General features: G+C 37.0%; 5 protein-coding genes across 6 annotated transcripts; 4 read left to right on the forward strand and 1 right to left on the reverse strand.

Annotated features, from left to right (window-relative positions):
- Nucleotides 1–1,994: 1,994 nt before the first annotated feature.
- OR51A5 (olfactory receptor family 51 subfamily A member 5) lies at nucleotides 1,995–2,936 on the reverse strand. The gene has a single exon (NM_001391323.1). It carries the CDS (start codon nucleotides 2,934–2,936, stop codon nucleotides 1,995–1,997), a length of 942 nt encoding a protein of 313 aa, NP_001378252.1.
- Nucleotides 2,937–16,614: 13,678 nt separating this feature from the next.
- On the forward strand, nucleotides 16,615–20,946 carry MMP26 (matrix metallopeptidase 26). Of its 2 annotated transcripts, XM_001503525.6 has the most exons (6): nucleotides 16,617–16,781; nucleotides 18,147–18,367; nucleotides 19,092–19,240; nucleotides 19,847–19,972; nucleotides 20,474–20,635; nucleotides 20,715–20,946. In XM_001503525.6, exons 1-6 carry the CDS (start codon nucleotides 16,683–16,685, stop codon nucleotides 20,741–20,743), a joined length of 786 nt encoding a protein of 261 aa, XP_001503575.3. In that variant the 5' UTR covers nucleotides 16,617–16,682; the 3' UTR covers nucleotides 20,744–20,946. The 2 variants fall into 2 exon arrangements, with proteins under 2 accessions (XP_014597394.1, XP_001503575.3); XM_014741908.3 differs by having other exon boundaries at nucleotides 16,615–16,781; nucleotides 20,474–20,946.
- Nucleotides 20,947–29,049: 8,103 nt separating this feature from the next.
- OR51L1 (olfactory receptor family 51 subfamily L member 1) lies at nucleotides 29,050–30,924 on the forward strand. Its single transcript, XM_023646262.2, has one exon. The coding sequence runs from the start codon at nucleotides 29,746–29,748 to the stop codon at nucleotides 30,751–30,753; it is 1,008 nt and encodes a 335-aa protein (XP_023502030.1). The 5' UTR covers nucleotides 29,050–29,745; the 3' UTR covers nucleotides 30,754–30,924.
- Nucleotides 30,925–37,275: 6,351 nt separating this feature from the next.
- On the forward strand, nucleotides 37,276–38,217 carry OR51P1 (olfactory receptor family 51 subfamily P member 1). The gene has a single exon (NM_001390895.1). The coding sequence runs from the start codon at nucleotides 37,276–37,278 to the stop codon at nucleotides 38,215–38,217; it is 942 nt and encodes a 313-aa protein (NP_001377824.1).
- A 24,550-nt stretch (nucleotides 38,218–62,767) lies between these two features.
- Nucleotides 62,768–63,703, forward strand: OR52J3 (olfactory receptor family 52 subfamily J member 3). Its single transcript, NM_001390896.1, has one exon. The coding sequence runs from the start codon at nucleotides 62,768–62,770 to the stop codon at nucleotides 63,701–63,703; it is 936 nt and encodes a 311-aa protein (NP_001377825.1).
- Nucleotides 63,704–72,089: the final 8,386 nt, after the last annotated feature.

Below are 72,089 nucleotides of genomic sequence, written 5' to 3' on the forward strand. Positions count from 1 at the left end.
CAGAGCCTCAATCACTTCAACTGAAAAAATAGGAAGAATGCTTTAGAAAGTATTGGTTTACTATGAAAATCAAAAGAGAAAAATATGTCTAAAAAGGCATAGACGCATATCTTCCATATATTAGAGATTCAAAAACGATGCTTATATCTGTGAAAAATTTTGATTAACTGTGAAATACTATTGATTCATGGGATATTTTATTATTCTTTAAGCATTTGACACTGCTGGAAGTTGTCTCTTGATTTACCAGAAAATAATAGTATAGTACGTTAGAATTGGTGTAGTTTTTACAAGCGACTTAGGTCAAGCAGTGGGCACAAGAAAAGGCTAAAAATTTGTTCTGTGATCTACAGGGTTTTTAGATCATACTAGGAAGGGAAATTAGACTATTTGTCACCATAAAAATCAAGACAGTTTATTCCTCCCTAACCCCATATTATTTTTTCCTACTTTCAAAATTTTTGAGCATCTGTGATATACCTCCCCTTGAAATAAACAGCTTAAGAAAATTATGTCCCAAGTGGATGGTGTATTACTGAACTCTTCAGGAAAAACTTTCCTTTATCCAAGCATGGCCTCATTTTCACATTCGTTTGTTAACAATTATTTATTGGAGATCTACTCTGCATTAGAAACATCCTAGATATTAGGCACACAGACATAAAGAAAATAGATATGGTCTCTCCCTTCATTGATAACACACTCTTTTCAGGAAGTAGAAAGAAAAGAAATAAACATAAAATATATTTGTAATTGTGAATCATCATAATAAGTATAATAAAGAATAAAAAATAAGCAAACAATAAAAGAGGTTTAAAAAGGGACAGATGCAAATTGACCCTCCACCATGCAGAATTTATTTACAAGTCTATCAACATAAATTACTTTGATTGCTATTAGTATCCACAATGTTCAGCATTGGAAAATAGCTCAAAGATTGAAAATACAAAGCTCCCAAATAATCAGAATCAAACAACTCATAAGGGAGTGCTTAGACAATGCAGAGTTTTCCACTGAAGTACATATTTTCCATATACTCTCCCTCATTTTAATAGAATCTAATTTCAAAGAGAGATTGCTCTTGATTGAAAAATACGGCTCTCCTCATTAGATTTGGTCATTTTTTTCTTAACATTTAAGTCTCTTTTTTTTCCTTAAGATTGGCACCTGAGCTAACATCTCTTGCCAATATTTTTCATTCTTTGCCATATGAGATGAGATCTTTAGTGAATGTTCATTTTATGTCTTTGTGAGAGCTGTAATTTTGCTTTTTTTGAAAGTTAGTCTTTTTCAGGATTGACCTTTTTGCATGGGGGAGAGAGAAATATGTTATATAGAGTATAATGACTTGTGGAATTAAGTAGAAGTCCCATAGAAACCTGAAAGACAGGAAACTTTCTAGCCTGTGCAACTTAGAAGGTGATATTGTAATGCTTAGAAAGGAAATATTGAAACAAATGAAAGAACGAAATTCTTCTTATGTTTTGTAAGCTCTGCATATATGAATATTTGTATGTTTGCTGGTTGTGTGTGTGTCATTGCCCATCTCAGTTTCCGTTCCTGAGTGCACAGATATATCTCATAAAAGCAAAAACTATATATTGAAGAGGGATAATTTAAATGAAGAGGCAATCCTTTGTCACTTCTGATCACTATCCAGTTGTTCTATATGTGTATACTGTAAATTCTCAAATGAACACATGGACTATTCCTTTAAGCATGATGAAAATCACAAGCATATGTTGTGTTCATAAGGCTGATAAAGCAAGCTGGGTGAAAGCCAAACCTTAAAATACATTTTATGTTTATTCTACACAAGGACCTCAGCCTAAATCCCAAAGCAACAAATTTGCAGGCTGCTTCTTCAATCTTAACAAACGTGTTGAGACATGATATTATAAAGTAATTAATATATGGTGAGATTCCTTATCGATTCATTCTGCTTGTTCAATGTTGTTTACTGATTGGGTTTTCATTGTGGTTAACCATCCTTGTCAGCCTTGCTTCTGACATAGTTTCCCTAAAACCATGTTTCTTATCTGCTGGCTCTTCACACAGTATACAATGGGGTTCATCAGTGGAGGTACCAGCAGGAAAACATCAGCCATGAGGATCCTAATGATTGGGGAACTGTGTTTGGCAAACCGGTAGATGGCAGCTAAGGAGATAATGGGAACATAGAAAATGAGTACAGCACAGATGTGGGAAACACACGTATTGAGGACCTTGAGCCTTTCCCTCTGTGATGCTATGCTCAACACTGCTTTCAATATCATCATGTAGGATGTGAAAATAAATGTTAAGTCTAGGACGCCTGTGAGTGCCACAAATAAGCCATAGATGACATTGACCTTGTTGTCAGAGCAGGCCAGCTTCATGACATCCTGATGGAGGCAGTATGAGTGGGAAAGGAGGTTCTTCTTACAGTATTTTAGATGTTTTAGAGTGAAAGGGAAAGGAAGGATCAACAAAACATTTTTGAGAGAAAAAGCAAGCCCAATTTTGGTGACTTTAGCACTTGTCAGGATGGAGGTGTATCTCAGAGGATTACAGATGGCAATAAAGCGATCAAAGGACATGAGGAGAAGTACTGATGACTCCATAGCTGAGAATCCATGAATGAAAAACTCTTGGGCAATGCAGGCATCCGGGGAAATTCCTGGAGCATTGAACAAGAATATCCTTAGCATGGTAGGGAGAGAGGAGAGGGACAATCCCAGGTCAGAGAGAGCCAACATGGAGAGAAAATAGTACATGGGTTCATGCAAAGAAGGCTCTGTTTTTATAAAAAATAGGATGGTGCAGTTCCCCAGTAGGGCAACAAGGTACATGAGGCAAATGGGGATGGAGACCCAAATTTTATCAGACTCCATCCCTGGGATCCCAATGAGGAAGAAGTTAGAGATTTCAGTTTCAGAGGTGTTGACGGTGGACATGCCAGGTATACGAAGAAATCAAGATCAGAGGCTTCCTGCAGTAGTGCAAATAGATTGGCTCAAATAGCCTACTCTATCTTAAGGCAATCATTGAAGAATGTGAATACACACAATTCGTAGATGCAAACCTAAATGGATAAAAATAGATAGATAGAGAAGTAAATATTATTATTCAACTAAAATGAAAACAGAGAAAAGTAAAACAGATATCAAAATTGAATTTACAACAGATGCAGATTATAACACGCAAGCTCCTTACAAGGACTGACTGGTCAAGTAATTATACAGATGCCTATTTCCCCATTCAGGGACTTAAGACTTTTGTCTTTTTTATGTAAATATTTTAGTCTAGGTACTGTTAAGAATTTCTTTAAAATTTCAATGAATTTACATAAATTTCAGAGAAAAGTAACGTATTTTTGTGCAACATCTTCTACTGTAAACATGGGTTTCATTTTCTTTTCCTCATGTCTTCTTTTATGTCTCTCAAAAATATGTGGCCATTTTCTCCACAGAGAGTTTTACACATTTTGTAAAATTTATTTCTAGAATCTTTGTGATGTTAATGCTATTACTTATAGGATCATTTATTCTGTATTATTTTTCTTAATGATTACTAGTCATACAGAAGAGTATTACAGATTTTTGTTGTAGAAGCCTGTTATCAGTCCATGTGGGTCTTTTCGTCTCCTCTCTTCCTCCCATAGATTCCTGAGTGCGTCTTCATCTTCTTTTGTCTCCTTAACCATGTAAAGAAATCCTTCAATAAACACTGATCAATTGACTCTTCATGTGCATCTATTTCTTACTGGCACATGGTCTTCATTCCTTTTAGTTAAGATTGTCTTTCCCCTGTCTAGTCTTTAGGATGTTCTCTTTATCATTGTTGTTCTGCAATTCAAAATGTGGTACACAGGTGGAGATTTGCAATGAACTTATCTTACTTGGAACTTAGTATTTCAATCTGAAAAGTCATGTATTTCTTCAATTTTGAATATCCTCTATCATTATGACTTTCAACACTTTCTATTCAGCAGTATATGAGTTCAACAATAAAGGTTCAATATTGAACCTTCTCAGTCTAACTTCCTAGTTAGATTGCTTCATATTTTCAAGCTTTTCATTTATTTTTGTTCCATTTTAGTGCATTCTTTAGCACTACCTTCAATTTACTAATTCTGTCTTGATTTGTTTCTGGTCTCAAATGTATTTCAACTACTGAGTTCTATTTTAATTACTTTATTGTTATTTTCTAATGAGGTTATTTTAATAACTTGCAATTTCAATTTATACCTGCCAATTACCCCACAATTTTTCATTTATTTTATTGTTATTATATTGCCTTTAAGTTTTGAGGATCTTAAGTATACTTAGTTCAAAATTCATTTTAAGTTGTTTTTCTTTTCTCATGAGTGCCTTTTTTTTTTTAAATTTATATTATAAGGTTTCTTTTGCAGTGTTAGGCTTCATATTTGTTTTGGAATTTTGCTTGTAATCTCATCTTGAGTGGAAATTTCCTTGTTTGTTCGATGAATTATTTTGTTCATGGCCCATGACTGGATGTGGTACTTGGCTCTTCCTCACTTCCTGAAGTTTGTCAATTGTGGTAATTTTTTTTTTTATAATGGAAGGCAATGTTGTTTCAAAGGAGAGCTGAGTACAGTTTTTCCCATTTTTTCTCAGCTATCTCAAGACCTAGCTTGTTATAAGGAGCAGACTTGGGCTATGACAACAGCTATTTCCACCTTCCCTGTGGGTTAACAGCTTCAGGTTCCAAGTCGGAACTGGTGTCTTGTCAAACATGGAGCACTATCGTGCAGAGTCCCATATCGGTGCTGAACTGCCAACTACCAACATGTCTCTAGATCAGGAACCAAGTGCGTTGTGGATTTAACTTCAACACACAACACAATTATGATTTTTTACACTGCATCTCATATCTATCTATCTATTACGTATTTTCTATCTGTCTAAGAAGCATGGTAATGTCTTTTTATCATTTTTATATTGTATCTATTATTGCTACGTGTTTGGTCTGGAGTAGAAATTAATATATCTGATTTGGCTTACTCCACCATATTGAATGAAATTCTCCATCAAAACTTAGGTGTAGTTCTAGAAATATAACCTATTAGACCTTATGTTCAAGAAAAGTTGATTTTGTTGAGAATTGTTTGATCATATGCTCTTTGTAAAATAATGAATTAATATAACAATTTATTCAATAATTCACTGGAGCTAATTGCAGGTTTCATCATCCATCCTGGTCATGAGGGATTTGATAATATCTCTCAGATCGGAAGTATTTAGGCAGTTTCTTACTATTACTATTTTTATCTTTAGTTACATATTCAACAAGTTTGTAACTATGATCCTGTTGTCATGACAGAGAATTCTCAAAAGCTCATGTTCCCTTCTTTATTAACTATTTCATTTCTGCAATGTTTCTCTCTTACAATCTTAAACTTTAATTACCACAATCTACCCTTAATTGTTTCTGAGCTGTTGCTGTTGCTTCCTGAACTTTCTTTGCCTTCCGAACGAGTTTTCTGGGCTGAATCTCACCTCAAACCCCCTATACTCATTTTCCTCTTCCCAAACTTCCATTTCTGACTTGTCTGTAAACATCTTAGAGACATTTATTCCCCTTAAAAAGGAGAAAATTAGAAAAAAATGCCTAGAAAATCCTCAATTATATATGAGATTATATGCAAAAAAGGAAAAGAAAACAAGGAAAAATGCATGGCAGGTGTTTGGATAATGTTCACCTTAGAGGTTGGAAGACTCTCATACAAATTCATAGGAAGGCAATGAATAAACTGTTGCTGCTGTGACTAGTACCACTGGGATATCTGTCTGCCTAAACACTAATCTAGTTGTGTCAAGAAATACAACTACCAATAGAGGTCTATCTGCTGGACATTGTGTCTTCCAAATTCCAAAACTTGCTTCTGATACTAATCAGAAAGGAGTGAAATAGGTTTTCAATGGAAAATTGAAGTTTAACTCCAACAGGGATTGTGCAAGAGTTTTGTTTGTTTGGTCTGTGTAGCTATACAGTTAAACAGAATTATTGGAAGTTCTATTCTTCCAGAACAGATGGCGTCAAATTGTATTTAATGTTAAATTTGTTTAGCTAACTGAGATGTTTGAGAAAATGCTGCCTGGGATCTCTTTTCTGCCTGGCTTGTCTGTTGAACTTACCCTGTTCAGGCTTCACTTCACCAGCTTTTCTTGACAATGTCTCCACCCCCACTCCAAGCAATTCCTCCTTGGCTTTGCAGAGACTCTGCACCTCTTTCCATTTTCTCTCAGATGTTATCTAGCAAACTTTTTTCGAAACTTCATAGGTTGCCAATAGCTTGCTCTTGTTTTTGACATACAGTAATCTCTTTAATAGTTAACCTTTTAATCAATTTAAACATTTTGAGATCTGAGTTATAAGTCCCTCCTTTCTAAATCTTATTAATGACTTTGTATTTATATCAGTTCTCTAAATAGAATAAAAAATTACTTGTTTACTGACCAATCAAGAAAAATGGAGTAATGAGAAAATGTTCAACCAGTACATTATTTACTTTTCACTATAAACCTCTAGTTCTCCTGAACTACAATATACGTATACAACATCTTTCTTTAGAAAATGCTATATCTCTCCAGAAGAGCTATTTCATTTGCTTTAAAGTATGACATTTTTAGAGTCTAGAGGAAAGCAGAACACTGTACAGAAAACTTTCCAGTATGTTGTTTTCATCTTAGAAGGGCCTATCCAACCCAATTCTCTAGTTCATGAAAATGTAAAAAATGCAGTTTGAGTAATAGATACGTGTCTTTTTAAAGGATGAAGTTAGAATAAAGTTTACTATTTATAAGGAAGTTGTTAAATGAGGTTATTAATCATGTTCTTTATATTAAAAGGAGAGTGATGTTTAATGTAGTCAGGATGGTGTTATCAGGACTGTTTCAGATCTTGAGTATATCCTGAGATTGAAGTAGATATTAAACAGTAAAATCATGCCTGCTTATCTTAATGTTTTTGATTGATGAGATCCACAATTACAGCATGAGAGTTTTCAGGTACTTACCCAGGTGTTGGTCACTGTATTTACATTTCATAGTCAAAAAAGTAATGAACTCATGATGAAGCCACCTCAATCCAAGTCGTAGGCAGAAGGGTTGATCATGACTTTCTGATTCTAGTCCTACTGGGATGTCTTTTTGCATAACAAAGCCCTCTGGGGATCACAACTCAAGTTGTACCCAGAGGGACTAAAAAGCCCAAGGGTAAGTCCTTAAGTGAGTGAATTCAAGAAGAGTTTGCCTGAATCCCAATTATGCATATGAATTAGTCATTTATGGTTAATGCCTTATGAGGCCTGCTCTGTTCCATTGAGCAGAGTTAATTGCTCTATCACTCCCGATTTCAGAGCACCGGTATGTGGCTCTTCTGGAAGAGTTGTAACATTTTATTTTTCTAGATTACTATGTCTGTGCCACTATAATTGAGTTTTCAGATTCGGTTTTGCTACTTGCTGATAAATGCAATTTATACCCTATAAAATGAATGATGTTAGTCTTCTTTTCGTGTCAAGATCATTTGAATTTCTTCTTAGAGGTCAGTCAAGTATCCTCTTTTAAAAATATAGATATACAGTTATTGGTTTGTGGGAGTGCTTTGTATGTTAAAGAATATAGCCTTTTGTTGTGATGTGCCTTGCAAATAATTTTTCTTCTCATGTCACTTGTATTTGTCTTTGTTAATGATCATGTCACAGGTTGGGCTCCCTTTGAATTAAATACAGAGGTGAACATTTGTGGGCAGAAGTTTATTTGGACAGTACTCTTAGGTTAAATACCTATGAGGAAATGAGGAAAAAATGAAAAAGAACTAGTAGAGGGAGAAGTTGAACTCCATGCAATTGTAACAAAGGCTACATTCAATCCTGCGGAGACCTCTGAAACTAAGATGACTCTAGAATTGTCCTGAGTTGAAGAAAGGGTCTGAGCCTTTTTAACCACCCATCAGTTTTTGGATGTGGTCTGCCCACGAAGAAAAGATAAAACCTTGGGTGAGCTGTCTCCGTTCAGAAGACAGTAATTCACAAGAAGTACTCAAATCAGATCTGTCAGCCCTTCTACTCCTGGGAGAGGAATGAGTTCTTCAGACCTGGCAGGACAAGGGTGATGTACCACAGTATCACTACAGTTCACCCCTTTTGTGCTTGGATCCATGTGCTTCAGTAATACATTTTGGAAGCAGCTTTTCCAGAATTCATGTAGGCTTCTTTTTATTGGGAACTAACAAGAGGATGGTTATTGGGATGATCTATACTCCTTACAACTGCAGCTGTCCTGGGGCGACAACTGTCACATATTACTTCCCTCCTCTACTATACATTTTTGATTCCTGCTATACTCAGCTAGTACTTTATCCTCCATCACCATAAATTTCTCAAACTGTGGCTTTTGCAACTGTTTATTTATCATCTGTCTAGTCCATTTGGGCTGCTATAATAAAAATACCATGGACTCTGTGGCTTAAACAACAATTTATTTCTCACAGTTCTGGAGACTGGGAAGTCCAAAATCAAGGTGCTAGTAAATCGGGTGCCTGGTGAGGACTCTCTTCCTGGTGCACAGACAGCAGTCTTTTTGCTGTATCATCATGTGGCAGAAAGAGAATTAGAGAGGTCTTTGTGATCTCTTTCCTAAAAGCACTAATCTTATTCTTGAGGGCTCTACCCTCATGATATAATCACCTCCAAAGCCCCCACATCCTAATACCATCACACTGGGGGTTAGAATTTTAGCATATGAATATGAACATTCTGTCTGTTGCACCATCAAAACTGAGCACGTGTGAAGGGATACCCAAAAACTACCTACCATCAAACATATTTTTATCTGGTATATTAGCCAAAGTTCTCCAGAGAAACAGAATCAATAGGATGTATACATATACACACAGACTCTTATTATAAGGAATTCACTTATGTTTATGGAGACTGAGAAGTCCTAAGATCTGCAGTCAGCAAACTGGAGACCCGGGATGGCTGATGGTCTAGTCCTAGTCCAAGACCATAGACCCAAGAACAAGGAGAGTCAATAGTATAAGGTCTAGTCCAAAAGTAAGCAAGTTCAAGACCCAAGAAGAGCCAGTGGTTCAGCTGGAGTCTGAAAGAAGGAAAAGATCTATGTCCTAGCTTAAGATAGTCAGGCAGCAGGAGTTCCCTCTTACTCCTCCTGGGTAAGGAGAGTCAGCCTTTTTGTTCTATTTGGGTCTTCAACTGATTGCATGAGGACCGTCCACATTAGAGAAAGCAATTTGCTTTAGTCAGCCTACTGATTCATGTAAATGTCATCTGAAAACACCCTTGCAGACACACCCAGAATAATATTTGATCAAATATCTGGGCACCTCATGGCCCAGTCAAGTTGACACATAAAATTAAATGTCACACTTGGCCACATTGAGGAAGAGCAGTTCTTACTCATTCTGATTTTTAAAATCAATTAATTCCTTTTCTTGCTTGTTGATATCTTAGAAGTGACAAGGAGGTATCTCTTACTGAAAGTTTGACAGGATTCTATGTCTCTGGTGTATTCTTTCTACCTCTTGAAAGAGGACATGTAAAAAACAATGCCCGGCATTATGGGGCTGGAAAATGCAGATTACCTGAGCGGGAACACGAAGTGATTTTTAGTGATGATGCTAAAGGATTGGACAGAGGGAGAAGTAGAATAGTAATATCACCTTGATAAAGCTCTGACCAACCCAGAGGAGAGCTCTGCATTAAGTATTGCCCATTAAAATAGTTCCTGGCAGAGTTCAAACATCTGGCTCTTTCATTTATGTAACTAAAGCTTTACCTTTTCCTGGGTCCAGGGTCAGTTATCCCTGACGAGATGATAAGTTCTTTCTTTAGCTCCTGGTTCCTGAGCATAAGGAACTCAAAGTTCCCAAATGGTAGCTGCAGTTATGATCCAATGGGAATCTTGCTTTGCCCCTTGGAAGAGTACGCCACTTTTGAGTACCAGTACCTCTAATCCTGCAGAGTCCACAGTGTGAGGGCAGAGGCACAATACCCCCTGGGACCCATATACTCTTTCTTTTGGGGTTGCAATACATATACAGGTCCTTGATTCAATGTGTATAGTGAATATTTGAGAAAATATCCTCCAGCAAAGAACAAAATATAAGGATGGAAAACAGAAGAAAAGAAAAAATTCTTAAAAAGTTAAAAAATACTAAAATGTCCCTCAATTCAAGTGGTCCTACTTGTTCTTCAACTTGAAGTTCTTCAGCTTTAACAACTTAAAGCAATTTTTGTAAGTAAGGTGTAGTGGTGATGAACTCCTTTCTTGTCTTGGAAAGTCTTTATCTGTCCTTCATTCTTAAAGAACAAATTTGCTGAGTAAAGCACTCTTGGTTGGCAGATTTTCTTTTCTCTCAGTACTTAGTATATATCATCCCGTTCTCTTCTGGACTGCAAGGTTAGAAATCTGCTGATAGGCTTATGGGGGTTCTCATATATGTAAAAATTCACTTTTTTCTTGGTGCTTTAAAATTTTCTCTTTGCCCTTGACTTTGGATATTTTAATTATAATTTGTCTCATTGTAGACCTTTTGGGCTGCAACCTATTTATGTTCCTTTGGGATTTATGAACCTGGATGTCAATAACCTTCCTAAATTTGAGAAGTTTCAGTAATTATATCTTTAAATAATCTTTCTGCCCATTTATTTGTCTCTTTTCCTTCTAGGACTTCTATAATGTGTATATTGGTTCACTCGAAAGTATTGTATAATTCCTGTAGGCTTTCTTTTTTATTCTTTTTGTTGTTATTGTTCCTCTAACTGTATAATTTCAAATGACCTCTATTTGGGTTCACTGACTCTTTTGTTTGATCGGGTCTGCCGTTGAAGCTCTCCGTTGAATGTTCAGCTCAGTAATTGCGTTCTTCAGCTACAGGATTTCTCGTTCTTTTTTTATTGTTTCTGTTTCTTCATTGAATTTATTATTTTGCTTGTGTATTGTTTTCCTGATCTTGTTTCATTATCTCACTTCTCTTGTAACTAGCTCATTGAGTTGCTTTAAGATGATTATTTTGAATTGTTTGTCAAGTAGTTCATAGATCTCCATTTCTTTAGGGTTAGTTACTGTTGCTTTATTAGTTTCATTTGTCAGTGTCATGTTTGCTTGATTCTTCATGTTCCTTATGGTTTTTCATTGGTAATTGTGCCTTTTGAGAAATTGTCACATCTTCCAGTCTTTACAAACTAGTTTCAACAGGTAAATACTTTCTCCTGCCAGGTCCCTGGACATAAAGGACCATTGGGACTGTGGCTGAGTGGAGCTGGATCCAGGTCACAAGGCTGCTTCTGAGTCGGCAGTCATGTCTATAGTTGGCCAGCCTGTTACCAGGTGTGTGGACAGGCATGATTCCTGCTGGGTCCCCAGGCAGACAGGATTACCTCTGGGACCATGGTAGAACAAGGTTGAAGCTGAGTCATGGAGTTGCTTCAGAGTCTACAGTCAGGTGCATGTTTGGTGAAGTATGTGCAATTTTTACAAAGAATATATGTATGTATTTGTGTGTGTGCTTTTCTGTGTATGTGTTATGTGTGCCTGTATTATAGGTAAAAATTTGAGGCTCTGAGCTTAAATAAAGCTCTCCAACTTTAGGCAAGTTATTTAATTCTCTCAACTTTAATTCCCTGTAACATGAGGGTTAAATCCAATAATTCATGCCAATAGCTTGAGACAATCAGTAAAAGTTGGCTGCTTTTATTATTGTAGGTATTATTTTATAACATTATTATACTTATTGAAATAAACATTGATAATATAAATATGTATTTCAAAAATATAAATAGTATAAATTATTTTACGTTACTTCTAAAGCCCTAGAGAATCTGTTTCTTATCTCTTTCTACACTTGTATCTCTATGAAAGAGATTTGCTCAATACAAACCTATACTGCAAGGAAAAATAATGAAAAGTAATGACCTAGGGTTCTAGGATTTTTCTCTGAGTTTCTACAATAAGTTGTAAACCTAAGACCCAGGTTACTTCATTTCCTCTATTTACTTTCTCTGACCAATCCGGGCAGGTTAACATATCACTGCAGTTAGTCCCTAGTCTAATTTGTATACATACATATTCAAGGCTTATCTGCATCCACAATTGTATGTTTAATTTACAGATAATTCTGTGAGGTGGTAAAGTAATTTAAGGCAGGGTCTGTATCTTAACAACCTTTGTATCACAAATGACATGACATTCTCTGGACAGAAAAAATAAATTGTGAATGGAGAATAGTTTCAGGGGAGAAAATATACGTTGATAATAATTAAATAAACATGACGTTAATCAAACATTCCTGTTGTTCTGTACTACCACAAGAATATTGATGACTCTTTGCAGCCTGCCCAATTCCCTTGTTCCCATCTCTCATTATCCCTTATGCAATCAGTGATTCTTTTCTCAGTCTAAACCCAAAGTCGAGTTCCGTTGTGGAAACATTTCTTCTACCTGAAGATGAATTAGATATGGAGTCACTCTTTGCCAGAAGAGTCGCCAGTGTCATGACAAAGGCAATAGTTTCCTAGCTCTGGAAAATGTGTCCCCAAACCCTCCTCCCCCATCTCATGAGCTCAATCACAGAAACAGAGGTCACGCATTCCTGTGCTTCAAAAGTGCTTTTTCTCCTGCTACCAAGAAAGTTTACCCAGAAAGAGTTGAGAACCAATCCATATTCTGCTGGGAAAGGTTTTGAGCATAAGCCAGATTTTTCAGCCCCAGGCATCTGATGTTGTGGGAATGATGAAGAGGGTGAAAATACAGCTGGAGATGAGAGAGATGGGTTCCTGTTTCTCATAGCTCCTCATCTGTTAAGTAAGATGGAGAAGCTAGTATCAATTCTTGAAATTTTCTGGTTCACTTCACAGCTTGTACATTGCCTGCATTCTCAACACCCCTAGCAACATTGGTATCACCTAAAAGCTTGTTAGAAATTCAAAACATCAGGCCCCTCTAAGACCTATGGAATCAAAATCTGTATTTTTAACTACATCCCCAGATGATTAGTATTCACATTACATTTTGAGAAACGCTATTATACTTCAAACACATACTTTTACTTATCTGTGGCTACATCATTAACAAGTCACTCATTTACTTTCTTAGGTAAGTTAGGTCTCAGCACCTGGCACTCATTTACTTGAGTACTGGGTCAGTCTTACAAGTGGCTGCTCATCTGAGTCGGCCCTATCAGATTGCAGGGCACACACTGGGAGCAACAGAAACAGCATCACAGCGACGTGTGGCACCACAAGAGATGAAGCAATCTCTCTGAAAGTGGCAGACCATTTCAGTGATTAAAAGTTCTACCTTTAGAGTAAAACAATCTTTGTTTATAACTTCTACATATCACTTTGAGCATTGTGACTGTCCAGACGACAGTCGAATGACGTAAAATCTCATTTTCTTAACCTGTAAAATGGAAATAATGAAGTTCCTACTTCACAAATGGTTGTGTTGATGAAGCAAGATAGTGCATTCTTGACACAGCATATGTGCTCAATAAATTATTATAATTATCATCTGCCCTAGGTGAAGAGATGTGAGTTATACGCTCATGTTTACCACTAGCAAAATAGATACAAACAACTCACTTCCAGTCTCATTGGTAGCTGTGAGATTCTTTTACTGAATACTCTTATTTATCTAATAAATAATGAGTTTCTTGTGGGTTCCAAAGACTGTGCTATATCTATCAATGCAAATTGAACACGTACCTGTCCTCAGTGCGTCATGGGCCTGTAAACATGAAGGGATTTCACTTAACAATTTTGCACGAGAATTTCAAGTCAGAGTAATCGAAGAATTATCCTTTACAGGGGATTCTGGTCATGTCCCTCCAAGGGTACAGGAGGGACCAGATCTCTAATCATCCTAGACAGGTCTAGCCTAGATGGAGGAAGATGAACTCCAATTGCCACTTCTGATGGACAGGAGAGTAATCACAAAACTAGGGATGAAGAAAAGAGAAGAACTCACAAGGAAAGGGTGCAGGAGCATTTCAGAGATTGAGTGCAAGGGGGTTTAGAAAGTGAGATGTTTCGGAGTGCCTGAGGTGACTTAGGAGATTCAAAAAGAAGGTTTTTGCTTCTCTTTTCCCAACATTACTGTGGGTTTTGAATAACTTTTGGCAGTTACGCATTGTTTCCTTCATTGTGACTCCACTGAGCTTAGGCTCCAAGTTTTGTGAATTTATTTAAATAAAAGAACATCAAGGATATATTGATGGTATAATGATGGATATCTGCCCGTAAAGGCCAGTAGTATGACTCATTTAATAAAATCTCCTTTAGAGTTAAGCAGATGTAGATGCAAATCTCATCGTTTTTACCATCTCCATGAAAAGGTTTTATTACTTCCCAAGCCTCAGTTTATTGATTTGGGAAATGAGGATCAAATAAGGCTTATACCACTGTGAGGTTTCAGTGAACAAACTCATTATTTCACAAAGTTGAAAGAGGCTACAAGGAATACCCTGTCTTTACCATACCTGTCTGACAATAAACATCTCTGGTTCCAGAGGCAATTTTAACTCTACCTCGCCTTTTTCAGATTTAAGATATTCTCTCTTCCAAGTTTACCACAAACACCTTGGATCTTATTAATTCTTATGGTTGATTGTCCATTTATGTCCCTGTATTTTTAGAATATAACTTCCTTCTTTTAGAACATAAACTAGTTTAGAGCACTTCCACATTAAGATAACACCACCAACATTATTATATATATGCTCATTCGATCACATATATTACCATTTATATTATAGTCCTCTATGCCTCGTGGAGAAATGAGTGTAGCTTTTGGTACCTTATTCATCTACATTTTTATTTTATTAATTTTTTATGGCGGTATAATTACCATATGATAAATGCATAGATATTAGGTATATGGTTTAATGACTTTTGAAAAGTGAATCCATTTGTATCAGTCAGACTCAAGTCAAGAAATCGGAGGTGTCGTCACCTGAGAAATTTCCTTTGTGCTCCTTTACCACCAATCCTCTCTCCCGTCCACAACAAAGGCAATCACTGTTGTGGTTTCTTTCCATAAATTAGTTTGTCTTTTCTTGAACTTTATATAAATGTAACCATAATCTCGCATCTTTAACCCAATATAATGTTTTTGATGTTGTCTGTTTTGTTGCGTGTATCAGTAATTGGTTCCCTGTTGTTGCTGGGTAATAGTTTGCTACCTATCTATCTACCATATATATATATATTCCATATGTATTTCTATACCATATATATTTCTATACCATATATATTTCTGATTTCTATCAGTTCTTGAAACCAGGTTAAAGCTTAAATAAATTGTGAACCTATTCTTATGCCAAAATCGTGGTTGGCACAGTCTTCACCTCTTCTTTTTCATCACTCCTCAATGCCAAATATTGCCAGGACAGAGAAGCCTCAATCAAATATAGTGTCTTTCCCAGCCATGAAGAAGACAGGGTTGGGCATGCAAAGCAGAGGGCTACAATGCTCCATAGGACTCACAGGTGGAAGTTTCATTACCCTTGAAGGGTGTGGTATGTTTTCAAAGTATAGGAGAAGGCCAACCAATTTGACTTATTGAGGCTGTGTTTGCAGGGACAATAACGCTTGATGGTCCCATGCTTAGTGAACAGGGGCTCCTGGAAGAAGGAGAAAAAGAAATTTGATTAACATCAACTGGAACCACATCCATCCACTCTGGTCTTCCTCACTGGAGAGGAAATTTCGGGTCTGGGTACATGGAAGGTGCTCAGTAAAGTCTGATATTTGATTCACTTTCTATCAGTGTCTCTAGATTTTTGTTTCTGCTTCAATTTTTGCGTATAATAATAATTATAAAACAGCTCTTATCAATTGTGATTTACTGTTTACCAGGCCCAGTGCTCAGTTTCTACCTCCACTACTATCATATTATAAGAATATGATTAGTTTTCTTAATTTACAGATAGATAGTTAAATAACTTGCTTAAAACAGATCAGTTTTTAAGTAGCAGAATTAATATTCTCACCCATATTTGTGTGATTTCAAAGACTCAGCTGAAATCTTCTGCAGTGTGTGTCTATCTCATGTCTCTCTCAACTTATTATCAATGATTTATTTTCTGAAACATTCTTTTAGTATACTTTTTAGTATCAAAACTAAAAATATCATTACTTCTCTTTCTGTGTATTTTTATATCTCCCCTATCTGGGTCTCAGAGAATTTTCATATTCTGATCTGGGGCCTCACTACAGTTGATGCTATTTCCTTCCTCACATTCTCTCTTTTTTCTTTAGTTTCTGGAGCAAGATAGTATTTGTCTGTGACTAGTAAGAAATTGTTCCATAAAGCTGTAATAAATTGTTCTTGTGTCTCCTGTGTCTGTTTCTTTTCTTCCATTTTTAATAATAACATCCCCTATAACCTGAGCTATACCAGTATTTCCTTAGCCAACGCTATGGCCAGGTATCCTGAGGGATATCAGGCGTGAAACAAACATGCAAATAAATCCCATGGCTGCTGTCATCACCCTGGCAGTCTGAGCACTCTACTTTCAACCCAGAATGGGCAATGACGACACTAACCAATGCAAAGAAAAGGCATGAGTCACTAGACATTGCTGGCACGGTTATAAAGGCCTCGTGATCTGTGTTAGGTGAATTCAGGCAGAGGGAGAAATGAGCATTTGCCATGCGGCCTGCCACCTTAATAGCTACTATTTTCCTGCCTTGGTGCCTGCCTTTCCCTGTACCCCCTGCTACACACCGTAGAGGATTGGACTTTGTTACGGTAAGTGAGCTATCAGGACTACATTGTCATATTATGACTATGGTGGGCTCTGCTTCCATATATGTGTTATATGCATACACCATACTGCATAGTATAAAGATAAATAAATTCATATTACATATTAAATTGTTTTCTTCAACTCTAAGCTCATTTTTTTTCTTCTGATTTTAAAAGAAATGAAATTATCTTTGGGCCCCTAAAATTATTGTGCTTATTGTAACTAAGGAATAAATCAGTGCCAGTGTTTGTCTCTCACACTCTAGCCTTCTGTAGGTCATAGAGTGAACACTCGGGTGTCAGGATCTCTGAGCCAGTGAGGTGGAAAAGGGTCAGGGGAGGTAATTCAAAGGGCCTGATATGTCCTTTCTATTGACTGAAAAATCTCTCAAACTATCTGCCACACACTTTCAAATTTTTCAAGAAAATGCAAATTTGTTCCTCCAATGTTTTAAGCATCCGAAATGCCTAAAACACCTTATAACTGATTTTAGTCATGTACTTTATAATTGTTCAGGGACCTGGTAAAATTTCCTGCTAATACTTAGCCCAGAAAAATATGGTAAATCATGTGCCTCTGAGTGCCCAGTCAAGTTCACAATAAAATAAAGCCATAAAAATGCAATTTTATATAGAATATATAAATCAATCATGGGTTTATATCAAGTACTATCATAAGAACTGTAGTGTAGACCAAGTTGTATTATACGTGAGCATTGCCCTTAAAGTACTTTCAGTCCAGCTGGGGTTCAAATATAGATATAGAAAGCCTGACTATAATACAAGGTGCTATTTTTTTTCCTCCAGAAGTTGAGATTCTTTACACTGGACTGCTATGAAAGTCAATGGAGCCTTTGGAGAGTCTCCCGAAGTAGGCAGTATGTAGAGAATGAGTTTTCTAAAAGTACTTTAATGGAATGGAATATGTAAAAGCACATGGACGGGATGTGCAAAACCAACCAAATTCTACGTCCTAAGAGTCATAGATTCTGTCCTGACTGAGAAAACCTCAATCGTCAGAAAGACCAGAGACCATCTTCCCCGGGCAATTCCCATCTAATACCTGCGTGACCTTTATTCCTGGGCCTCTCTTACCTGAAACGTGGATGCTTTGTTTTTGGAGAATTTTTAACAGGTTATCTAAATTACTTTTTATTTTCTCACCTGTGTTTAATATTATCTACCCAGTGACAGGAGAATCAGGGAGAGTTGGCATCATTTGACTGAGAACAGGAGGTTGAAGAAGACCAGATAGTCAATGCACCGTGCTTCCCAGGCCCTCAAATGAGGCTATGCTCTGGGTAACTGATCCTGTGAGCCTGTCCTCACTGTCTCTAAGTATTCATCCCTTCCGGGTCTCTCACCCAGGACTATTTCCACCAGTTTTTCCTGCCCACGAAAGAGTCACCACTCCTCACCCAGAGGAGAGAGATACAGCTCCTGCAGCAGCTCCCTCTAAATGAGACAGACATACAAAATGAGCAGATGCTGGCTATGCAACATCGGCCTCGCTGTGGAGTAACTGAGGTGGCCAACAGCTCCGTCTTCCCAGGAAGTTCCAAATGGAATAAGCACACTCTGACCTATAGGTACTTGCTGTTAAGGCCTGGAGGAATGAGTGGGGTGATTACCTCAAAGGATTTCCTACAATATCTCTCCTGCCGGCACCTCTACTGTCTCCTGCATTCCCTATTCTCTACAAAGCCCCAAATCTCCCTCAGAGAAGGCAATTCTACTTGCTCTCATTCTAGCTTCCTCAGATCATCTCTTTAGGAACTGGAGCCTAACCTCTATCCTTTGACCATGAACCTACTATTCTTTCCTTAGTTAAATCTATTTTTTTTCTATGTGCATCTGTGTGTGGTGTTGGGGGGTGTATATAGGATATAATTTTGATATATTTTTGCTCCTTGTCTAGGCTACTTTTTCCCTTAGGAATCCTAAACATACAGAATAGATCCAAAGCAAAGCAGTACCTAACTATATAGAACACTGTACATTTCAGTTGAATTGACACTGATTTTTTTCTTTCCCCCAATTACCCTGTGGGGCTGTGGTTCTCAGACTTTAGTTTACATAAGGATAATGTGGAGAATTTGCTAAATTCTTAGAAATCTATATTTTGCAGGTTTAATTTCTTATTTTCTTTTCAATTTTCTGATTCAGTTAGTCTGGGATTTACTCTATTTTACAGATGAACAAAATGAGTCCCAGAATATTAAATAATTTGCCCCAAAGCACAGTCATTCTTTGTTAGAGCTAGGATAATTCTCATACCTCTGAGCTATTCCACTTAAAGATTTCTTGTTTCAGGATTATCAATTACCCAAGAGAAATGAAGCGAGACACAGTGAAAGACATCATACTTGATGCGCTTTCCATCTGGAGTAATGTGACCTCCTTGATCTTCCAGGAGGCAAAAAGCCAAGATGCAGACATCACGCTTTCTTTCTGGGACTTGGGTGAGAAACTGACATGGGAGGAAGGGTATGGGGTTCCAGGTAAAGGGCTAATCGTCTCAGTCTGTAGACAAAAACCCAGTCCAGCTAATCCAACTTCTGAGAAAAAAAATCCGGCAAAATCTTAATGGAAATCAAAAAGCTATAATACAGGTAAGACATTTTTGGTGCAATGAAACAGCAGGTAGGGGAGCGGAGGCACTGTGAACAGGGTAAGGAGGGGTTGCACATTTTCATGTCAAAAGGGAGTTGTGTAGCCATCCAATCTGTTGAACTGCTATTCAAAGTTGATCCAATCTATTTATAAAACCTGCAATCTAAGTTTCCTCCTCCCTTTTCCCTTCATATTGGCAAAAGTCTTTTGTGTCTAACTTATAACCTTCACTCAGTGTTTGCCATCTTTCCCTTTCCTCTTTTACCAAAAGAGATAGGCAGTAGCTAGATTTTTGGCCCCGCCCTATTCCTCTGCATAGATTGTGTCTTAGCCCTCTCATACCTCCAGCTGTACCCAGCTGCAAGGTATCCTAAGGCACTGAGGCTTACCTAAGACCATTTCTGCCCTTTCCCCAGACCCCCTGTTTTGACAATAGCTTCTATCATCATCCACAGCCCATGGAGATGATTGGCCCTTTGATGGGCCAGGAGGTATCCTAGGCCATGCCTTTTTACCAGATTCTGATGCTCCAGGAGTTATCCACTTTGACAAAGGAGAACACTGGTCAAATTCATACAAAGGTAAAGACCTTACTTGGCGGGAGTGACAGAACTCTCTGGGAGCTTGGGGGTTGGTATTGATGGTCTCCATTTGGGCCTGGAATAAAGTAAAGAGGATAGAGGGAAGGATTCAGAGTGGGCAGGATGAGGCGAGAAGATTTGGCTGAAGAATTGGGTCTCCTATTTGAGTGGGGGAGATGAGATCATTTCTAAATAAAGATGCTCCTATAATAAACACATTGTCATATTGTGCTTTTCTCTCTCCCTATCTCTTTCTTTCCATTTATCGGTCTCTCAATTTTCCTCATGCTTCTTTTTCACTTCCAGTTTATCTGTCTATATATTTTGCCATTTTGTGTCCCACCTAGAATTTTTCCTTCTCTGCCTGCCTTTTTCTTGCATTTTTATATCTGTTCTTTTCTCCTTTTCTGCTCTCTCCTTTTTTTTCTCCCATCTTTTTCACACACTTTCTGCCTTCCATATGAATATTTAATTTTTATCCTTTTGCCTATTCCTTTTCAGGGTTTAATCTGTTCCTGGTTGCCATTCATGAGCTAGGTCATTCTCTGGGCCTGAGGCACTCTGGAAGTCAGAACTCTATCATGTATCCTAGCTATGTGTATCATGACCCTAGAACCTTCCACCTTGGTGTTGATGACATCCAGAGAATCCAGCAACTGTACGGTATGTGTCTGCTGGAAGGGAGAGGGTTCTGGGGAGGAAATTCCAATGGAAGTTTGCTGTTTTCTTCTTTCTCCACCAGGAAAAAGATGTTCATCTGAAATGTCCTAATGCTGGCACAGAAGAATAATTCAATATGGCTTTTCAGTGGCTTCACTGAAGAATCAAACAGGTCAAAGCACTGAAGCAGCCTTGGGGACTGCTTGAACTAACCCCTAAAGAGTGGAACCTAGTCAGAGCAGCTGAGTCAAAACTCAGAACACTTCTGTGTCACAATTACGATAGTTTTTAAGAATAAAATTTTGTTTTTACAATTTGGTATGTCTCGGCATTTGATATGTCCAATCACTGAGATCCAGGCATGGGGGAGAGAAGAGTATAGTAGAGTGGAGAACTCTGGAAGAGATGGCCACGAACTCTCAAATTATGTGGAAAGGTAAGAAAAAATAAGATTAAGAATAAAGATTTCAGATGCTGCTACATGGTAGAGTTTGAGGAATATCATTTATGCTATATTGAAGATTGCAACTATACAGACCAACTGTTGAGATGGTGGCTTACCCACTTATTAGCTCTGAGACTTTGGGCAAGTTATTTAACCTCTTTATGGTTCAGTTTCACATTTGTTAAATAAGTGTAATCAGTTTACTGTCATAGGGCTAAGTGATATAATAAATGCAAACCTCTTTCATCAGTGCTTGGCAGCACAAGTTTTAGGTATTATTAATATTGTTGTTGAGATATTAGATAAAAACATGTACTGCTAAGTCTGTATCCTGAGGCCTGCATTTAGAAGAAGAAATCCTGGATGGAGAATATGGACTAGGTAGGGCAGCAGCATGTAATCAGACACATGTAATCAGTAGTAGAAGATATGAGGAGACATGCAAGGTATTAGACTGAAAGTCTATCCCACTCACCTGGCCAACATAAGCCTTATCTTCCTATTTTAGACTCAAGACAACTGGGGGAATCTTCTGATACCCCAAGGGGTTGTTCTGCCTCACACAATATCCCCTTGGTAATGAAAAGCCTGAAGTGAGGAAACTGAGTTTTAGGTAGTAAGCTGAAGTAAAGACATCTGCAGGGGGAAGAGAGGATAGAGCATTATATACATTATTTCAAAAATGATTAGGAAAGATTGTACTAAGGGGATACAAAAATGGGAGAAAAAAGGAAGTCATATGAAAGGAAGGTTTCATAGACAAACTATTTTAATGTCAGAGTTTTCATTATAAAATAATATAGCTCATATACTAGGATGAATGTATATATTTTTTTGAAAATATAAAGCGTATTTGGGAGTGACTTCTGAAAAACTCAAGTTACTCTGCATAAAATGCTAATTTTGAGCTCCCAACAGCAATTGGAGGAAAGTAGATGAGAAAGAAGGCAATAAAATTGATGAGAATCCTTTGTGTTACGGGTTGTGACATGTACAGATTCTCTGTGGTTTTCTCAATTTCAGAAAGCCATTTCCCAGAGGTCTTACCCTTCTCAGGGCATCCCATATTAGATGAATGGGTGAAGCTGGAATATAAATATCCTGGCATTTTCATCTGTCACAGGGAAATTATTTTGAGTAATGCATTAGAGAGCCCCAGTGTGTTGGGCAAGAAATTGTCAGGCGTGTGCTGCAATTCAACTTTTCTCTTTGTTCAGTCCTGCTTCCTCCCTCTTCCCCTCATAGGTGATGATTCCTAATAAGTGCTTTGCATCCTGAATTCTGCCATAGTATCTATTTCTGGAGAACCCAACCTCTGACAACTGACTTTTCTAAAAGTCAATGAAATTATTTCTCTATTGTGTGACTGGTAAGTGTAAAAGAGAGAATGCATATAAAACCAAAATCAGCAATGGAAAAAGGCGGTATCTTGACACTTCTGTCAACAAATAAGATGCATAAACTGCAAGAGTAGCAAAAAATTTACTTGGGTTCTCAAGAATCGCAATTTCAGGAGCACAGATTTCAGTAGAAACCCAAATAGTGTCCTACTAAGGAGTAAAAGAGAGGGGTTTCTAAAGGCAAAGAAGGCAGATTGTATTACAAAGGATTTTAATTGGAGTTGGAGGCGGAGAGTTAGGGTTGTCTAAACATTGATTGACTGTTGATTCTATCTTCAGAAAGTCTACAATCCTCATTCTTTGTGATCAGGATGTTAGTTCTCCTGCTGACTTCTTAAACAATTGTTTATGAAACAATTGCCATTTTGGCCCAGTCCAAAGGTTTGGCTCAGTCCAAAGTTCAAGAGAGCAAAGTAGTTTCTCTGGAAAGGCAGCTCTGACTCTCTTCTAAAATGGCTCCACTATAGTCAACTGTGTTTGACACTCTTGAAGACACTGAAAAATCATATGATATATAATGGGTAACTTTTACCCCATAAATATTAAAATATATGACAAATAGAAATGGAAAGCAATAGGATATATTGGAGTATATGAGGAAGACATTTGGTGTAAACCTAATTCGGCCTGACTTTGTTTTTTCCAAAAGGGACTGACAATGGCCATTGAGCACACATTGTATATCTGCTTTAAACATTTACTATGGCAAGAACAAATGCCCTTAAGATAAAGGTGGAACTTCCCCCTACATTGGCATTTCCTGAAGGATAAGCATCTTTCCTTAAGCTAGGAACTGATGCCGTGCTCACCTTTGACCACCCAGCTTGAGACAACAGACCTGCCACATTGCTGTGTTTACCGAGACAGCAGACCTACCTGCTGTGTACATCAATAGCTGTGCCAACAGAGCAGTCTCATGACAATTGTAAAAGGGACATTTCAATCATAATGTGAAACATCCTGTTTGGGGGTATATAACCACTCTGTGCACCCCACTTCTTTGGTGCCCTTTCTTCCTTTGGGAAGAAAGGCCCCAGGCCAAGGTCCTCAGATTTTAGCTCAGCATAAACTCTCCCAAATTTTCATTTGGCTCTGGTTATGGATTATTTTCATTGACATATATATCCAAAATACACATGTTTAGATAAACACAACTTACGAAAATATGCAAAAGGAGAAACAGAAAATCCAAATAGCACTATTGATGTTTAAAAATATAATCTATAATTATATCTTTCCACAAGCAGTTTCAAAACTGACAAAGGAGAAAATCTAAACTGTCTTTTGACTATTATCTATCAAAACTATAATTGAAAATTATCCCCAGATAGCTATTTAATAAAGAAACCATACCAATTGTACACAAAATCTTCTAGTTGGGGAAAAAGAAAGGACTATTTCCTAAGTTATTTTTGAGCTACGCATAATTCTGTAGCAAAACATGACACAGACATTACAAGTAAGGAAAATTTCAGGTCACTCTCAGTGATGAACATAGATATAAAACCCCTAAACAAAATGTTAACAACTCAAATCTAGCAATAAATAAAGGAAAATAAAGTGACGCATTAAACTTGGGTTTCTTCCAGAAATATAAAGTTGATATTTAAAAATCAATTGATATAATTAATCACATTAATAGGATAATTGTGGAAAATCAAATAAATCATAAAAATCATAAACTTCAATGGACACAGAAGATAATTTTATGAAATTCAGCATCCAGTCTTTATAACACACTCATCAAATGAACAATAGAAGGTGTGGTTTTTTTGAGGAAGATTAGCCCTGAGCTAACATCTGCTGCCAATCCTCCTCTTTTTGCTGAGGAAGACTGGCCTTGAGCTAACATCTGTGCCCATCTTCCTCTACTTTTCATGTGGGACACCTGCCACAGCATGGCTTGCTAAGCAGTGCGGTAGATCGACACCCGGGATCCAAACTGTGAACCCTGTCCAAAGCGGGATGTGTGAACTTAACTGCTGTGTCACCAGGCCAGCCCTAGAAAGTACGTTTTTTGATAAAGTTAGTTGCCAAAAATCCTAGCCAACGTATTTCAGTGGTGAAAAGTTGAGAACGTTACCTGTGAGATCTACAAAGAAAAAGCATAAGTTTCCTTACTTCTGTCCAAAATCGTGCCAGAGGTCTTAACCAGAGCAATAAGTCAATTGTAGTGTAAGCCCTGACAGGTGGTCTTTCGTTTTTGTAATGCAAGTGACTTAAACTTTGATTGCTGAGGCATCCACTTCCAAGATGGCTATCTCAAGTACACTGTAAACATAGTGCCAGCCACACAGCTGAAGAACCAGCCACAGCCGCCCCCAGGCTCCTAAGATAACTGATCATTTGAGCCACTTGTTTTTTCTCTCCCTGAGCTTTAAATTCCCACTGTTAGGTTTTAAATTCACCAAGAAAGTGTAAGCCCTCAAAACCATGGGCCTCTACCCTCAACCCCGGAAAAAGCAGAAACCCAGGTCTGCACTATCTTTACCTGCAGCCTTGCTGTGTGGCCCCAGGTGTGCCATGTAATTTCAAGGACTTTTTTTTCAAAGTTTCTTGATGGTTATTGCTGAGGGTCTCTTGCAGTCATAACAAGAATTGCAAGGGCCACAAGACTCCTTATGGATAGGCTGAGGTTGGCACAAAACATCAATAAATACAAGATATAAGGATTAAAAATAAAGGATAAAGAAGCTGGCATTACTCACGGAGGTAAGATTGGTACAAAATAAGGCCTAAAGACTATACAGATGAGTTATTAGAAATAGAAGTAAGCTTAGCAGTTTTTCAGGGAAAAGGACAAATATAAATTGATTTTATTTTTCTATATCAGTACCAAACATTTAGTTGAAGAGAGTTTATAAGTACTATTCACATTTAGAGTAAATTAATGTCAAATACTTTAGAATAAATCTAATGTAAGATATATAATATCTCTCAACAGAAAAGTATAAGATAATATTGAGAAAAAATAAAGACCTTAATTAATTGAAGTCCTTGTTCTTGAATTGGAAGATCTTGTAATCTAAATATTTCAGTTCTCCCAAAATTGATCTATAGATTCAATAAAATAAAAGTTCTAATATATATCTTGCTGAAAATTGATAAGCCATTTCTAAAATTTATAAATAAATGCAAAGAGGTAGATAATCAAGATATAAGCTGAGAAAAAGAATAAAATAATGCCTTGAGAAGCCACACTCCATACTGTGGAAACAGTGATGAACCAGATAATGAATGATTTTTGCCTTTACAGAGCTTAATATAGAAGCTTGAATCCTGCATTTGCTTAATAAATGATTATTAAATACATAACTAATGAACAACCCTGTTCAGTGAGAAGCGTTTTATAGCAGAAGAACCTCTCACTGTACTTAATTACCGTGGCTCTATATGGATGCCCCTAACGAAGCTGAAATTTCAATATTCCTCTAGGTTAGAGTAGTTATTATGACTTCACTCTCATACGCTCATTAGAGAAGAGAAAACTACCACATTTGAAAGAAAGGACTGGGAGTAGTAGATACAAATAGAGACATATTTCTACAATTTCCAGGATCATAGTCATATGCTCTTTACACATTGGGATTAAGGGCTGTTTATATTACTTTCTTCTCTGGGGATCGAGCACACTCTGACACCAATCCCTAATTGTCTACCCCAGTAGAAATCAGGAGTATTTATAAAGATGGTGGAAGCATTCCAGCCTCACTATTCACGGAATCAGAGGTTTTCAAGACCTGAGGTCCATGGAGAATCAAAATTGTAGCATCTATAATCAGAAAAAGTTTGACCTTCAGATAAAGATGAGAACTCTTCACAGGTGAGGGATAAACTAAAGACAGCAAGAACTAAAAGCACAGAAATACAGAGAGAACTGAGAAGAAAGATAGAGGAAGTAAAAGGACTGGGGAAAAAAGAGAATTACATGCAGAAAAGACACACATTTAAGCAAAGCAAAATAGAAGGAAATGGCAGCAGGAAGCAGAATAGGGAGGATAAAGATGTTCAGAGTAAATTAAGTGACAGAGAGAGAGAAAGCCACAGAAATAGAAAGAAAATATGATTTTACCTACAACAGAGGAAAGTTTAGGCAGAGAAAGACAAAATGAAACTGAATGATTTGGGAAATAGACTACTGGTTGTGTGATTAAGCATTCATACTGATGTAACTGGCTTATATGTGAATTTCAAGGGTGTTAATTTTTAATTACAAATAAATAGTGGGAAGATTTTGGCACAGCTTGTGTTAAGATACGAGGGCTAAAGATAGTAAAATCATTAGAAAGACAGTATACAATTTACACAGGAGGGGAAAATGGGTGTCATTCTCTTTGTGAACAATTTTGAAATTTATGGCATATCGTAATGTCCTGCTATAGGCTGGTCAGTAGAAGATAGTTTTTGAGGACTGCAGGTAAGATGCCGGAGAGGCTGTGATAAAATGGTGTTATCCTCAGTGGTTCTCCCTGAATTACTCGGAATAAGTTAGTGCGTGACAGCAGTCTTTTCATGCCTATGCCCATTGAAACAGTTTTGTCCTTAGTCCCAGTTTCTTCTCACTACTTCTTCTCACCTCACTATGAATAAATTGTGTTAAAATAAACAAAGAACTGAAAGAATCATTGTTAATGACTTAAAAGTAGAGTCAGAAGAAAATGAACAGAGAAGGGGCAATAGAGGGACTGAGAAAAAGCGAAAGACGTGACAGATGAGTCAGTGAGAAAGAAAGACAAGACAGAAAGAGCCTAAGTAGGGATATTCTTGCCTATCCTACCTTTAAATCTATGGGCAGTCTCACAATGAAGTTTTCTAAACACTTCAATCTGCACTCAGAGAACTCAGAGCAGAGAGAAAGACATTCCTAAGGAACAGTGATCCATTTTATTTCCTACAACTTCTCTGAGAATTGAAGAAAGTGTGATTTATATCAAGATTGAAAGAATTAAAGGAGAAAGCACAGAATAATTTCCTTACATGGGGTACAAGAAACTCTCCCTCTCTTGTGGTCACAATATAATCTTTGTGTGTGTGTGTATGTGTGTGTGCACACGTGCGCGTGTGTGTGTGTGCTCTATATATTTCAGTGTTAATGTCTAGAATGTTTTGATGAGCTGAACTTTAGAACAAGATTTAAAACAAAAGTTTTTGCCAGAGGAAGAGAAAAAAAAGAAAGTCAGGAGGGACTTCAGCAGATTGTGGAGACTGGAGAGAAAAATGCTGCTTGGAGGTAAAGAAAATAAATGTGTTGTGTAAGTATTCTGCCCACTAGATGTAGAACATGATGAGTAGCTGACTGCTTTATCCAAGACAAGGGACCTGATGAAAGCTCCATTTAGAGGTCTCACTTGGTGCTGGAGAAGAAGACCAGGGAGGTGTCTGACTCATAGGGAATGGGGGGATGCCTGGACTTGAGGATAAAGGGAGAAAGAGAAGGACATTTCTTATTATGTGGAGAAGATAGCTTGGTATTTATTTCTGTACCTAACATATAGATTTTAATCCAAAGTCCTCTTTGGAATTAGAGATTATTCAGCCTGACAACTCTTAGTATTCACACTATAAAATTGATATAAGAATCAGCCAAGAAGGGAAAATTTGAAAAAAAAAATGAAGCTTTTATAAAATAAAATAGCGGCAATAAAAGGTCAGTGCTAGTCAGAACCTATGCTAAATAAGAGGCTGCATTTGGAAAGATCTTCACTTCAAGCCAGGGTTGAAATCTGTGATAGACTTTTAAGAGGCCAGAGACCAAGGGTCTGTAAGGAAGGATGAAAGAGATGCTGAGATGCTGCAGCGGAGATGTCTGAAATCGAGGAAGCCTAGACTCTTAATGACTAAGTGAAGAATTTTCTCAAGGTCAGTAGACAGGGCTAACATAAGGAACCAGAGGACTGAAGGGACAAGAGAGTCCTGCAGAGTTAGCTGCTACGCCCAATGCCATCAACCCAGGCTATAGCAAGGGCAGCATTAACAGAGGCAATCACCATGAAGATTGCTCAGAGAAAGTAAAGCCAGACATTAGAATTACATTTTGAAAAGGGAAAATTAACTTGGTTGTTCTTAAGAGGCACTAATGGTGAGTACTCAGAACTGCATTTCTGAGATTGCTATGGGTTCATGGAGGTAGGTGCAAATGGGTCATAAAATTGGAAAAACATTTAACGTTTAGGTTTAATATTTTTAAAAATGTGATTATAAGCATCATTTTGAGAGGAAAAAACAAGCAAGAAATGATGAATAGAAACAATGTGGATATTCCCCATTGTTACAAATGTAAGATATACAGTATATGACAGATTGAGCTTAAATATATTGTTTTAATTTTATTTTGTGAGTCGGCATACAGGAAGAGCTTCAAGAGTTATGTTATGACCTTATGATATATATAATATATGTATATATTTTTCTTGCTATGAGGAGTTTAGGTTGCAGAAGAGTTATCATATTAAACAGTCAAAAATATGCAAGTGTACCAGAATTATGGAGTTTTTTACCCTTTTTCATGCTGCTTTTTTTTTTTTTGGTGAGGGTGTTGGCCCTGAGCTAACATCTGTGCCAATCTTCCTCTATTTTGTGTGTGGGATGCCGCCACAGCATGGTTTGATGAGTGGTGTGTAGGTCCATGCCTGGGATCCAAAACGCAAACCTTGAACCCTGGGCTGCTGAAGTGGAGCACGCAAACTTAACCACTACCCCATGGGGATGACTCCTATGCCTTCTTTTCATATAATGGGGTGTTTATTTTTTATTATTAAAGCATTGAATATTTTTAAGTTTTAAATATTATAAATTATTAAATAAAAATAAATATGAAGGGATCTATGTTGAGTTCTTGGGACCAATTCAGTTTTCAGGATAGCCTAGAAGCAATAAATGATTAACTCAAGAACGTTACTGGCAGGAAGCTTATGCAAATCCAGACATTTACTCTGACTTTTCTCCCTTTTCCTTTCTATAATGTGTAGTAAAGATTTATTTCTCTGCTGTTTTGCTGCTTAAAGGTTTTAGTGTCTTCAGTGCAAATCCATCAAAGTTCTTGTCAGAGGTGACCAGACTCATGTAGTACACAGCTTTGTTCCAGAATTTGGTGCTTTTTACTACTGGGAAATGTTTCTTGCATGAGAACCTTAAGAAGTACCTCCTTCCTTCCTCTGTGAGGTTAGAGGAAAGATATATTGTATCCTGATTACACTGCTTATGCTCACATGGATAATTTTGAATGATTAAAAAAAATAACAGAAAACATTCCTCACTGTTTGCCAAGGATGACTATGGTGGTCTGGAATAACAATGATACTGTGGAGCCCATATTTATTCTGAAGGGTTTTCCTGGACTGGAGTATGTTCATTTTTGGCTGTCAATCCCATTCTGTCTTGCATATTTGGTAGCATTTATTGGTAACATTACTGTCCTTTCTGTCATTCGCATAGAGTCCTCACTCCACCAGCCCATGTATTACTTCCTTTCCATCTTGGCACTAACTGACCTAGGTATGTCTCTGTCCACACTCCCCACTGTGCTTGCTGTGTTGTGGTTGGATGCTCCGGAGATTCAGGCAAGCGCTTGCTATGCTCAGCTCTTCTTCATCCATACATTCACATTCCTGGAGTCCTCAGTGCTGCTGGCTATGGCCTTTGACCGTTTTGTTGCTATCTGCCGGCCACTGCACTACACTACCATTCTCACCAACAGTGTAATTGGCAAGATTGGTTTGGCCTGCTTGCTAAGAAGCATGGGAGTTGTACTGCCCACACCTTTGCTACTGAGACAGTATCACTACAGCCATGTCAATGCCCTCTCCCACACCTTCTGTTTACACCAGGATGTTCTGAGATTATCCTGTTCAGATGCCAGGATCAACAGTGTTTATGGACTGTGTGTAGTTATCACCACACTTGGCATGGATTCCATCTTCATACTTCTTTCTTATGTCCTGATTCTGAATGCTGTGTTGGGCATTGCATCTCGTGAAGAGCGGCTAAAGGCACTCAACACGTGCGTATCCCATATCTGCGTGGTACTCATCTTCTTTGTGCCAGTTATTGGGGTGTCAATGGTCCATCGCTTTGGGAAGCATCTGTCTCCCGTAGTCCACATCCTTATGGCTGACATCTACCTGCTCCTTCCCCCAGTGCTTAATCCTATTGTCTACAGTGTCAAGACAAAGCAGATTCGTCTCAGAATTCTTCGCACGTTTGGACTAGGGAGACTTCAAACTCTATCCTCCAGCTTTCTCACTGAAAAATGTTGCAACAGCTGTTTGAGTAGATGAGAAGTAAAATATTGGGGGCTTGATCATTTGGTTAAATTCCTAAGTTTTTCACTTCCTATGTATGTGATCTCAGTTAATCACTAACACTTATGAGATTCATGTTTCCATAGCCAAATCATAAGTATGGTCTTTTCTATCTCCAAGATAATTATGAGATTTATAATAGACAATGCATGCAAACTAAATTTTTTTGAAAACTACAATTTGTCAATATTATTAATTATTCTTAATGATATAATAATAATTTTCCTTATTAAATGTAACTATGTTTATGTAGTTTCTCATGTTTATGTTCTAAAACCCAGAAATCGCTCTCTCTCTTTTTCTAATACATTTGCCCATATTTTGGCTCTCATGCCGAAATGTTATAACTTTTTGTGAAAATATTCCTGACTTCTTGGGGCAAGTTTGGAACTTGATAGTGTCACTATTGTTTACGGACCAAGTCCTCACCTCATCACTTGAGCAGTGATGTGTCTTTTCTTCCATTGCCACTGTAGATCTATCTGCTCTTTCAATTTACCAGCAAATACTGAGGCAGACACTGAGGAGTTACTCAAGAGAGCCTGACAATGCGTGTCTAAACATCTGGGTAAATGCGTATAGTTCAACACTATAGCACAGGATTTTAGGTCTTACTCTGTGAGTGGGTGGGGAGTTGTGAAAATAACACCTTCATCTTTTAATATTTTCTACTCTCATACTATATGTCTGTGTGAATCTTTAATATCATTGCCTTTCTCAGTTTCTTTATTGCCAATAACTCATTACTTTTTTCTTCTTTATTAAGATGACTTTCATATATGTTTTCATTGATGATATTTTATTGTTTCATATATATTCATTTTCTTCTCAGTTGTGTTGCAAACACCTTGAGCATGGAGTTTGCGTATCTTGAGCCATACCAATCTCCTTTGTCAACTTTCACACGTCCTCCACATGAACTCTTTGAATCAGGCTCAGTGATGAACTTGTGTCTCTGAACATACCATGTTAAGAAAATGAGAGCTTCCCAGATTTCCCACGGCACACATATTGTCATTATCCTAATTTCTCTTATAATATGAATTAATAACAGGATAATTTTAAGTCTGGATGGTATTAAAACATAAAATAAGTATATCAGCCCTTCCACTTAAATACATTTATACAGTTTTCTTTGGTAAAGAAATCTCAATTGGAAATTGTCCTACTCACTCCCCCATTAGCTCAGTCAATAAACTCCATTTATTTAAGAGAAAGATGGATGTGACTATGGGATTATATGATAAAGATTTGTGAAAAATGAGATTGGCTGAGATTTGGGAGAATGATGTTATCCTGGAAAACTGGAAATATGGAATTAATGATTAATCTTCAAGAACATAGAATGAATATAGCAACTAATCATTTAAAATAAGTCTGATTTAATTAGATGGAGGTGAAAAGAAGTTTAAAAATATCATTAGACAGATTGGTTTTCTTGTTCATATTTTCCCTGGATTATTTCACCTTTTCAGAAAAAAATCAATCTTCTTAATGTCTCATGACTAATAAGATACCAAGAGTGCTGAATCCTGAAAACCAAACTCATTTGATACGATGTATATTTTAGAATGTGAAAATTTAACTTAACACGTGAAATGCAACTTTTCTAGACTAGATAAATACTACTCAAAGGAAGAAAGTTTGCTTTCTGAAAACAATTATACATGAAAATCCAAATCATGGTTAAAAGACTGTCTGATATTCATGAGATTAGATACAGAGAAATTAGCCATATGATTTAATTATTTAGTGGCTATGAAATTTGATGTACCCTTTGAAAATACTTGCCAAGGGCTTTGAAAGCAGTTTTAGCTCAGGGTACAAAATACAGGGTCACAAATTTGGTAGACTGACAGAATACTAAGAATAACTAAATAATAAATCTGTAGCAAAGGAACAGGGAATCAATTTTTGAATATCTGTTATTGAGCACTTTATGCATTCTACATGCTATGCATACATTAACTCATTGAATATTTTAAACATATATAGGAGACAGATAAAATTATTATGAATTCATTACATACATAAGGAAAGAGAGGCAAAAATGGCTAAGTAATGTTCCCTAGGTTACATAGTCAATAAGTGCCAGGATTGGGATTCTAAGGTAAGAAGCTCAGGATCTACAGTCCATGTTCTTTACTTTCATGGTCCTAGAGTCCATGCTCTTTGCCTTCATATTACCCTGAGACTTAAACACAGAACATTGGGTTTTAGTTCAGTTTTGTTCCCTCCTCTCTCCTCCAGCTTAAATCAGGGTTTCTCTACCTTGGCGCTATTGACATTTGGATGTGTACATTCTTTGTTGTGGGGCCTGTCTCACCCATTGTAAGATATTTAAAAGCATCCCTAGCATCTACAAACTAGATGCCATTAACTTTTCCTAAATTATCCTAAGTTATGACAACTGAAAATGCTTCCAGACGTTGTCAAATATCCCCTGGTAGGAAAAATTGATTATTGTTGAGAATTACTGCCTTAAATCAAGGATTCTCTCAACTCCATTCCTAAATGGAGTTCTGCAGAACATAAATTTTAGATGTTAATAAATGCTGTCTGGGTCTGCCCCGTGGCCAAGTGTTTCAGTTCACGTGCTCCGCTTTGACGGCCCAGGGTTTCACCGGTTCAGATCCTTGGTGTGGACATGGCGTCCCTCATCAAGTCATACTGAAGTGGTGTCCCACACAGCACAACCAGAGGGACCCACAACTAGAATATACAACTATGTAGTGGGGAGTTTTGGGGAGAAGAAGAAGAAGAAAAAAAAGAAGATTGGCGACAGATGTTAGCTCAGGTGCCAATCTTTAAAAAATAAATGAATAAATAAATAAATAAATAAATAAATACTGCCTGGATAAAATATATCTGGAAAAGGCTGGCTTATATTATATTAGTAGGTTTCCTCTAAGCTGGAGTTCCCTGAAGCATTAGCACACAATATAAATATTCACACGCAAGGTTATTACAACATGCAGTTTGTCCAAAACCTGGTTGACCAAGGCTCACTTTATTTGTTTGTTTGTTTTGGTCATTAATTCTATTTAAATATGGTCTATTTTACATGTTTAGAAAATCGGATATAGGAAGTGTAAAGAATTAGCACTTTTGAGCAGCTAGTAACTGCTGTCTCTGCTTATTCAGAATACAGACTTTTTCTTGTACATTATTCTAAGACCATTATTTTTCTCCATCAGATGATCCCAGGGACACTTCTCAGTTGCTGTCAAATGTGAACTCCCAGATTCAGAATTTGATATGACCACTTCCTTTTCCTGAGCAAGAGAAAAATCTCCAGTGGCAGTGGCATCATTCATCCTCCCTGCAGGTTGCATTGAGAAAAAAATAATTAGTCCTGAGGGAATGGAAAATTCAAGAGGAGGCACAGCATTTAAAGTAGTTAAAGGTAGAAGTGTAGTGCTGATAAGGCACCTGGCTGGATAGAGTCAAGGATGCTGAATGCAAAAATATCCTATCTTGGCTCTGGAGTTGCTGAAAGAGAAATGAATGCTTCCCTCAGGAATGCTTCCCTCCTTGAAGAACCATCTGCCTTAGGATCCTCTTCCCTTCTGTCCATCTTCAGTGGCTCTCTCTACCTATAAGAAGTCGCTAGGCCTGGCCGACTGGAGACCCAGCCAACCTGTAGCAGTGTGAATGGCTGTCTACACCTCAGGGCTCAGGTATACATGATGGAAAGCTCCTGAGGTGAGGACAATAGGTAAGAGATTAATATCCAAAATATTTGAAGAATCCGGGAAGTAGAGGACAAAGTCAAGATGTAGGACTGACTGTTGGTCATGTGAAATTATTGTTTTGGGATAGGTCAGAGGTACAGATTGTCATTCCCTCACAAGAGCCAGACTATCATCCTCAAAGGCTGTGCAGAAGAGCTCTCGGATGGAATGCCATTGTAAACTCACCTCCAGATATAGATAGAACCTACGATGGGAATCCATGTGCTGAAATGTTCCATCTCTGAAAACACTGCTATCTGACATTAACTAAAGATTATATTGTTAAAAACAGTGATGATGATGAGGATGATAATGTCGATGATGATTTGAGTACCTCCTCTATCTCACTTTCATGTATATCATACACACTTAGGATTATTATCAGCCAAAAAAGGAATTAGACAAAATAATTCTCAAGAGTAATCCCAAGGGGTAACATTTTTACAAGTGATAACACTTGGGCATTCCAAGTCACACCTGCCTTTGGATTACTGTGGTATATGGCTGATATGCTTAAAGATTGTGGCTATTTCAGCATCTCCATTAACATTTTGCTTCATGTAAGCCCAAAGTATCTCCTAGGTCTTAGACTCTGTGCCAAGTATTTTTGATACACTTTCTTGAATTTCTTAAATATTACATAAGGTAATACAATTCCCATTTTTTACAGTCAAAGAAGTTTAGTAATCTGTCCAATGTGATAGAGGTAATGAATGACAGTTGTCATCACTTTCTCTGATTCTAGAGGAATAACCAATGAGAGCAGGGTGCTTGTGTCCTTATCTGATAGACCCATTTATAGAAGACGATTTATGAATATCCTAAGTCAGAGACTTTTCTGTTAAGAAGTAGGAGGAAGTGATCTAAGAGGAAAGATCCAGCATACCTGGGCAGGATGGAGTCTCTTAAGAAATAGAAAGATTTGAAGGAAGATATCAAGGAAGAAGAAAATAATTGTGTGCGAGTGCCCAAGTGATGATAGTTGTTCAGTGACGTTAAAGGAAACCAGAAGTTTTGTGACATAAAAAGGTAGGAAAGTGAGGAAGGTGTATAAAGACCAGTATTGCCTAATATGCTATGATTAGTATAGTAATAAATCACAGGATGACAATATGTAAAGTAATTGTTCTCTTTATTTTATGTGCTCCTAAAAAGGAAAGCAAATGGTATCAGAGTGGAAAAGTTTCTGTGGTCTCTATAGGGAATTAGTTATTTTATTAAGTCTGTCAGAGGAAAGTATAAAGTGTAATTGTATTGGAGCAGGGTAGGTTGGGGGCCATATGAAGTTTAGAAAAACTTTGACATTGAATATGATCAATGAAAAATTTTTATTGGTGTTTGATGCCCAGAGAAATTGAAATTGGGTGGCCATCATGTTGCTAAGTAATCTAAGTCTCTAGAGTTCTTAGAATGATGCCTCATCCTCTCCAGTCCCTGGCAAACTCTGTCTCTTACGTTTCCTGCAGCATATTTCATCCATTGGGTGCCTGAGCCCTGAGAACTAAAGCTCTTACACTTTTCTTATAACATGCCATGTGTTATGTGGTTGTTTTGATTTTCCTAAGAAAATTTTCTCTTTCTCTCCTTGCGCTATTAGGCATCCTTCCAAATTCTCTGAGTTGGGGTAATTTCCCTTTTGACAACCCTCTGTGGGACCCAATACACTACTATCTCCTCAACACACATGCCTCAAATTTATCCTAAGCAAACTGAATTAATCCTACCCCCTAGTTTCGCCAACTTTTCTTGCAGGTCTCCCTGAATTTTTGTTTATTTGTTTCAATAAATGACAACAAAATCTACTAAATAACTGAACTTGTCATGGTTTTTTTTTTCTCATTCTTAGCTTGTGATCATTCATCAGTATTTTATTAGTTTTTCCTCCACATGTAACTTTTATATCTATTTACCCTTTATCATCCCCACTGTTACACTTCACTTTCATCGAATTTTTTAAATTACTACAAAAGCCTCCTAAAGAATTTCCCTGCCTTCTCTTTTGTCATTCTTTTCATCATTCTTAGAATTGATCCTAGTTTGACTGTGATATAATATAAAACTGGTCAAATTGTTTACTTTTTATTAAAAGACTATCTTGTGTCTTCCAAGATTAAGTCCAAGCTCTTTATATATACACACAAGTTCCCTCAGAAATGCTGCTCCGTTTCTATACAGTCTTAGCTTGAATAACCATCTGAAGAGCCACCCTACCCTGTAGCTTTGCTCGATTATGTTCATTTTCACTTATAATACTAATACCTTTCTACATTCACATAGGTGTCAACCAGCCCAGACTATCCAGCACAGCCCTTTGTTCTCATCTAACTCATATTTGTAATTTGAGACTTAATTCACCAATCACCTTTAATAAGTCCTCCCTGATTACCTGGGTCAGGTTAGTTTCTTTTTCTTCATTTTATAGGACATTGTATTAAACTAACACTTTATTTTAATTTTAGCTCTCTTTATCAACTGGGCTGTAAGTATCTAAAGGGATTTCTCAAATGTTTCTCTACATTTTAGCACTGCTAGATTTTCTTTGGTAAAATATGTTCTCAATAAATGTGCAATAGAGAAAACAGATTGATTGGTTAAATCATAACTACAGGTGGTAATTATATATAATTAGTAGAAGAGTGATTGAAAACAGTAAGCACAGAGCAGCATGCATCAGAGCGTTGCTTCTTCTTGCAGTATTGACTTTAGCCTAATTGTTGCACGTTCTTGTCTCCCCACCTAGACTGAGAGTACCTCCAGGCGCACAATGTCTGTCTTCAATAGTTCTGCTCTATACCCTCGCTTCCTCCTGACAGGCCTCTCAGGCCTTGAAAGCAGATATGGCTTGATTTCCCTCCCGATCTTCTTGATTTATGGCACCTCAGTTGCAGGAAACATTACCATCCTATTTATTATCAGAACTGAGCCTTCCCTCCACCAACCAATGTACTACTTTCTATCAATGCTGGCACTTACTGATCTTGGCCTATCCATGACAACCTTGCCTACCATGTTCAGCGTCTTCTGGTTCCATGCCCAGGAGATCTCCTTCAATGCTTGTCTGGTCCAGATGTACTTCATTCATGTTTTCTCAATTATTGAGTCAGCTGTGCTGTTGGCCATGGCCTTTGACCGTTTTGTAGCAATCCGAGAGCCCCTGAGCTATGCAGCCATTCTAACGAATGGTGTAATCATTGGGATTGGGTTGGCAATTGCTGGAAGGGCCTTGACTCTGGTCTTTCCAGCTTCCTTCCTCCTAAAGAGGCTTCAATATCATCCTGTCAATATTCTCTCCTACTCCTTCTGCCTGCACCAGGATCTCATAAAGACAACTGTATCCAGTCGTTGGGTTAGCAGCATCTATGGCCTCATGGTGGTCATCTGCTCCATGGGACTTGATTCAGTGCTCCTCCTTCTCTCCTATATCCTCATCCTTGGGACAGTGTTGAGAATAGCCTCCAAGACAGAGAGGGTGAAAGCCCTTAATACCTGTATCTCCCACATCTGTGCTGTACTCACCTTCTATACACCGATGATTGGGCTATCTATGATCCGTCGCTATGGGCAGAATGCTTCTCCAATTGTCCATGTGCTCATGGCCAATGTCTACTTGCTGGTTCCACCCCTCATGAACCCTATTGTCTACAGCGTCAAGACCAAGCAGATCCGTGACAGAATCCTCAAGAAATTTAAGCGACAGAAAGTTTAGGTGAACAAACCTCTAAAACATGACTTCCCCTCTCCTCTCTTTTATATTTATGAGAATATTTCATTTTAATATAGAATTCTGAATTTAAATATTACTAATAATATTTTTCCTTTAAGATGCTAGATATAAACTTCAATAACAGTAAACCCTATCTTTTCAGTATAGAGAATAAAGCCATCTTTTTTTTTATATTCATGTTGACACACTAAAGAATACAGTCACTAAATCCAGGTTAGGCAATTCCTAGTAGAATTATGACTGTTCTTTTAATAATCAGCAGTAAATGCTTGTGAAACTGAAAGAGTCATCAAGTAGTCAACAATCTAGTGAAGTTATTTGTGATACCTTTTGAAGTTCCTTGATTTCTGAGGATTTAGATTTTATGATGTCTCTAGTCTAATATAGCCAGCTCTGGTTGTCTGGTAGCTAAGATTTGGCACTGTCACCACCACGACCCAAGTTTGTTTCCCGGTCTGGGAATAATGTGGCAGCTGCGTGTTGCTGTGATGCTGAAAGCTATGCCACTAGTATTTCAAACACCAACAGGGTCACCTATGGTGGACAGGTTTCAGTGGAGCTTCCAGACTAAGCCAAACTAGGAAGAAGGACCCGGTCACCCACTTCCAAAAGAATCAGCCATGAAAATCCAACAAATAGCATTGAATCACTGTCTGGTATAGCATAGGAAAGGGAGAAGATGGTGAAAAATGACCAGACAAGGTTCAGCTCTGCTGTACACAGGGTCATTAAGAGTTGGAATTGACTCGACAGCACTAACAGTAGCTAGGTCTAATATAGACTCTGTAGTCTAGATCAACAATATTTTCCCAAACAATTGATCTTAATATGAAAATATTTTTAACACAGTTTTTGATCTCCTGTCCAGGAAGGAAAAATATTTCCAGCAGCAAAGACATCACCAAGAGAAAATGATAAATGGATGAAGCTCAGCACACTTTCAGAAATATAAAAGGAAGAAGACTTGCGCCAAAATAATAGAACTGATTTGGGTAGCTCTCAGTCCAGAAACCATGATGATTCTGTGTCTAAGAACCTAGACATCTTTCTATTCTGAGTACAGACACCTCTGAGACTCAGGTTTCCATCCATTTTCTGCTTGTTTTTGATCTGCTAGTTACTGAAAGAGAGATATTAAAGCTTGCAAATATCATAGTGGATTTGCCTATTTCTCCTTGTCTTTCTGTCTGTTTTACTCCAGGTATTTTGATGCTCTGTTGTTAGGTGCATAGTTATTAAGATTTTTTCTATCTTCTTGGAAATCACTTTACCAAAATGTAATGCCCTTGTTTCTCCTTGATCATTTTTCTCATTTAAAAATGTCTTTTCTGCAATTAACATAACTTTTCTAGCTTTCTTTTGATCAGTGTTAGCATATTATATCTTTATCCCTTCCTTTACTTTAATATATATATATCCTAGGGCCCTAGTTTGCTAAGTACCAGGTTAGTTTTTAAAAATTTTAAAAGCTTTCTGAGATATAATTCACCTACCATACAATTCTCTCATGTAGCATGTACAATTCAATGTTTTAAAATATATTAATAGATATGTATAATCATCGAAACTGTCAATTTTTATCATCTCAAAAAGAAATTAATACTCTCTAGCTATCACCTCCACCTCATATCCTCCACCTAGTCCTAAGGAACTACTAATCTACTTTCTGGCTCAATAGATTCCATAACTCTGGACTTTCCAATGAATGCAAGATAAAATATGTAGTATTTTATGGCTGACTTCTTCTACTTAGCATACTGATGTAGCATGTATCAGTACTTCAGTCCTTTTCATGGCTGCATAGTATTTCATTTTATAGGTTATATTGATAAGTTGAAAATAGCCCTTCTGTATTGATCTGTATATTGTTCACATCACAGCAGGTAGGAACTTGAGCTCTAGCCCACTGGCACCAAATTGAAATTTTTACATATCTAATTGCTTTATATACATCTCAAATAAATATAATTATAACCATATAGAGGCTGCCTAATTTGCATACTACACAAAACTGCACCCAACTTCTCCTAGCTATAGATAATACACACGCTAAGGCTATAATAGACCCTAAACCACTACTGCCTTTCAGGGCTTTCTGACCCAGAGACTACCTTCCTTGCTGCTGAAAGATATTATTAAGAAACTTACACCCCCTCTCCAACTGCCTCCTGCCCCGGGAGTTCCCTTGCCCTTTTGCCCTTGGGATGGTGGCCTGCACCACAACCCCTGGAAAGTCTCCCACACTGTGGGATTTCCCCTACCATACAAACAGTCCAAGGGCTGCCCAAGAAAGCTCATTGTGCACTACTGCCATCTTATGGTCAAAATTCTTCCTTGATAACTCCCTAACTCCTCAGACTCGCTACAGTGCAGATCAAAAATTTTATTGTTCAGATGGTTGATGAACATTTATTTTGTTTCCACCTTCTGGCTATCGTGAATAATGCTAATATGAATATTCTTGTACATATATTTGTGTGGACATATATTTTCATTTCTCATGGATATTTCTCATGGATCTCTGGGTTGTCCTTTCATTTTCTCAGTGTCCTTTGAAGAGAAAATTTTTTAATTTTGATGAAGTCCATTTCTTTTTCTTTTGTAGCTCATCGTTTTGATGTGATATCTACTAATCCTCTGCCAAATCTGAGGTCTTAAAAATTTAATCCTATGGGGGCCGGTCCCGTGGCTGAATGGTTAAGTTCGGGCGCTTTGCTTCGGAGGCCCAGGGTTTTGCAGGTTTGGGTCCTGGGCGCAGACGTGGCATCACTCATCAGGACACATTGAGGTGGCGTCCCACACGCCACAACTAGAAGGACCCACAATTAAAAGTACGCAACTATGTACCGGGGAGATTTGGGAGGAAAAAAATTAATCGTATGTTTTATTCTAAGAGTTTTATAGTTTTCTCTCTTGCATTTAAATATTTGATCCATTTGAAGTTAATTTTTGCATATGATGTGAGGTAAGATTTTAAACTCTCTCTCTTTTTTTTTTTTTTTTTTTGCATATAGCTATCTAGTATTCCCGGCACCATTTGTTGAAGTGTTGTTTTCACATTGAATAGTCTTGGCACCCTTGTTGAAAATCAGTTCACCATAGATATAGATGTTTGTTTCTGGAGACTTAATTCTGTTCCATTGACAAATTTATCTACTGTTGTGTCAGGACCAGACTGTCTTGATTACAGTTGCTTAGTAATAAATTTTGAAATATGGAAGCATGAGTCATCCTACTTTATTCTTCCTTTGCAGGGTTGTTTTGCCTATTACCTGTCCCTTGCAATTCTATATGAATTTTAAAATCAACTTGTCATTTTGCCCAAGGACATCAGCTGTGACTTTGCTAAGAATTTCAATGAATGTGTAGATCAATTTGAGAAGTATTGCCATCTTAACATAGTTAAATCTTCGTATATCTGCATATAGAATATTTTTTAATTAATAAATAAAAATTCTCTTAAAGATCTTTTTTAAAAATGTTTTCTTCTTGATGATGTTCTCTAATTTCATTCAGTAGTTTTTCTAGTATAAGTTTTGCAATATTTTAAAAATATTTTCTACATGTTGAATTGTTTTTGATGCATTATAAATTGCATTGTTTTCTTAAATTCTTTTTCATATTGTACATTATACATGTATATAAGCATAATTGACTTTTATATACTTAACTTGTATCTGGCAATTTCTAATCTTATTGCATTGTGGTCAAAGAACATACTTTCTATCGTTTTAAATGTATTAGTATTTTTTTATGATCTAGCATATAGTCCATCCTGTAGAATATTCCATGTACACTTGAGAAAAATATATATTCTATTGTTGTTGAGTGCAGTGGTGTATAGTTTAAGGCTTCCATTTCCTTCTTGATATTCTGTCTAGTTTTTCTATCCATTATTGAGAATGAGAAAGTGGAGTACTAATGTATTCAGTCTTTATTATTATTTTTTTTGGAGGAAGAGTAGCCCTGAGCTAACATGTGTCACCAATCCTCCTCTTTTTGGTGATGAAGACTGGCCCTGAGCTAACATCTGTATCCATCTTCCTCTGCTTTATATGTGGGCTTCCTGTCACAGCATGGCTAGACAAGGAGTGCATAGGTCACCCTCGGATCTGAACCGGTGAACCTCAAGCTGCGAAAGCGGAACATGGGACCTTAACCGCTGTGCCACGAGGCTGGCCCCTTCAATCTTTACTTTTGAATTATTTATTTGTCCCTTCATTTCTATCAATTTTGCATCCTATATTTTGCTGATCTATTATTATGTCAATATATGTTTATCATGTTATGCTTTCCTGATGAATTAATCATTTTATCATTATAAAATGGGTCTCTTCATGTATAGTACCATCTTCTAAATTTCAAAATGTATTTTTTCTGATACAGTATAGCCAACCCAACTTTCTCGTAGTTGATGTTTCCATGATATTTCTTTTTCAATTCTTTTACTTTCAACCCATTTGTATATGTCACCTGTAGAAAGCATATAGTTGGGTCATATTTTATTATCTAGTCTGACAAACTATGCTGTTTGATTGGATTGTTTAGTTCATTACATTTAATGCTAATATTGATATAGTTGGATGTGCATCCACCATTTTACTTTTTGTCTTTTTATCTCATGTTTTATTTTTTTGATTTCTCTGTTTCTTTACTACTATTTTTTGGTTTAAATTAATATTTTCATAAATAGCAGTTAATTTTCTTTAATGACTTTTTCACTATATATTTTTGATATTTTTCTTAGTGATTGTAATAGGGCTTACTGTAATCATCTTATCCAAACCAGCTTCACATGTATACCAGCATAATTCTTGTGATAAAGAAACATTAAAACTGTTACTACTATATAGCTGTATTCCATTTTCCCTTTCTTTGTGGCATTGTTACATATATAATACACCTGTTAATGTTGCAAAACTCAAAATATATTGTTTTCATTATTAATTTACCATCTGCAGTCATTTCTAAGAAATATAACATTGTACCTGTCCACCTCCTTAGTGCTGTATTGCAAAATACATTATACATACATTATATTTCTATATGTTATACGGCCAGCAGTATATTGCATATATATCACTTTGTAAAATTGCTTTTTTTTTTGAGGAAGATTAGCCCTGAGCTAACTACTGCCAATCCTCCTCTTTTTGCTGAGGAAGACTGGCCCTGAGCTAACATCCATGCCCATCTTCCTCTAATCCTCCTCTTTTTGCTGAGGAAGACTGGCCCTGAGCTAACATCCATGCCCATCTTCCTCTACTTTATACGTGGGAAGCTTACCACAGCATGGCTTTTGCCAAGTAGTGCCGTGTCCACACGTGGGATCTGAACTGGCGAACCCTGGGTAGGCGAGAAGCAGAACGTGAGAACATAACCACTGAGCCACTGGGCTGGCCCCTAAAATTGCTTTTTAAGTCAGTTAAGAGAAAAATATACATTTAACTGTCTCTTATAATTACAAAATTACCTTTACTGGAGTTTGTGTTTTCACGTAGATTCAAATTATAATCCTGGATCATTTATTGTCTGCCTGTGTTTAATTGTAATCCCAAACCAATATCTAACTTCCAGGGATAAATTAAAGTCTAATAGTTGAAAATTAAAATTACATTGCCATTTAAAGCCTAGAATATATTTAGGGCCAAGGAAATAAGTCTACACTTAAAGTAGTCTAAATAAGTCTAAAATTAAGTCCTTGTCCTTGTGAGTTAAGTTCAATATAAACCAATATCTAGACTTCTAACATTCTCAAATCATTTTGCCTAATTTTTAAACTTATATAACTGAATACTTATGGTACACAGTCTTTTGTGTTGACTTATTTCACGTTATGTTTGTGAGACTCATACATATTTTGCATGTAAAAGTATCTTTAATATTATTGCTATATAATATTCCATTACATGAATATATCCAAACTGATAAGATCAGTTGGATTATGGTAAAGGTGCCAAGACAGTTTCAGTGAAAAATAACAATTATTTCAATGAAAAATAATAAAACAGCTATGTGCCTACACTTTGGCTTCTACTTTATATTATAATTAAATATTAATTCAAGATGATCATGGACATAAATGTAAAATGATGTAAATGTAAAATGTAAATCAAATGTAAATAAAATCATAATGTTTCTGTAGTAAAAGTAGGACAATAGCTTGACCAAAGAGTAAGCAAAGTTTTTATCAGGAAATAGAAAACAATAACCATAGTATACGCAATTGATAAATTAGACTTCATCAGATTAAAATATTCTGCTCATCAAACATAGTGTTAGAAAATGGAGAAGCCAAAAACTGGAAGAAAATAATTGTAAGACAAATAACAAATGATTTGTGTAGAATAAATAACTACTATAACTTAATAATTAAAAGACAAACATCCTAATATAAAATGGACAAAACTGAACAGCCACTTCACAAAAGAAGATACAACAATAGCCAATGAATACATAAAAATGTTTTTATAAAATTGGAGGAATGCAATTTAAAGTCACAAAGAAATATATATGCCTACTGAGGCAGGCTAAAATTAAAGAAGCTGAAATAATAAGCAATGGTGTGGATGTGATTATCTGAAGTTTCATTCATGGCTCAGGATGTGTAAAATGGTACAATACCTTTAGAAAATAGCTTGGGCAATATGAGTTCTCTGGAAATAGATGCTAAAATGATGTTTGGGGTATAATATATTTATTAGATCTTTATTCCTTGTGAAAGGAAAGGAAAGTAGGATTGGATAGAGAGAGAAGTAGAATTGCAATATAGCCCTGAGAAAGCTTTGCCCAACCCTGCAGAGATCTCTGCAGTGAGTATTGCCTCTTAATAGTAATCCCCAGATAAACCTCAATGAACTAGCATTTTTGTTTGTCTAACAGCAGTCCTAACTTTTCCTGAAGATTAGGATTAATTACACCTGCTGATGTGATCTGCCCTCTTCTTGTCTCCTGGTTTTTGTGCCCAAGATCCCAAAGTTCCCAGGTATTAGCCATAGCTTATAATTAGATGGAAATCTTGCTTTAGCCTCTGGAAAAAATACACTTCTTTGTCACTGCCAGGACATCTAACCACACACAGTCATTGCTAGGACAGAATGTACATTATCTCCCATGACCCATGTAGTCTTCATTTTGTGGTGGCAATCCATATGAAGCTCTTTGATTCAGTCTATATATTGACTCCAAGAGGAGGTCATCACACAGAGTTTTGCTTGAGCTGATACTTCAGATGTGCTCTTTACAAGCTGTGTGAATGCTCTGTTAGGCTGATAACTTTCAGTATATGATAGAACCAGTGGATTGCATGGTATAAGGCCCTCTATCTCACCTCTTTTGCTATAATATATGTCTCCTGGTCTGATACAATGCATAGTGAATTCTGCGCCAGTGGTTTAAACACTCCATGAGCCTTCAGAGAGTGGTACAGCTGAGGCTTTTCAGGCAGAAAAGACAATCCTACAACATGTCTATTTTGTGAGATCAAACTGCTCCCTGTTGCAGGATTAAAGAGGCCAAATGTGGTCATCATGTCATCAAGTGTCTAGTTGGTAACCTTGAGAAATAATGCCATATCAAGTTCTCAGCACTAGTCTCTGTTGCTAGGTCTGACATTCAATTGTGGCAGTAGCTAGATCAGTCTTAGTTATGCGGCAATCCATAGTGGTTAGGCCCATATGCACCTGTATCTCATTCTCTTTGGCCTCTAAGTTCATGTGCCCATTATGCAAGCACTGTGGCAGCTGAAAACAGAGGGTAACTGATAACTGATTGAGTTCTTTTGTCAGCTTGGCTGTATCTTCCGTGCAGGATACTCTCTGGTGGGCATTAACACGTGATGCCAAGAACTTCATAACATATACCCATACCTGTCCTCCACCGCAGACCGTCTGGACTCTGCTCTTTCAATCTTGTCCTGTCAATTTCCTGATCAGCCCTAATTCAGCACTGCCAATGATTTTGTATACATTCTAACCTCAGGATACTTCTCTTTCTACACAAAGTGAATCACTAAGTGTATCACCAAACCTTTGCTCATTGGGAGGATTTTCTCTCATCATTTTCTTTCAAGGACTAACATACTGAGGTAAGCCAACCTTGGGCTTTTTCCTACTATTTCTGCAGGGCATAAGGGATTCTGCAAATTACCATCCGTTTGAGCTGAGGGAGGGACACTGGTACAACAGTGGAGGGTGATGTGATATCACCTGACATGGACCCTCACTCGCTTCTCTTGTCTTGCCTAAATTCTAATCTCTGTGATTGACCTAATTCTCTTGTCTTCCTGAAAGATGCTGGAGTTCTAACACCTTGGGACTTGAGCTTATGTGGTTTCAGCTATGTTCCAGGAAGAAACTCTAAGTGACAACTGCCCTGGACCCAGCCGTTCTGAAACGGCCCAGACTACAACCACAAGAGTGGCACCTGCACAGATCGGCAGAAAATTGTACTAAAGTAACCTGTCCTCATTAACACTGTACGTTCCCCTCCTCTGGGAGGAGTAAAGCAGCCAAATTTAGGTCATGCAATGTTTATGTAGACGTGTGATCTCAAACCAGGCATGTGCAAGTTTACACCCACCTCTACATGCGATGATGAAACTTCCCTTTTGAATATTGATTTCCTACCCCAAATAAGGGTACACACCTCCCCATCTTTGAGGGTCCATAGCTTTCTGAAATTATTCCCTATGGTCTCCATTTTTCTTTGCTACATACCACAAATAAAAATTCTGCTTTATGAAACAGCTACTTATGGTGAAGTTTGATTTAACTCCCAAGAAGGGATCTGCATTTGTTCTAGTAACAATGATGGTTTAGATTACCTGATCTTGCAACTTGTTTTTTTATCATCTGATCCTGCTTGTGCTGGGTCCCTGATATGCCACTTCCATCTTATGATGGATTGTTCCTGGGCCCATCTGGCCTTATGATTCAGTGGGTCTGACTGTGTAGGCAATTCTTGCATTTTTACTTGGTATCTCAATATTAGGCATTCTGTTTCTACAAGAACCCAGTAGCCTGCCAGGAGGTATTTATCAGGAGATGTGTAATTCTACACTGCAGATGGGCAGCTTTGTTCCCAAACCCCAGGGACTGGTACCAAGATATTTCCAGTGGGCTGGTCACAAACTCCACTGCTTCAAAGGCTTTTCCAACTGTTGGTCTCACTCAAAACTGGCAGCCTATGATGTTACCTGGTATTCTTAGGTCTGGAATATGCTGAGAACATAAATTCCCAGGAGGGCATAATTGCTTTCAGCTTCATGGTCAGCCATCTCTTTGACTTTTTCTGCAGATATAAATTGACTAGTGTCATTGTCTGCAGCCCATGTACTTTGTCCTCATGGACGAAATAAAATATTAACTATTTTCATAAAATATTAACTATTTCTACCACTCTGTGGCTTAGCCCTAATTGACTGCTATGCTAATCTTGTCCTTTATTATGTTAACTGTGACTCCTTGCCCTCTATATTTTTGACCCTATCATCCCCACTTCTGCCAGCAATGCCATGTGGTTCTATATATTCAAATACAAATGACATAAGAGAAAAAATTGTTTGCAAACTACATCACAATAAAGGCTTAATTTCCATAATAAAGTACTCCCATAAACTAATAAATAAAAAATGTGCAAACAATGTCAATAAACTGGTATCTACAAAGAAATTCAAATACTCTTGAAAATGAGAAGATCAACCTCACTCGTTTAAAAGTTAAAAATAAAATTTACCAACAAGTAGCGAAAAGTGTTGGTGATATTTGACACGAAATAAGCATTCGATGAGTAAGTAAAAACGAACTAATGGATTGATTAATATACAAAAAATGAATGGCTAGATAGATACCTGGAGGGATGGATAAGTATGTAAATGAAAAAATATCAACTCTCTATTTGTCAGTATAAGGGAACAACACAAAATAAAAGCAAAATCTGTATTATGGAATATATTTCATACAAGTGAATAAAGTAACATAGATGCATATGTAATTATATACTTTTTATATGTGATTTATTGAAAGAAATAGTTGAATAACAGTACATATAAAATTATTTCAACTTTACTTACAGAAAACTAATTCCAATAAATATGTGTGTGTATCGCTGTGGGAGGGCATGTGTGAGTGTGTAGACAGAGAAAGAGAAACGCAATGAATTGTTTCACATGGTCAGTGGAGATTATCCTTGATTATGGGTGTAGGGAGAAGAGAAGGGCCAACATTCCCTTTTGTGTTAAAGATGTCAGTATAATTTATTTCAACCTCTGATATTATTTTAAAAGTAAATACTATCCCCTCATTTTTTAAAACTAATAGTCTGTTCCTTTAAGAATTTAAAAACCCAATAACTCAATTGTGGTGTCAAAGCATAATCATATAGAATAATAAAATGTAACAACTGCTAGAAAAGAACCAAGAACAAAATGCTCTGAAATTATAAGTGAGAGAGGAATTAATTTAGCACAATGGAACTGGGACATGCCCCCTTTTTTTTCCACAAAAATGGCTAAATTATTTGCATTATGAGAATTCAGCTGACTCTCCTTAAATTGAGTCTCATTTAAGGACTCAAAATTTTCAGCTGGGTTTTTTAATCCCTCTGTGTATAGTCTGCTGAATCATCAACCTGAGAAGCCACCAAAAAAGCATCAGGGTGGAAGGACTAGTATCAGAAAACCATTGGCCAGCCCCTGTGTCCTACTGGTTAAGTTCGGTTCACTCCACTTTGGTAGCCTGGGCGTGGACCCACACCATTTGTTTATCAGTGGCCATGCTGTGGCAGCAGCTCACGTACAAAAAATAGAGGAAGACTGGCAACAGCTGTTAGCTCAGGGCTAATGTTCCTCAGAAAAAAACCAAAAAGCAAAAAACGATGAAAATCCTCTGTGCCTAAGACTGGGATTGGAGTGGCTTCATCCTTGGTTCATATTTTTTGAACCTGAAGTGTAGACCTAAGGGCCTGCACCTTGGTGAGTACCTGAAAACCCTAATGGTTCAATTACTTTCATCATCAATCAAAAAAATTAAGATTGATCTCTGTGTCCTTGATAAACTGTTAATATTTTACTGTTTAATACCTGTTTAGGGGCCAGCCCTGTGGTGCAGCTGTTAAGTGCACACACTCTGCTTGGGTGGCCCAGGGTTTGCTGGTTCGAATCCCACGTGTAGACATGGCACCACTTGGCAAGCCATGCAGTGGTAGGTGTCACACATATAAAGTAGAGGAAGATGGGCATGGATGTTAGCTCAGGGCCAGTCTTCCTCAGCAAAAAGAGGAGTATTGGCGGCAGATGTTAGCTCAGGGCTAATCTTCCTCAAAAAAAAAGAAAAACACCTGCTTAAATCTCAGGGTATATGTAAGACATGAAAAAATCTTGGCAATAACATTGTATTAGTTAGGGTTCTCCAGATAAACGTAAGCAATAGGAGACATGGCACTGCTTGGCAAGCCATGCTGAGGTAGGCGTCCCACACATAAAGTAGAGGAAGATGGGCATGGATATTAGCTCAGGGCCACTCTTCCTCAGCAAAAAGAGGAGGATTGGCAGTAGTTAGCTCAGGGCTAATCTTCCTCAAAAAAGATAAAGCAGTTACAGCAGTACCCCACTTCCCGGTACCAAAATCTGCATTGATTTGATAGGGCTGCCAGAATAAGTACCATACACTGAGTGTCTTAAACATCAAAAATTTATTTTCTCACAATTCTGGAGGCTACAAGTCTGAGATCAAAGTGTTGGCAGGGTTTGTGCCTTCTGAGGGCCATGAGAGAAGGATCTGTTTCATGCCTTTCTCCTTGGCTTATAGATGATTGTCTTCCTCCTATGTCTCTTGTAAAAGCAAATTTTTGCACTGGACACTTGTTAAAACTGTAATATAGATTTTATTCAGACTGCTAGAATGGGAGAGAGACTTCAGTACAGAATTGAGCTCATCACCCACTTCTGAAACAAAAAGTGGGAGGCTTTTCAAATGCTGGGGTGTCCTAAAGGAACAGTATTGAAGGTCATTGTGGGGAAGGAAACTTTGACCAATGGGATTACGCCACTTGTGCTGGATTAAGCTTTTTACTGAAGTTAGGCTTCTACCCTCCTACAGAGACTATAAGACAGGGATCTTATCTTTCTTGATGATGGAATTTCTAAGGGCTGGTTCCTAGGTCCTTGAGAAAGAGATTTCTGATTATAGAAGATGCTTCTGAAAGAGACAGAGAAAGGATTTACAATTGCAAGTTTTCTATAGTAAATGTTCTAAGAAAAGGCAGATCAGGAGCCTATAGTGATATTTTGACTGGAGCATGCAGTAAATTCTTTTGTCAGGGTTGACCTTTCTCAGGCAGGTATTTTAAGGGGAGCTTGGGTCATTATCCAGGGACACAACCTTGAAGGGATAGAAGCCATACTAATATTTGGTCAAGGTGTGCCTTTGTCACTCTTCACATTGTCTTCCTTTTATGTGTTTATGTGTCCAAATTTCCTATTCTTATAAGAACAACAGTCATAATGTATTATGGCTCACTCTAATGCCGTCATTTTATTTTAATTACCCCTTTAAAGACTCTACCTCCAAATACTTCACATTCTGAGGTGCTGAAAGTTAGGACTTAAGTGTATGAATTTTGGGGGAACACAAAACCATAACAATATGCTTTCCATTCTCTCTATTAGTGAATAAATGTTCAATGTTTTTATTTGAAAATTAAAATATCCATTTCTCTGACAAGTGGGTTGATTTGATAGTGTTCATAAGTGACTAAAGATGGCCTCTTCATATAAAAAAATCTGTCTTCAACACATAGTTTTGACCTATATGAAATATGCCTCTGCTCTCATAAACTGAATGCGAGATGAAGTAATGACACTCCCATGCATGTAACCACGAAACAAATAAACAAACAAGAAAAAATAGCAAATGTTACAAAAATTCAGAAGCAGTTCGTCAATTCCATTCTTTCTGTATTTCCTTTTGGAACAGCAAACATCATATATTAATACATTCAGTGCAAGTCAGCCTCCTGTCATCCTATTTTTCTATGAGAGTTCTGCTTCATGCCATACCTTACTATTTCATACTTAGTTTATTGTCTCTGTTCCATACAAGAATTTAACCCATTTTATAGTATAATTTTCCAATAAAGTAAAAATCATAACTCTCACACAGATAAATAATGAACATCCATTAAATATCTCATTTAACTTATTTATTTTTTTGATGAGGAAGATTGTCCCTGAGCTAACATCTGTACTAATCTTCCTCTATTTTGTATATGGGATGCCACCATAGCATAGTTTGATGAACAGTATGTAGCTCTGCACCAGGGATCAAAACTCGCGAACTCCTGGCCACCAAAGTGGAGTGCGTGAACTTAACCACTATGCCACTGGGTGAGCCCCTAACTTATTTTTCAATGAGGGAAATAGGATAATGTTACAATATGTTTGAAGGAGAATCCATAAAAAGTATATTTATAGACAGAAAAGTTGACATGAATTTGGAAATGAGTACAAAAATGGATTCATTCACAGTGGGGAAGGAAATCGATTGAACTTTCACCATACAAAATATATTTGCATGCCTACAAACATAAATTGTTTGTATAGTTATTAGTATCTACAATTTACAGCGTTTTAAAATAGCTCAAAGACAATGAAAGGCACAAAGCCCCCACATAATCCAGATCAGATAACCCGAAAGACTGTACTCTAAATAATGCATAGTTTTCCATGAGGCACAAATTTTTCCTTACACTCTCTCCCATTTAAACAAAATATAATCTCAAAGAATGATTATTCTTGATCACACAATAAGGCCAACTCATTATATTTGGCTTGATGATTTATATAGAGGCAGTAAGAGTTTTAAATTATCATATCGGCCTTCTTAAGTTTGTGATGCTGGAGGTTTTCACAAAATATCTCAGATTGAAAAGCCGCTATTATTTGCTTTACCAAAGCTAGGAAGACATGTCCAAGAAACTTTCTGCATCGGATTTCACCTGTAGTACCTATATATTTTGAGTAAATTTCCCTCTTCTTAAGGAGAAGTTCAGGACATCTCTAGGTTCCTGGCTTTCTATGAAAGTGACATCAAAGGCTGGACACTATAAAGCCAAGTGTCAGGCCAGTTTTACTCAGAGGGCTTTGTCAGTGCTAGCTCTATAAAGTCAACCTTGGTTCCCTAATAGTGGCCTGTAAGATCTGAGTAAACTGAGAACCTTCTCAAGTAGGCCATTCCAGGCAGGGCCCTGGCTGCGTAATCAATTTTTCCAGTTATGTGCTGGTAAAAAGGGGGATAGACTTACACTGCACCTATGGAAACAACCATATTGCCATGAAAAGCAAGAACACAGTAAGAATTTTTGAACCCAGGGGACTCAGTAAGAAACAGGCAATATTTGACAATGTATCACTTCAGTTTAAAAAGGAGAGTCTCCTAGATTATTACACATTGCAGATAGCTTAAGAAGAAAGAGAAGGGCTTCCTTATATGTCCAGAAAATAGAACATTAAAATTACTTCAACAATATTCCAAACAAGCACAAGAAAATGCCCCTCATCAGTGCAATTAACGTTGTGTAATTAATTCTCAATTATTCTTCCACTAGATCCTGGATTAGCAATCTCCTGAACCTATCCATCTCTCAACAAAGAAGATTCCTGGACATTATGACTCAGTCCATGGGAAAGTACTCACCATTGCCCAAGAATCTATTTTTGATAGCTTTTTAAAATTATTTTTAAAAAATCTATTTTTGAGGCTGGCACTGCGGCATAGTGGTTGAGTTCACTTGCTCCACTTTGCTGGCCTGGGGTTCACCATTTCAGATCCCAGGCTCAGACCTATGCATCACTTATCAAGCCATGCTGTGGCAGCATCCCACATACAAAGTGGAGGAAGACTGCCGTAGACGTTATTTCAGTGACAATCTTTCTCAAGCAAAAAGAGGAAGATTGGCAACAGATGTTAGCTCAGGGCCAATCATCCTCACCAAAATAAAGAAAAAAAAATATATATGTATAGAAATTTGAAGTACATCCTACAGTCCTTTTCTCTGGGCTCTGAGACCATCTTTCTTTGTTGAAGACCCAAATATCTGACCTACTGGTGATTTCAGAGCTTTCAGATAAGCATCAGAGTCAAACAAAACTATCTATAGTTTAAGATAGTTAAGATAACTTAAGATAGCTAAAACTACTTTAAAATGGCTATGATTAATTTCTTTGTGATAATCTTCATAGGTCAAAGTTCCAAGGAGAGTTTGTAGTAAGAATAATGCAACTGACAAGAAAATTCAATTGACTCTGTGATATGCAAAATAAAATAATGAATTATTTACAAAAAATGAAGTTCTTGATAAATGTCTCTAAGAATAATGATATAGCCTATTTTCAAGGGCAGTGAATATTACATTTGATGTATAAAAATGAATGAGCATAAATATTACTGAGGAAAATACCTTGGCACATATTAGTCATGAGAAACAATGTACGTAATATAAGAAGAAAATGCCAAGACTACACCAAGAATTTCAAGTGAAGAGATTCAGTGAGTCTGGAATAGGACTTAGGCATCCGTATTTTTTAAAACTCCATGGTGAAACCTGTATGCATTCCAAAGTGAAAACCCCTGGCTTTCACTAAATTTTCAAAACCTTCTCAATTTGTAAAAGGAGAAACCTGTAACTTTCAGGAATTTCAATCTAGCGGAGAAGGCAGACACAGAAAGGCATAGTTATCATACAGGGTGGACCTCCTCTACAATCATTCACCTGGTGCTCTGGGATCATGAGTGAGGTGAGCATAATTCTGCCAGAGGCAGCAGAGAAGACTTATGGGATGTTCGCCACAAATCGTTAATTGTTACCCTTTATAGGGTGTTGTATGTAGTCCCCTTTGAGGGCTCACCTGTGGAGAGTTTTCTTTGCTTTTTCTTCTGAATACATCCTGCTGAACGAGACTCCACAGAGTCCTACTGTAACAAGACCATAGAAAGAGCAGGAATTATGGGGTTTAATTAAAAAAAAAAAAAGACTTTATTGTGTTTCCTCCTGTCAATTCTTAACTTTTTATACATAGGTCATCCTCTCCTGGCTCTTCTTTGATGGAAACTTGGCAGGTACGATGACATTTCAGGTAATTCTTAGGTAATGGAAAGTCTTAAAGTCAATTTAATTTTAAAAAAGCAATTAAAAAATTATAACATCCAATTAACTGCTTTAGTCTTCAGGCAAAAGTAAGATTTCTCTCCTTTCCCAGGTTAATGTAGACAACACCTTCCCCAGTAGGGAAGAGGATGTGTTTATATTCCTAATCTTTTCTCCTTTGTCATCTCCCATTTTTCCAGTTAATGATCTGATCCTTAGAGGTTGGAGTGCTGGAACAGAGCAAAAAGAAAATGGAGGCAGAGTTCTCATTTGACCATCTTGTCATAAGATGGCTTCAGACTTTCCAAGTCGGTAACATATTTAAGGTTGAGTCTTTCTCTTCAGGGTACCTTTGCGATCTTTACAGACAACTCTGCTAGTTCCTATATTAGTATGAGCTGTGCCTCTCCTTCAACTGGTTCCTCTTCATTTCTCCACATAAGACCTCTTATTTCTAGAGTCTCATTGCCTTGGCATTTCTATTGCACATTTTCACATCTGGAACCCAAAGTCATGTACCTTGGACCCTAATACAGCCAGTCAGCCATTTCACTTAACCTCAAAATTTGCTAAGCAGCGGTCAGACACTAGCTTACTCTGCATTCCAGTCATAGGGAAGACATATTACAGTCTCTAGGTGAGTTTTTTCCAACAAAATGTCCATTTCATATTTCATACGTGGTACTTAAGAGAAGCATACAGGAAAGTACTATATGATGCAGTTTCTTTTTTATATATAAAAGCTTACTGATATATAATCCAAATAATAAAAAAAATCACCCTTTTAAAGTGCACAATTCACCCTGTTTCAGTATATTCACAGAATTGAGTGACTATCACCACTATCTAATTTTAGAGTATTTTCATCACACCAAAAATAAATCTCATAGCCATTAGCAGTCACTCTCCATTTTCCCCTCCTTCCACCACTAATCTACATTAAGTACCTATGGATTTGTGTATTTGGGATATTTAACGTAAATAGAATCATGCAATGTGTGATCTGTTGTGTCTGGCTTCTCTATTCAGCATGTTTTCAGGTTTCATTGATTTGTACCATAATAAGCATTTCATTCCTTTTTATGACTGAATGATATCCCATTGTATGGATATAGTATTTTTGTTTATCTAGTCATCAGTGAAGGGCATTTGAGTTGTTTCCATTTTTTGCTATTATGAATTATGCAGACAATTTGTTTACTCTTTTTTTTTCCTTTTCATGAGCTCATGCTTTAGTTTCTCTTAAGTATATATCTAGAAGTGGAAATGCTGGGTGATATTGTAACTCTATGTTTAACATTTTGAGAAACCACCAAACTGTTCTCCAAAGTGTCTGCATCATTTTGCAGTATGAGCAGTAATGCACAAGGGTTTCAATTTTTCCACATCCTTGTCAAGACTTGTTATTGTCTTTCTTTTTTATTTAGTTATGATGTGGGAGTGAATTGCTTTATCACTGTGGTGTCTTTGTGCATTCCCCTAGTGAGTAATGATATTGAGAATATTTTTATATGCTTATTAGCCATATATGTATGTTCTTAGGAGAAATGTCTATTTGAATCCTTTACCCATTTTTAATTGGATTATTTGTCTTTATATTCTTGAGTTTGAGTCCTATATTGTGAGTTGTCTTATCACTATGTTGATTGTGTCCCTTGAAGCCTTCAATTTTTAATCTTGGTGAAATCCAACTTATAATTCTTTTTTTTTCTATTACTTGTGTTTTGGTGTCATATCAAAGAAACTATTAACTAACCCAAGTCATGAAGATTTGCCCAAGTTTTCTTCTAAGAGTTTTATAGTTTTAGCTCTACAGGTAGGTCTTTTGTCCATTTTCAGTTAATTTTTGTATATGGACTGAGGTATATAGTAGGAAGGCAAATGGATGTCCAGTTGTCCCATGAGCATTTTTTGAAAAACATGCACATAAAGTATATATACTTAGCAGAGGGACTAGTGCAGTAAAATTCAAGAAGTGATAGTTTCTTTTTAAATGTTGTTATTCTTTTTATCTACATTGGTCAATCTTTATCAATATATATTAAATCTTATTTGATTGAGTGTACATCTCCCTGAAAATCCATCTTGAGGCAAAACTTAAAATATAACAAAAAATTTATTTATGTGACGATATTCATACAAAGTTAGGTGCAAAAATAGTGGCCTTGAAATTATTAAAGAGTATAGAGACACTACATTATAGAAAATGAAAAAAGATAACACAATATTTACACAATTAGGAGAGTATGTGAAATTTTTAGAGTGCGTGCAGAGCAGTGAGTAGTCACACAGAGGAGGGGCTGGGGCCATTTGGCAAAATAAGATGTCCTCACTTTTGCTCACTTGCAATAGTAGACAATAAGATGAAGTTGTAGTACTGATCTATTTACCACCAGGTGGAAAAATAGGACTACATATTGGTGGTATCTGAGGTAAAAAATGGTGGCAAGTCAACTACACTGAGTTTCTTTTGTTTTGAATATGTGTGAACTACATGATCCCCTTGGACATCTCCTAATACTTCCTTCTCTTTCTTAACTGTGAATGGATATACACAGCAACCCAGCCAGAGAAGGGTATAATTACCAAAGACTCAGACATCTCAAGAATGGAAATTTAGGTCACCCAACCAGATAAGCCACCAAGACCTACAGAACTGACAGCTGGGATTTACGGGAATTTAGACTATATTATAAAAGGTAGAAATAATGAGTATCAGTTGTAGTTCTGAGAGCAAATGAAACAATAGGAACTCTGGAAGAACTGGTACCCTAACCTAAGTGGAGAAAAAGATCTGTGTGGCACAAGGGATATACTGTGGTGATCGTGTAAATAAACCACTCAGATCTTCCACTACAGGGAGAACACTTGACTGAACACCCAAGCTACTGCTCTGGTCCTCCATCACTTTTGTACCTAGGCCACACTTCCCACGGACTTCTCTCTGACAGTGACAGAGAACAGTAAGATACTAACGTATGTCCACTCCCACAGGACTTAGGACTTCCCCAACAAGTGACTTTGGCTCAAAACTCCATCTTGGCTTGGCTGAATCTTTCTTGGAATTGTGCTACAGTCCCCAAATTTTTCCATTCAATTCTTTGTCTTTACCCTTCTTCTTCCAGATATGAGACTTTTATCCTGGTCTAAATACACTCCTTTCCTTCTCTTGTTTCTATACCTTTATCCTTCATAGGCATTTCACCAACAAATCTCTTGCATGTCTAATCCTGTCTTGGGATTTTCTTCTCAGTAGATCCTAACTAATGTGGAGCCCCATTTCACCATATCTTTCTTAGGTGTGGATTGTTGTGTTTATCCATTTCCTATCAAAATTGAGCAATATTCTTCCAAGATATGTCCACATACGTCACTTGGGACCCAACCTATTTTTCTCTGCTACCTTTTTATATTGGTTGCTTTGGCTTCTCCTGATGATCATGATAAATTATTTCACCCAGGATGATAGCTCTTTGTCTCATCCATTTGTTATTTGGCACAAGGAACCCAAAATGCCTGAGTGACATGCAGAGATACCAGTGTCTTTGGGTGGAAGTACTCCTAATCTGGGAACCAGATTCTCCAAACTCACAGAATCTTGTGCGGTCAGCAATCACAAATTTCCTCAGTGGGTCAATAGAAGTAGTAGTAATGGGAACCTCTCATACTTCTCTCTCTTAGTTCTTAGACTCACATATTCTTTCTTTAGAATTATTGATAATTTAGAGTGTGAACTGCATCCTGGAGGATGTACCCATCATTGTAGATTGTAATTTTTAAGCTGGAACTAAGATATGCATTCAATAAGCCAACCTATTACTCCATTGGGTTGTTGGCCTAATAGTATAAGATATAACCAGTGAATCTCATGAACATGTGCCCACTGCTATAACTCCTTGGACACCTCTTGTTGTAAAAGGGATCCCTTGTTTCTATATGATGTTATGCTAAGTTCCATGTCAATGCATTAAACATGCTATACGCCTTGGGATAATGGTGCTGACTGAGGCTCTGTGAGCAGGGAAGTCAAACCTCACACTTAGAATATATGCCATGGTGTAAAGGAATGGCTGCTTATTTTATGGTGGAAAGGTATAATGTAGTCAAATTGTCACCAAATACTTGGTTAGTCACTTGGAGCTATATCGGGGTTCATTATTTGCCTCTGCTGCTGGAAGTTTGGGTCTTCAGAGTGGCAGTAGCTAGCTGAGCTTTGATTAGTGGAAGAGTATTAGTTGGGCCCAACCATGGTCTCTGTCAATGTTAGGAGGGCTACTCTATTTAAACACAGATGTTCTCTATGGTTAATGACAAAGACTGGCTCTCGTCAACTGGATCTACTTGGTTGGATTATCTGGTGGGTGTTATAATGTGACCCAAACATCTTCACACTTTGTGCTACTCCCAGATGTCTGTTCACATGCCTCTACCCCTATGTTCCTTGATATTGATCTTACAGTTTTTCCTTTTCAAGGCTGTTGACCAACGAGAAAAGCCATTTGCCTTGGTGTATAGAGGCATCATTCTGATCTCTGCTTTTATCTTCACATGGTGCTTTCCCTGTGCACCTGTCTGTTTCTTCACATGGCATGTTTTTATAAGGACATCAGTCAGATTGGATTAGGGGCCCATCCTACTCTAGCATGTCTTAATTTTAACTTAAATAATTATATCTGCAATGACCTTCTTTCCAAATAAGGTGAAATTCTGAAACACTGGGGGTTAGAAAAGCAACATATGAATTTTAGGGGGACACAACTGAACCAATACAAATGAGTATAACTAAAATATCAGTAATAGTTGAGGCAAAGTAATTTTAAGTCACACAAAGATTTTGAAACTATATTCTCCACTTATCCTACTTTGGGAATTTACATAAGATATATTCCAGGAAACCTATTTGTGAAATGGGAAGATATGAGGTATGAGGAAAAATGGATTCAAAACAGGAGAGTAATAAAGTGTATTTCCAGCTAGTCCCATGAAAACAAACCAGTTCAGATTGGAACTACAGACTTGAGGCCACTGGGAAGGAGGTCTTCCATGGAAAAAAAAAGAAGTAGTTAAGTCTGTATCTATTGGGATATTTTACATTGTAGGCTTCTGAAAAGATAATCCAAATTGTCTTAGTCATTAAATAAAATTGATTGGCTCTTACTACAATAAAGATCTTGGCTTGGTTTTATATAAGAGTTTTTTGAATAACTAAACTGTGTCACTGGGAACCACATTTGTTTTAACACTTTCTGTGGAGATTCTGTATCTCATCCGATCCTAAAGTTAGCTCCCCTCATGGATCCAAGATACCTCTTAGCAACTCTCAAGATTACATGTGTCCTAGTTCATACTCATAAAGGAAGAAATGTGGCTTTAAGCAAATGTCTTAAGAATGATTTTGATTACATGTAAAAGCTTGATTGGACCCAAGAGAATATTTCATTATGTAAGTACAGGGAAACAAAAATTGTGAATTTACAGTAGATAGCTTTAATGTTTGTATAGAATGATGGAGAAGACTAACAATGTCAGATGAAAGATATTACTTCTCATACTTTGTGTTCAAAGCTTTATTTCTTAAGCCTGATTCTGTCTTAAGGAGGTTCCCAGAAACTTCAATGGTGTAATAAGAAGATCTAATTCTTTCAATCCAAATCATCACATTCAAATAGGATCTCCAGGATATATACATGATTGACTCTAAAATTAAAGAAGTAAATATTTGATGTCATTAGAGGTTTCAGAAGAAAAATGGCTGTAGAACTGGTAGTACAAATGATTTCTCAATCTGTTTGCATGAATAAAATCCATAGTTGCTCTCATCAGCTGAAACCTAAAATAATAATAATAATAATAAATTTAACTAGAATTGACTACTTACTATGTATAGGACACTGTTCTAAATGCCTCAGAGACATTTAATTTATATCAAATATACCCACCAAGGCAGAAACTACTATGATTCCCATTTTATAGTTAAGGAAATTGTGCGATGGAAATAATATGAAAGTCACCGAAAGTTACACAGCTAGTATGTAGTAGAGCAAAGACTTAAACACCAGTGCTCTGACTCCAGGATTGAAATGTTAGACACTTGATAAATTGATAATTGATAAGTAGGATCTTTTAAATTTGTACATGTGAAATTGTGTTGGTGGTGGTAGGAAATTCATGTACAGAAATTGTGGATTTGTGTTCTTGTGTTGATCAGGGAACTCAAAGCAATGATATTAGGTTGGAAAAAACCGTCAGTGAAGAGAAATAGTGAGATTTACAGCCAGACAAAAAGCCTCCCATGTAAGTTTAAATATTTGAAATTAAATTAGCCAGTTTCTTCTATATACAGATCAGTAACCCATAGAATTGGGCTGCATATTCATATTCATGTGGAAATACAATAGATCTGTTTTCACATATGTCAAGTATAAATGACAAGAGCTGTGTGTTTTATCCCCACTTTTTACTTGTATTTACCTACATTTCAGTTTGCTCCTATACTCTTTGGGCTTTTCTGTTTCTGGAGTAGACTCTAGAAGTTTGTGAGCAGTCTCTGAGGACTCAATCCCAGAGCTCGGTGTAAAGTTTGTAATCTTAGAACTATCCCCTAGGTGATAGAAGCCTAAAATAAACATGCCCCCACCCACTGCTCAGAAAGAGGAGTAAATGCTAGGCTGCCTGATGCTGTGTGTCAGTCCCCTGCTATGGAGTAAAGAGGTGACTGACTCAGCTGCTGAGTTCTGTTGAATAGATGTGGCGACATGTGAAGAGATACATGAGCAAAGCAGGCTGAGAACTGGACTATGTGCCAAACCTGCACCAGGCAGGAAAAAAATTATATTTTTAACTGGTAATAAGATTATCTTTAGAATTTCTCAGAAAGATTAAAGGCATTTAATATCATCCTGTCAATTGCATTGGATGAAATAAAGTTCTGCGGCACTGGAAAGGGATGGAGCTAGTGGAGACCTATTGTTGAGAGTGGGCTCCTGGTGTTGTTCCAAAATAAGCAACAGGAACTCACTAGCCTTGGCCTTAACCATCATCTTTCTACTAAGCAACGGTTTCTTGATTGGCCAGGATGTCTATATTTTCATAGAACACAATTAAGGGCCAGTCCATCCTGCCACACTTGTACTCTCTATGTTGGACTGAACTCAAAAAATATAAATTTTTTTTTCTCACCTTGGTATGTTACTACATTGAAAAAAAAATAATTAAAAGATTGTACGAAAGTAAAGCTATGACAAGGATGAAAGCAAGGTTCTCTATGCTTTATTTTTAACTACAACTGCTGTATCACACACCCCAGGGTAAGTTTCTTTACGTTTTCAGCAGTTTGAGTTATTCTGTAGCATTTTTAAGGCATTGCTTATTTATCTTTCTCTATCCCCTTTAGATCACTGCAGAAGTACATTTTCTCTATTAAGACACTGCTATCCCAGAGAGCTACAAAAAAAAGCCTTTTCTGGTACCAAGATCATCCAAGGCTTGCAGGGTTTTCTACCCAGGTTTCCAGCATCTTGCACTGATAGAAGGAGTAACCAAGCAAGTATTGGTTCCACGGCAGTGGTAAAGTTAGCACAAGTAAAACGAATAGGTGCTCTGAGAATACTTGATATGCTGTGGATACTAAACAAAAGAGTGTAAATTGCATTAGATTACCCTCCTTTTCCCTTTCCCAACTGATACTCTGTGTAGTCTGTAAATCATGAACAATGGCTGTTTCCGCTCCAAGCCATTGTTCCAAGCAACTCGAGGAGCCAGGAATTGCCTGAGATCATGTGACTCTGTCTCTTATAATCTGATTTGGTGTCTGTGACAGGCTACTGGGCTTGGGTCAGAGTTTTTACATATGTATCCCTGTATCAGTGAATAACGAGGAGTCAGAAGACTTCAGATTATGAATGAGTACCTATACACCTTGGTCTATGATTTATTTCCATTATGGATTGCTTAAAGGCAGTTTTGCTTGCCTCCGTAGTATATTAGTTAGGTCTATGTGCGTTCTTGTTGTTTCCAGTGTCACTCACCAGAGAGTGAATTTCCCAGAATGGAATCACATCCTATTCTCTTCCAAAGTAAATGGCAACTTCTAATTACTAGAGATCTGTATTGAGTTTGCTGCAAACCTTAATGTTTGGAATTAGAATTCAATCAACAGGCAGAATGAAAACACTGAATATGACTTTGGCCTGGCCTGTCAAATGTCTCTATGTCCTTCACCAACAGGTTTACTCATATAGTGAACATGACATCAATTCTGTGCTGAAATACTAAGCTAGAAATTGACATACCATGTCTTTCCTCTGATCTCTCTCTCTCTCTCTCTTGCGCTCTGTTTCTCATTTTTTCTCCCTGCAGGAGGAGCAGCTTTACCTCCTTGTCCAGTGATAGGATGAAATATCAGAACAGGAGCAGTTTTCACCCAGCCACATTTTTCCTCATTGGAATCCCAGGTCTCGAAGAGGTCCATGTCTGGATCTCCTTGCCCTTCTGCTCTGCTTACCTTGTGGCTTTACTGGGCAATGCCACAATTCTGCTCGTCATCAAGACAGAACAGACCCTCCGGGAACCCATGTTCTACTTTCTGGCCATCCTTTCAACAATTGATCTGGCCCTTTCTACAACCTCTGTGCCCCGCATGCTGGGTATCTTCTGGTTTGATGCTCATGAGATTAACTTTGGAGCTTGTGTGGCCCAGATGTTTCTGATCCACACTTTTACTGGCATGGAAGCTGAGGTCTTACTGGCCATGGCCTTTGACCGTTATGTGGCGATCTGTGCTCCTCTCCACTACACAACCATCTTAACATCCCGAGTACTGATGGGAATCAGCACGTGCATTTTATTTCGTCCAGTCCTTCTTACACTGCCCATGATCTACCTCATCTACCGCCTTCCTTTTTGTCAGGTTCGTATAATAGCTCATTCCTACTGTGAGCACATGGGCATTGCAAAATTGTCCTGTGGAAACATCCGTATCAATGCTATCTATGGCCTTTTTGTCATTTCTTTTTTTGTCCTGAATCTAGTCCTTATTGGCATCTCCTACATTTACATTCTTCGTGCTGTCTTCCACCTCCCATCGCAGGATGCACAGCTAAAAGCCCTAAGCACATGTGGTTCTCATGTTGGGGTCATCTGTGTTTTTTATATCCCCTCAGTCTTCTCTTTCCTCACTCACCGATTCGGACACAACATACCTCGCTATATTCACATTCTTGTTGCCAACCTCTATTTGGTTATCCCACCTTTGCTCAACCCTATCATTTATGGTGTGAGGACAAAACAAATACGAGAGCGAGTGCTCCATGTCTTTACTAATAAATAAGACTCCTACTAAATTCTTTTACTAAGGATTTTGGTCCATTTAGGAAGACTTGTGTGTCCTTGGCTTAATGAATATCACTTGGTCCTAACCTATTGCTGCAGGTTGCGATACAAGTTGAGTTTTCCTACCTTCTATTAATGGATTCTAAGACTTATAGAAATTTCATTGCATCTCATGTTCAAAAGCTAATAGGCAGGCCAGCTGGGTGGCATAGCGGTTAATTTGTGTTCTCTGCTTCAGTGGCCCAGGGTTTGCAGGTTTTGTTCCTGCGTGTGGACTTCATCAAGCTGTACTGTGGCAGCATCCCACATACAAAATGGAGGAACTTTGGCACAGATGTTAGCTCAGGACCAATCTTCCTCACACACACACACACAAGGCTAAGGGGCTATCCTGGAAGGGAACTGTGTGGCCTCTGTCTACATGTCTTCATGCAGAGTCCTTGAGAGCTTACGTTTGCTTCTTTTCTGAGGAAAGAACTCATAATATTGATCTTTGGTGCTCTGCAGCAATTAGAGAAGTGTGGCACTGGAAGTTTGACCCTCGATCCTACTTCATTCATTCAATCTTTCATTCATGCATCCATTTGATTATTCACTTAACTTACATTAATTATGTGTCTATTGTATTTCTCAATTCATTGGAATAGCTAGGGATGAATCAATGAACCAAACTAACATAAATGTCTGGCCTGTGAAGCTTGCATCCTGTTGTGTTCTTAAAAAAAAGCCAAGTTTATGAGTTCAAAAAAATCATTGCTAATTCTGTAGCTTGAACTAGAATGATCTGCCAAATCTGTAAGACTCAGTGGAATGATAGCCAAAACAAATATGTAACTTCAAAACTATTTCTCACTAATACCAACAATACCATCACTGATTGCCTCTCGCTGCATTCAGGCCCATAGCATAAGCATAAAGTGCATCTTGAAATCAAATTACATTTAGGATTTCTCTCCATCTGCGTGACGCCTTCTGGACTTTTCCTATCATTTTATTCATTTTTGTTCTTTCAGTCTCCATCGGACCCTAATCACTCCATCCTCAAATCTAAGCCCTCTCATCCTAGACACATGGATCTATCTCTAGTTCCCCCAGTCATTTTAATGTACAAGCTGTCAACCCAACCAATGAATACCTACTTGTTTTTGAGACTGAGGGCTTTCAATTAATTCAATAATAAGATTTCCCAAAGACCAAGCAATAACCTTTTGCATCATCAAACTTGCCACATTGGCTTACATTTTTAAAAAGCAATATTTATTTTATCTTTATCATACTTTTTAAAAAAGACACTAAAGTAGCAATATAACAACTATCTTGGTTTCTATAACTAACAAATTAATGACTTTCAATATTAATGCTCATCTCAAAGTAATACTCAATAAGATATTTACAGAATTAAAGTTGAAATCACCTTTAACACTGCCCTGCACAATTTCTTGCCATTTTTCCAGAGGCAAAATATATCATGTGTTTTTCTAACATCACAGTACAAAATTTTTTTTAAAAATTGATATTTTATTGGCTTATAACAATGTGTAAATTTCAGGCATAGATTATTATATATCAGTTTCTGTACAGATTGCTTCATGTTCACCACCAATAGTCTAGTTTTTATCCACCACCATTCATTTGTGCCCCTTTACACTTTTCACCCTCCCTCCACAAATTTTTTAGTTTTACAACCAGGCACAGTATTTTAGTTAGATCATTTTTTTTATATAGATTAAAATACTTTGTGTTTTATTTTAAGTATTCATATATTAATAGATACATATATATGTATTTTAATTAGAAAATATGCTGCACATTCTTGAATTTATTTCTTTGTGCTTTTGTAAATAATTTATCTAGGTTTTATATTTTGAGGTAGAATTATTGGGTAGCAAGACTGCAACTAGTTAGAACATATTTCTGCTTTCTTGATCTTTGGTTTTGATCACTTTTTAAAACAATTTCAAACATTCCAACATGTTTCTTTTTTTTCACCTTCATGTTTTCCTAATTAAACTTTGCTTCTTGACAGTAATTAGTTAAATATTAGTTTTCTAATTAAATTAATTTGTAACTACCCTACTCTGAGCAAAATAAAACTTTTAGGTTTTTTTTTCCTTTTTCTGTTTTACTTGTACAGTGCATCTCTCTCTTTCATGTTGGAATTATCTGGAACGGTGTTTCCAGGTTAAAAAAAACTTTTTAAATGACCATTTTTAATTATTCATATATATTTTAATGCTTTATTTCTGCAACAAATCTTCATGAATATCTCCTTGCTCTGGGATTCACAATCTTTGTGGAGAATATATCTATTATTCCCTAGCACACCCCTGATGCCAGTGACAATTCCACCTGCTCTGGTAATAAATAATTATATTTTTATATGTAAATATGTCCTCATTTGCCCTCATATTTGAATAACAGATCAAAAATTTGTAGAATTATGGAACAAAGTTTTATTCCATCAGCTTTTTGAATTAATTGTTCAACTTTTTTTTTTCTGGCAGCTAGTGTTGTTAATGATAAGTGATGTTAATCATTTTCTTCTTTTGAAAAGATTTTTTTCTTGTACTTTGTCATCTTAATTTTGATGTTTTAAATTTCATTATATTGAGTCTAGATATTTAATTTTTTATAAAAAATCAGATTCAGTATTCAATCAGTTCTTACATTCTAAGACTATATATCTAATGATTCTAGGAGCTTTTTAAATTTTATTTCTTTAAGTATTCTTCCCAACTTTATTTCCATATTCTTCTGTAAATACTTTAAAATAAAATTGGAACTCCTTATCTTACTACCAGGTATTTTAATTTTCTTTTCCTCCTTCCATCACTTTATCTATTTTACTGTGGTCCTGAAAATCCATGCACCTATTTTTAGTACTCACAATTTTTTTTTTTTGTGGAAGATTATCTCTGAGTTAACTGCTGCCAATCCTCCTCCTTTTGGGGAGGAAGACTGGCCCTGAGCTAACATCCATGCCCATCTTCCTCTACTTTATATGTGGGATGCCTACCACAGTATGGCATGCCAAGCGGTGCTGTGTCCCCACCGGGGATCTGAACCAGCAAACCCCGGGCTCCTGAAGTAGAGCGTGTGAACTTAACTGCTGCACCACCAGGCCGTCCCCTAGCACTCACAATTTTTATTTTCAGTGGTTTCCATTCTACTCTTAAGTTCCTCAGTACAATTATTTTTCAATATTTAAATTTTCTATGTTAATACTTCTCATAAAACCTATGCCTTCTTTATGATTGTAATTCTTTCTCTCTCATTCTCTCTCTCTCACCTCTTTAAGGCTGTTGACCACATGTACTTTAAAATCCAGAACTGAATAATTTTTAATTCTATATCTTAGAAAATTCTAGTTTCTTACTATAGTATTAGCTCTTTTTTTTAGTCTTATAAATAATCTTTGAACATCTGGGGACTATTAACTGCGAGTTTCTCTTTGCAATTGTGATTTCTTGCTGGCCTCTTCAAAGACCCTGATTAAGCAGCCTTTGCAGGTTGCGTTTATTAAAAAGCACATTCTGAGATGAAGATTTGCCTGTAGGAAGCTTACTCCAGTGTTGTGGTGGGTAGAACAATAACCCATTAAAGATATTCATTTCCTAATCTCCAGAATTTCTGAGTATGTTAAGTTTCATGGCAAAGAGAAATTCAGTTTGCAGATGGAATTAAGGTTATTTATCAGCTGGCTTTAAGATAGGGAGAGTATCCAGGACTATCCAGGTGAGCCCAAGGTAATCACTAGAGTCCTTAAAAGGAGACAAAACAAGCAGAAGAATTAGAATCAGAGAAGGAGATGTGATATCAAAAGTAAAGTCAGAGTAATACCACATGAGGAGGGCTCAACCTTTCACTGCTGGCTTTGAAAATGCAGAAGAGAGACATGCGTTAAGGCATATGGGCAGCCTGTAAAAGCTGTAAAAAGCAATAAAACATTATCCTTTAGTGTCTTCAGAAAGGAATGTCAACCTGCTTACACTTTGATTTTAGCCCAGTGAGAAATGCATCAGCTTTCTAACAAACAGAAATGTAAGATATTAAATTTGAGTTGATTTAGGGCGCTAAATTTCTGGGGCTGTATTACAGAAGCCTTAGAAAACTAATACAGCTTTTCTCTTAAAGTTGGGCAAGGTAAATGAACAAAGAAGTGATGAAATGCCAAGAAACATCAGCCAGATGTTTACACAAGGATCTCTGTAGCTGGAGTGGCCTTTCACAGTTGTCCTGAATTAGTGTAAATTGAGTGAGCTTGTATCCTGCTTCATCAACCAGTCATAACGGGGGCTCTCTTGGTAGGTGGATTTGATCTTTGGCTAGGAAGGTCTCGTTAAGCAAGAGAAGAACTAAAAAGAGACTTTGCCATGGACTCTCAGGCGCATTCCTAGTATTAGAGGAATGAGTACTCAGATCTGTGCCTGTTTTTGTGCCAGTACCATGCTCTTTTGGTTACTATGGCTTTGTAGTATATTCTGAAATCAGGGAGTGTGATACCTCCAGCTTTGTTCTTTTTCCTCAGGAATCCTTTGGCTATTCAGGGTCTTTTGTTATTCCATGTAAACTTAAGGATTCTCTGTTCTATTTCCGTGAAAAATGTTGTCGGAACTTTGATAGGGATTGTGTTGAATCTATAGATTGCTTTAGGACGTATGGACATTTTAATGGTATTAATTCTTCCAATCCAAGAGCATGGAATATCTTTCCATTTCTTTGTGTCTTCTATGATTTCTTTCAACAATGTTTTACAGTTTTCAGTGTACAGATCTTTCACCTCTTTGGTTAAGTTTATTCCTAGGTATTTTATTCTTTTTGTTGCAATTGTAAATGGGATTGTATTCTTAATTTCTCTTTCTGCTACTTCGTTGTTAGTGTATAGAAACGCAATCGATCTTTGCACATTGATTTTATATCCCGTGACTTGACTGTATTCCTTTATTGTTTCTAAAAGTTTTTTAGTGGAATTTTTAGGGTTTTCTAGATATAAAATCATGTCATCTGCAAAGAGTAACAGTTTCACTACTTCATTTCCAATGTGGATCCCTTTTATTTCTTTTTCTTGCCTGATTGATCTGGTTAGGACTTCCAATATATGTTAAATAAGAATGGTGACAGTGGGCATCCTTGTCTGGTTCCTGTTCTTAGAGGGATAGCTTTCAGTTTTTCTCCATTGAGAATTGCATTTGCTGTGGGAAATGCAAATCAAAACTACAATGAGGTGCCACCTCACTCTGGTCAGAATGGCTATAATTAACAAGACAGGAAACAACAAGTGTTGGAGAGGATGTGGAGAGAAGGGAACCCTTGTTCACTGCTGGTGGCATGCAAACTTGTGCAACTACTGTGGAAATCAGTATGGAGTAGCCTCATAAAATTAAGGATAGACCTACCATATGATCCAACTATCCCACTGCTGGGTATTTATCCAAAGAACTTCAAAACACAAAGGCATAAAGATACATGCACCCCTATGTTCATTGCAGTATTATACACAATAGCCAAGACTTGGAAGCAGCCTAGGTGCCCATCAAGGGACGAATGGATAAAGAAGATGTGGTATATTTACATGACTGACTACTATTCAGCCATAAGAAATGATGAAATCCAGCCATTTGTGACAACATGGATGGACCTTGAGGGTATTATGCTGAGTGAAATAAGTCAGAAGGAGAAAGTCAAATACCATATGATCTCACTCATAAGTAAAAGATAAAAACAACGACAAACAAACACATAGCATTGGAGATTGGACTGATGGTTACCATAGGGGAGGGGGGTAGGAGGGAGGGTAAAAGGGATGATTAAGCTCACATGTGAGGGGATGGACTATAATTAGTTTTTCGGTGGTGAACATGATATAATCTACACAGAATTCGAAACGTATTATGATGTACATCCAAAAATAAACAAATAAATAAAAAAAGAATAAAATTAAAATCTGAATAGATATTTAAAATGTAAAAGAATTGAATTAGTAATTGAATATTTGCCACACTGAAAATCCTAGGTCTAGATATCTTCACTGGTGAATTCTACTATATGTTTAAAAGGGAATTACTATCTCACTATGCTGCATGAACTCTTCCAAATCATAGGAGTAAGGAATGCTTCCCAATTCATTCTATGAGGCTGTTATTACCCTGATATCTAAACCAGACAAAGATATTACAAGGAATAAAACTACACAACAATGCCTCTTATAAATACAGACACAAAAATACTCAACAGAAGGTCAGTAAACTTAATCCAGCAACATATAAAGAAGTTTTACAACATAATTAAGTGGAATTTATCTCAGAAATTCAACACTGATTTATCATGTTAAAAATTAATCAATGTATTATATTACATTAGTAAAATAAAGGATTAATAGATATGGTCATCTTCATAGATACAGAGAAAGATTTTGACAAAAACCAATACCTTTTTATAATAAAAGCTCAGAAACTAAAATTAAAAGGAGACTTGTTCAACCTGATAAACACCATCTACAAAAACTAACATCACATTTGATGGTTGAAGATCGAATGTTTTCCCTAAGATTAGGAACAAGTATGTGTGCTCTTTCTACTTCTGCTCAACATTGTAGACAGAGCATAGAAGTAAGAATATAAAATGAAAAGCATTCATATTAGAAAGGAATAATTATAATTATTGCAATTAGCATATGACATAATTTTGTACAAAGTCCACAATAAAACCATTAGAATTAGTAAATGACTTCATATTACAAGATATAAGATCAATACATGAAAATAAATTGTATTTCTATACACTATCAGTGAACTATCTGAAAATTATATTTAAGAAAACAATTCAATTTTTAGCAGAATAAAACAGTAAAATATTTAGGAATAAGTTTAGATAAATGAAAAATTTTCACATTGAAAATTACAAATTATTGAAAGAAATGTGAAAGGATTTAAATAAATGGAAAAACATCCCATGTTCATGGATATGAAGGCTTAATAACGTTAAGATTACAATACTCACCAAATTGATACACAAATTTAATGTGATCCTGACTGTTATTTGTGTGTAGGGACACAACACGCCCTACAAGTGTGCTGTCCCTCCAGTCTTAGAGTCCCAGACCAACTCTACTTCATCTTACCACCTTGCAGAGTTCTCCTTTAGTTGTCTCTCACGCCAAAAAATTGCCTATGCCATCTTGTCTATACTTGAAGCCTAAATCTTTTATTTGTTTTAAAATGTTTATCTGTAAGTAATTTAACTTCAAAAACAGCACTCCATTATATATCTTAGGTTCAAGCTAAATAACATAATAGTAGATTGAATTTTGTAAGAAAAATGAGGTCTAAGTATCTGAAAGATAAATTAAAATAATCAACATAAGCCTGGTAGTGAGACTGTTCCACATTACTGAGTTAACAAGAATGAAAGTAACAAGAATCTTCACTGCCTAATTATTTCTCTCCCACATAAACTCATCTCATAAGACAACAGAGCTGTGTTTAAGACACCCAGTCTCTTGTCATTTCAGCGGTTTTATTTAAAATTATTATTTTTCCTTCAAGCCAGTTGAGTCAGCTCTTTCGCTTTAGCATTGTTAGAAAATAAAACAAGAAAACAAAACAAAACAAACTACAACAAAAAAGCGCCATAATTATAGTCACTAGGATAAAAGAGTGTTTCTTCATAATTCATTTAATGAAAAGGACGTGGCATATATGTTGTTGTGTGATATTCATAAATTGTCAAACAGCTTCTTGGACAAAGTGTAGAGGTCTTCTGAAATTCCTTTTCTGAAGCAGGGGCATAGTTATTTCAGGTCCAGCATTTGACATCGGGAGGAAGAATCAAAAGGCTTGGTGTTGCTGATAAAACAATGCGCCACTTAACTAGGACATTCCATCAGTTTATTCAACTGGGACAATTTTTATTTCTTCTGTAGAAGTAATTTCCACTCGTTTTTCCCTAATGCTTTGCAACAAGTCCTGGGGGTTCTCTTCTAAATAGGAGTAAGTGGTTACAGTACAGAACAACTTGGCTTGATTTCAGGTAGTATCAGGATAAGCCTGCGATTGTCTTCTGCACCCAAAACACGGGAACATGATAAAGAGATGTAATTTTCTACCCTGAGTAGGACTACAGAGTCAAGCAGAATCATGCAGACTAATAGATTCTATGGATATCAGCATCCATCAGCAACCCAGCTATCTCTGAACATTGGAAACCAGAATCATTTCTATGGTTAGAGAAACTCACTCACTAAAGTGAAGGGCAGGTTTGAGGTGCCTTAGCAGGCATTTAGAAGAAGCAGTGCCAACTCCACCCTGTGTATTTTCTGATGTGTATGTAGTTACATGTGCACGTATTGTAAGTGAAGACCTTACAGCAGGCTTCTGGAACCCTCA

This window comes from Equus caballus, chromosome 7, assembly GCF_041296265.1.
Source record: "Equus caballus isolate H_3958 breed thoroughbred chromosome 7, TB-T2T, whole genome shotgun sequence".
Classification (NCBI taxonomy): Eukaryota; Metazoa; Chordata; class Mammalia; order Perissodactyla; family Equidae; genus Equus; species Equus caballus.

Coding starts and splice junctions, on each gene's coding strand:
- OR51A5 (NM_001391323.1), bottom strand. CDS start 2,936: ATGTCCACCGTCAACACCTCTGAAACTGAAATCTCTAACTTCTTCCTC.
- MMP26 (XM_014741908.3), top strand. CDS start 16,683: ATGCGGCCTGCCACCTTAATAGCTACTATTTTCCTGCCTTGGTGCCTG. Junction 18,368..19,091: donor AAGCACACTCTGACCTATAG/GTACTTGCTGTT, acceptor TTCTTGTTTCAG/GATTATCAATTACCCAAGAG. Junction 19,973..20,473: donor CTGGTCAAATTCATACAAAG/GTAAAGACCTTA, acceptor ATTCCTTTTCAG/GGTTTAATCTGTTCCTGGTT.
- OR51L1 (XM_023646262.2), top strand. CDS start 29,746: ATGACTATGGTGGTCTGGAATAACAATGATACTGTGGAGCCCATATTT.
- OR51P1 (NM_001390895.1), top strand. CDS start 37,276: ATGTCTGTCTTCAATAGTTCTGCTCTATACCCTCGCTTCCTCCTGACA.
- OR52J3 (NM_001390896.1), top strand. CDS start 62,768: ATGAAATATCAGAACAGGAGCAGTTTTCACCCAGCCACATTTTTCCTC.